Source organism: Xenopus tropicalis, chromosome 9, assembly GCF_000004195.4.
Source record: "Xenopus tropicalis strain Nigerian chromosome 9, UCB_Xtro_10.0, whole genome shotgun sequence".
Classification (NCBI taxonomy): Eukaryota; Metazoa; Chordata; class Amphibia; order Anura; family Pipidae; genus Xenopus; species Xenopus tropicalis.
In genome coordinates this window covers 6,430,395-6,502,483 of record NC_030685.2, presented here as the reverse complement: position 1 = coordinate 6,502,483, position 72,089 = coordinate 6,430,395, and the positions used below count along the sequence as shown (strand labels likewise).

The window sequence follows — 72,089 nt, the reverse complement described above, 5'->3', positions numbered from 1 at the left end:
TGCTTGCTTATATATGGGAGACCAACCCATTCTGTGAATTCACAGATGGTATCTGATCACTCAGCCAGTTAAACTTGTATTTTGGCATTCAGGTAAAAAAAAATGTGATACCTGTAATGTCTTAACTACGTAGGAATAGAGCAAAGCAAGATTTATACATACTGAGGTCCCTTCTTCAGGCTGACGGATTGCAAAATTAAGCTAAAAGAACTGGGTATAAATACATGGTGGTGGTTAAATCTAGGTGTCAAGTGTAAGGCAGCTTTATACTGTCAGAGATTCTGTTATGATATTTATGGGGCACTGTTTATTTCTAAATGACACTGTTACACAGCAAATAATTCCCTCTGCCATTTAACCTTTTATTCTTGAACCAACAAATGTATTTGTAGCTTTTATATTGGTGTGTAGGCGCCATCTCAGTGCCTTGTGCCTGAGTCTGAGCTTTCAGCCAGCGCTACACATTAGAACTGCTTTCAGCTAACCTATTGTTTCTCCTACTCCCATGTAACTGGAGGAGTCCCAAGCCAAACTTGGATTTCTTACTATTGAGTGCTATTCTTATACCTACTGGGAGCTGCTATCTTGCTCCCTTCCCATTGTTCTGCTGATCGGCTGCTGGGGGTGAGGGGGGGGATATCACTCCAACTTGCAGCGCAGCAGTAAAGTGTGCCTGAGTCTGAGCTTTCAGCCAGCGCTACACATTAGAACTGCTTTCAGCTAACCTATTGTTTCTCCTACTCCCATGTAACTGGAGGAGTCCCAAGCCGGACTTGGATTTCTTACTATCGAGTGCTATTCTGATACCTACTGGGAGCTGCTATCTTGCTTCCTTCCCATTGTTCTACTGATCGGCTGCTGGGGGTGAGGGGGGGGATATCACTCCAACTTGCAGCGCAGCAGTAAAGTGTGCCTGAGTCTGAGCTTTCAGAAGGAGCCAGCGCTACACATTAGAACTGCTTTCAGCTAACCTATTGTTTCTCCTACTCCCATGGAACTGGAGGAGTCCCAAGCCGGACTTGGATTTCTTACTATTGAGTGCTATTCTGATACCTACTGGGAGCTGCTATCTTGCTCCCTTCCCATTGTTCTGCTGATCGGCTGCTGGGGGTGAGGGGGGGGATATCACTCCAACTTGCAGCGCAGCAGTAAAGTGTGCCTGAGTCTGAGCTTTCAGAAGGAGCCAGCGCTACACATTAGAACTGCTTTCAGCTAACCTATTGTTTCTCCTACTCCCATGTAACTGGAGGAGTCCCAAGCCGGACTTGGATTTCTTACTATTGAGTGCTATTCTGATACCTACTGGGAGCTGCTATCTTGCTCCCTTCCCATTGTTCTGCTGATCGGCTGCTGGGGGTGAGGGGGGGATATCACTCCAACTTGCAGCGCAGCAGTAAAGTGTGAGTGAAGTTTATCAGAGCACAGGTCACATGGCTGTGGCACCCTGGGAAATGAAGAATATGGCTAGCCCCATGGGAAAAACAGATTACAATCCAGGATTCTGCTGGAGAAGCTCTATTAACTGATGGGTTTTGTAAGAAATTGCTCATCTTGGGTGCCATTATTTGTGTTATATACAAATGTGTTTGTGTCTTTATACATATTGATATGTTATACACACTGTATGGAGGAGTTGTACTGATTACTGTAAACCAGTTGTCCAAGTCACACCCGAAGCCAGATCTCCATATGAAAGGATTTTTTCTGTGGATGGTGGTGGGACAGTACATCTGCTACAGGAGCCATAAAAACTCATTACTGTATGCCAGAAGCCTTCTCAACAGTTACTGAACAATGGGCAAGGTGTGGTTCTGATCAACCCCATCTGATCAGTTGGTATGTGGGGCAGTGGCTGAAAAGGTGTATAAATGTGGGCTGGACAATAGTCAGAGAAGCACCTGGGAGGAGCACCAGGTGAAGCATCCATGGAGAGAGCATCATGGAACTGCATCAGAAGTGACCAGGCCAGAACAGAGGGAGCCATGATCAGCTGGCTAGAGAAAAGGAACCAGACCACCATGTTCTGTGTTTGTCGGTAGCTATAATGATCAAAAATCTTACAATCTTACAGATTTGGCGAGCCAGCCAGGAGGGGCAAGGCATGGTAGAAAGATATTTCAATAACTGTACTACTGTGCATCAAATCACATACAGGTATAGAACCCCTTATCCGGAAACCCATTATCCAGAAAGCTCCGAATTACAGAAATCCTGTCTCCCATAGACCCCATTTTAATCAAATAATTCAGAATTTTAAAACTGATTTCCTTTTTCTATGTAGAAATAAAAAAGGTACCTTGTAATTGATCCCAACTAAGATATAAATCATCCTTATTGGATGCAAAAAATTTTAATAGACTTAAAGGAGAACTAAAGTCTAAAATTGAAAATCATTAGAAATGCTGTATTTTGTATACTGAACATAAACATAAACATTATGAACTTACTGCACAAGCCCAGGGATTGAGAAACCTAATGAAAGTAACGATTTATGCTTTCAAATCTGTCCAAAGGGGGCTGCCATCTTGTTACTTTTTAGACCATCTTCTATAAGATCTGGCTCCTGCACATGCTCAGTTTGCTCTGGGCTGCTGTTGGGAGGCGGAGCTTAGGGAATGTAGTAAATCATCAAAACAGCACATCAGATAATTTCTGCCATAGAAGCTGATTAATAATAAGAATCATAATATGCAGACTGCACTGGTTCCTGTGTTGCCCTGTAATGTATAGTGGGTTTTAGAGTTTTTGCTTTGTTTAATGAAAAATTTCCCAGCTCTCCAGAGCCAGTGGCTGCATAAATATGCAAAAGAATCCTCCAATGGGAATCCCAGCTGATCTGTATAAATCTGGCTCCCTGTTCTCTGTTCCTGCAATTGGAGTTGGGAGCATTAAGCACAGTTTCCCAGCACTGAACAAGTCTGTCCCTTTATCCCCATGTCTGATTCCTGTGCCATATAATGACGGGAAAAATGAAGTAATTATCTCTATATGTAAGATATAGATGCAAGAGAATGCTAATTAGGTTCCCAGCACTATAATTTTTTTTCTAAAAATTAATCCTGAAGAGATTCCTATCAATGAAACTGGCTGAATGATCCCATTGGCACAGAGACACAGGTGCATCATGGGTACAGGTACATATAAACTAGCGCTGCCCTATTATACACATTGGGTTATAGCACATCATGTACATACTGTCCTCAGTCTAGAAAAAAAAAACTACTGTATTTTCTAAACAAAAATAGATTCTGGATCCCATCATTCTAACAACTTGAATTGCCATTTATGTTAAGCTGAGAGTTATAGCTCACCCAAAACACAAAGCAAAGGGTTGCTGAGCAGCCTGGGGGTTCCATACACAGCCTGTTTATAATAGTGAGAGCCCAAACTCTGAGCTCAGTGTCAGTCACTTTGCATCCTGGGAAGGAACATAGTGTTTGTGCAGAGGTTCCCCTGTACATATCATGTTGTTCTGCCTATACACCTACTGGCACAGTTTGGCCTCTCCCCCCGTGTGTAATGCACACAAACCCCCATGCAACTGCTTCATAAACACTTTGAGAGAGGTTATTGGTTTATATTTGTACAAGTAAAGCCAATAATGCTCTGTATATTGGACATGGGGGAGATCATAAGATACAAATCAATATATTGCTTCAGAAAAGCCTTTGCAATGGAGCAATTTATTCCCAGAGGGACTGTTTTATATTAGCAAAGTGACTGAAACTTTAGTCGCAGTTTGTGTTCTCTATATAATAACTGCTCAGTGCAGGAATCCCCATTCCTCTCCAACTCTCTTCTCTTTTGCTGCCTGCTGTATAGCAGAACGGTATAAAACTCCAGCGGTGCAAAAAGAGAATCTGAAGGAAAAGATCCTTTATTTGAATGATGTGATTGAAAATGCTACTGCTATGGCCATTAGCAACTAGCAAACAATGGCAAAAAACAAGAAAGGGAATGAGCAGCTCAAACAGAGGCTGAGGGATGCAGAGGGCACCATTAAACGTTTGGTTGCAACCTCAACCAGCAATGTAGGGGCTGATCATTCAAAATGTTTATTGGAGATTAAAGGGTTAAAAGCTCAGTTAGGAGCAAGAAGTCCTGTTTTATCAACTGTTAATGGGCAGAATAATACTAATAAAGATAGAGATCTGTCTGCTAATGGCTAATTATGTTACCTTCTGGGTAGCCGGGCAAGGTATGGGTTCCTTTAATAGCCTGGTACAAAGTAGAAATGACACACTTGCTGAATTTATGGTGGGAGTGAATGCAGACTCTCTATTTTACTAGAACAGGTAAATGAAAACCATAAGAGAACAAATAATATCAGTAAGTACAAACCAATACAGTAATACAATTTATTAACCCCTGTGGTGCCCCACATATAACTGAGAGTTCAGTGCACTTTATGTTGGTGCCATTTATCTGTAACCCAAGGTGTGACATCCATAAGATCCAGTACATTAGGTTTATAATCCGGTAATGGAAATCTATTCAGTGTTCCCAATATTTAGTCCGGGTTCTCCTCTTGGGTAGAACTGGGCCACTAACTAAGCAGGGGTGACTGGCTCTAAGGGGCACCGGAACCTGGGGCTCTAACCTACTCTGATCAGAGAAGAGACCTGACTACTGAACCTTCTGGCTCTTATAGAATAATTCCCTAAATCCCTAACTGGGCCCTAGGTCTGCACTAGTTACAGCAGGGGGCTCAAACTCAATTTACCTGGGGGCCGCAGGAGGCAAAGTCAGGATGAGGCTGGGCCGCATAAGGGATTTCACAAAAAATTGGCTTTCAAGGGATAATGCAAGGCACGGCGGGCGGGAGCTGCTGATTGCGGAAATGACGTTATGCCATCATAACAGTTATTATGGGAAGACGTTCTGTGTGCACAATTAGCTCCTTAGCAGCTAATTGTGCACACAGAACGTCTTCCCATAATAACTGTTATGATGGCATAACGTCATTTCCGCAATCAGCAGCTCCCGCCCGCCGTGCCTTGCATTATCCCTTGAATCGCAATAAAAATCGTGATCCATTCATTGCTTTTCAGAAGGTGTTGGTGCGGGCCACAAAATATTGTACCGAGGGCCGCAAATGGCCCGCGGGCCGCGAGTTTGAGACCCCTGAGTTACAGTGAGGGCCTATTGGAACTGGAACCTAATGGTCCTAAGGTGCAAGGAGAGTAAAATCCTTCCCTGACTGACACTTACTGGCACACTAAGGGGAACCTGCAGTTGGTGCAGCCTTTCCTGCACTTCTTCCAACCATGCATCCCGGGGGGGTCTCACTCTCTCCCTACTGCCAGCTCTGGGCATGCTCTCTCCTTGCCTTATTGCCTTGACTTCCTCTTTCCCATCTCTCCTTGCAAAGTCACATGGTATCAGCCTTACTGTTTCCAGATTGTCTAAGGCTGCCCCCTGCAGGCTGGAGGTGGCATTAGTCCTCATTTGCCTGCCTGTTACAGTATAAAAGAAAGCAGTAGGAGATGTGAATGTGCAAGTGAAAGTAATGTGGCTAGTTTAGAATGTACCAGTCATGCCAGGCCCTCAGAATTGATTATTAATTGTGCCGAGTACAGGGCTGATAAACTGAAACATAACAGTAGAGGAAAACAGGTTTCTAACCCCCTGCAATCTAATGGGAATAGAGGGAAACAAAAGTTTATCCAAGTTTATGTTTTACAGGATAAACAAGATTTCAAGATTACGTGAAGGAGAATTCCGTGCCTTACCCTGTCCTGCGGGAAAATGATAGAGGCCCTTACTTATATGGTTTTTTCCCCCTTTTTTACACAGAAGGAGAAGCCTCTTAATTGGTTTGGTACAGTCAGGTTAAACAAATTCAAAAACATTTTGGGTTTTTAATAGTTAGAATGAGCTGCACTGTGAGGGAGTAAAATGGCTGCTGCTTTAGTTTAATAGGCAAGTAAAAAGCACTGAGGCACAATTAGAATTTAATTTTTTATTATTTTTTTAATTTATTTTTTATTTTTTTTAGATAATTACAAGAAACATTGCAAAACAATCGAAATACCAAAAAGGATTAGTAAAGTCAGAATTTTATTTTTTATTATGTAACCCTTTCTTGGCTGTAACAAGCCAACAGCACGGCTAGATAGGCCTTGAGCATGGGGTACACGTGACTCAGTCCTTCAGGATGGGCCTTCGCTATGTGGAAGTAACCAAACGGAGCTATGGTGTAGTGCAACTACAACCCACTGTAGCTGTGTGCAGTGCAGAATAACAAATGGGCGCCAGAAGGTTCTTGTAGTTTAACAGTAGAACTGGTTTATTTTCAGCAACAAGCAACTTGCAGGGTTATGCAATATACTCACACATCAGTTAGCATAGCAGTCTCTGAGGACAGCACAGAGAGGGGGCACACCCGCTCCCCCCAACTCCCCTTGAGCCTGGGCAGGATCAGTGCCACCGGTTCAGTTGCTCACTCTGTGGAACAGGCAGCTGGATACCACTCTCCTCAGGCCCCACGGCAACTCTGGATCAGGGTTCACACACTACCTGCCTCCTAGGTCTAAACCGTGGCCCTACACTAAGGCAACAGTGCCTGTCTGGGACTCCCACAGCTACTTTCCTCTGAGCCAAACTGCTCTCTTCCCTCACTATCTCACTTTCCTATAAAGTGCTCCACAAAACCTGCTCTCTAACTGCTCCTCATTCATGGGGTCCCTGTCCCCGACTTCACCAGAGTGGCTGACACACTCTGAGGCACATGGCTTTACTGGGGCCTAGTCTTCTCCCTCCAGGCTCAGAGACTCCTTCCCTTGAGGACACAGGCAGCCAAAGAGACAGACCCACTCCCTGCTAAACACTATATCTGTATCCCAGGGGAGTGGTCTCCCTATTAACCAATAATCACACATATGAACTCAAAACTGATACAGGGGTCTTTGCCCAGTAACAGCACAAACCCAGGAAGCTGCAGGGTTTAAAGCCATAGGGACTAGTTAACCCTATGGATCCCTACAATTATTTTTTTATTTGTTTTTTATTATTTTTAGATAATTACAAGAAACATTGGAAAACAATCGAAATCCCAAAAAGGGATTTTATTTTTTGATTTTGTTTTTTTCTCTTTGGATTAGCAGCAATGCATTTATGACATTTGTACACAGACGGCACGCTGCTTGGTTCCCTCCATATATGTTATGTGTTTCTGTATCAAAGCAGGATTCAGTCTATAGTTTTTTTTTCCCCATCTGACGTTGTTTGTATCTTGAGTTTGATGTGTGTAACGTTCTCAAGGTGGGGTATTTTAAAATCACTTCACGCTACAAGTCTGAATTATAGAATTACCAGTCCGGTCTGTGTGAGGTTTGATATAATATCCTATATTCTCATATCGATATAATCAAATATTCATATATGCATGTATTTGATAACTTTGATACACTTTGATGCTTAGCATATCATACTCCATTTTAGAAATGTACCTCCATTTTGTAACAGCAAACAGCAAGGCTTGAACTTCCCATAATAGTTGTTTTAGCCAAATAGTACCCTTGCACAGCTTGCACCTTATGAAATATATGCCTTGAAAAACAACTTAATCTTATCTGACGCATCTTCCACTTCTTGTGTCCTCCTTCAAATTCCTGTCCCGCATTAGCCATCCTTGAAGGCCATCTCTGAAGCTAATGAGGTTCTACTCTATTTTTTTTATAATGATTCCTTTGTATCTGCACGTACACAAGGGGTATAACAACTATGATCACGTAATGAATAAACTGAACAAGTTTGAACTTCCATTGCAGTTGTGTCGTCCTTGTTCCCGTATATACATCTTTGTCCTGGCAGGAGGGCTCTCTCAGGTCACTACACTTACAGTCTGCGGTCAGGAACCTTAACAGTCTGTTCTATGCATTTCCAGTTACAGAAAATGTTTTACATTAACAGTACCAGACTGCTGATCAGAAGTTCTATGGTGTTGCTGAAACGTCAGTTACTGTAAATCATTTATATAACCAATCCCTTGTTTCTGTGCAGAATTAAACCCGTTACCTCCATGCAGGGAATGATTCCTCCACACAGCCTCCCTTCCTTATATTCGAGACATGTCTACATGAAATGGCTGTTTATATAACACAGGTAAGGGAAACCATTGAGCCATAAAGGCAACACAATGACCTTGCTTTCACTTTCACTGCCCTGTTACTGGAACCTGGATTTTCTATACCCTGTGTAAATAGGCGTGTGGTGCACTTAGGGAACCTGTTCTGCAACATCAGCTAACAGAAACGGCATCATTTACAGGAAAAACCATTCCTGCACTGGTACAGCTGGGGTGTTTGCTACAGAAACCCTACTATAGTTTATATAAATACCCCGCTGTGTAGCCCCGGGGGCAGCCGTTCCTGCACTGGTACAGCTGGGGTGTTTGCTACAGTAACACTACTATAGTTTATATAAATACCCCGCTGTGTAGCCCCGGGGGCAGCCATTCCTGCACTGGTACAGCTGGGGTGTTTGCTACAGAAACCCTACTATAGTTTATATAAATACCCCGCTGTGTAGCCCCGGGGGCAGCCGTTCCTGCACTGGTACAGCTGGGGTGTTTGCTACAGAAACCCTACTATAGTTTATATAAATACCCCGCTGTGTAGCCCCGGGGGCAGCCGTTCCTGCACTGGTACAGCTGGGGTGTTTGCTACAGTAACACTACTATAGTTTATATAAATACCCCGCTGTGTAGCCCCGGGGGCAGCCATTCCTGCACTGGTACAGCTGGGGTGTTTGCTACAGAAACCCTACTATAGTTTATATAAATACCCCGCTGTGTAGCCCCGGGGGCAGCCGTTCCTGCACTGGTACAGCTGGGGTGTTTGCTACAGAAACCCTACTATAGTTTATATAAATACCCCGCTGTGTAGCCCCGGGGGCAGCCATTCCTGCACTGGTACAGCTGGGGTGTTTGCTACAGAAACCCTACTATAGTTTATATAAATACCCCGCTGTGTAGCCCCGGGGGCAGCCATTCCTGCACTGGTACAGCTGGGGTGTTTGCTACAGAAACCCTACTATAGTTTATATAAATACCCCGCTGTGTAGCCCCGGGGGCAGCCGTTCCTGCACTGGTACAGCTGGGGTGTTTGTTTCAGAAACCCTACTATAGTTTATATAAATACCCCGCTGTGTAGCCCCGGGGGCAGCCATTCCTGCACCGGTACAGCTGGGGTGTTTGCTACAGAAACCCTACTATAGTTTATATAAATACCCCGCTGTGTAGCCCCGGGGGCAGCCATTCCTGCACTGGTATAGCTGGGGTGTTTGCTACAAAAACCCTACCATAGTTTATATAAATACCCTGCTGTGTAGCCCCGGGGGCAGCCGTTCCTGCACCGGTACAGCTGGGGTGTTTGCTACAGAAACCCTACTATAGTTTATATAAATACCCCGCTGTGTAGCCCCGGGTTCAGCCATTCCTGCACTGGTACAGCTGGGGTGTTTGCTACAGAAACCCTACTATAGTTTATATAAATACCCCGCTGTGTAGCCCCAGGGGCAGCCATTCCTGCACCGGTACAGCTGGGGTGTTTGCTACAGAAACCCTACTATAGTTTATATAAATACCCCGCTGTGTAGCCCCGGGGGCAGCCATTCCTGCACCGGTACAGCTGGGGTGTTTGCTACAGAAACCCTACTATAGTTTATATAAATACCCCACTGTGTAGCCCCGGGGGCAGCCATTCCTGCACTGGTACAGCTGGGGTGTTTGCTACAGAAACCCTACTATAGTTTATATAAATACCCCGCTGTGTAGCCCCGGGGGCAGCCGTTCCTGCACTGGTACAGCTGGGGTGTTTGCTACAGAGACCCTACTATAGTTTATATAAATACCCCGCTGTGTAGCCCCGGGGGCAGCCATTCCTGCACTGGTACAGCTGGGGTGTTTGCTACAGAAACCCTACTATAGTTTATATAAATACCCCGCTGTGTAGCCCCGGGGGCAGCCGTTCCTGCACTGGTACAGCTGGGGTGTTTGCTACAGAAACCCTACTATAGTTTATATAAATACCCCGCTGTGTAGCCCCGGGGGCAGCCATTCCTGCACTGGTACAGCTGGGGTGTTTGCTACAGAAACCCTACTATAGTTTATATAAATACCCTGCTGTGTAGCCCCGGGGGCAGCCATTCCTGCACTGGTACAGCTGGGGTGTTTGCTACAGAAACCCTACCATAGTTTATATAAATACCCCGCTGTGTAGCCCTGGGGGCAGCCATTCCTGCACCGGTACAGCTGGGGTGTTTGCTACAGTAACCCTACTATAGTTTATATAAATACCCCGCTGTGTAGCCCCGGGGGCAGCCATTCCTGCACTGGTACAGCTGGGGTGTTTGCTACAGTAACCCTACTATAGTTTATATAAATACCCCGCTGTGTAGCCCCGGGGGCAGCCATTCCTGCACTGGTACAGCTGGGGTGTTTGCTACAGAAACCCTACTATAGTTTATATAAATACCCTGCTGTGTAGCCCCGGGGGCAGCCGTTCCTGCACTGGTACAGCTGGGGTGTTTGCTACAGAAACCCTACTATAGTTTATATAAATACCCCGCTGTGTAGCCCCGGGGGCAGCCGTTCCTGCACTGGTACAGCTGGGGTGTTTGCTACAGAAACCCTATTATAGTTTATATAAATACCCCGCTGTGTAGCCCCGGGGGCAGCCGTTCCTGCACTGGTACAGCTGGGGTGTTTGCTACAGAAACCCTACTATAGTTTATATAAATACCCTGCTGTGTAGCCCCGGGGGCAGCCATTCCTGCACCGGTACAGCTGGGGTGTTTGCTACAGAAACCCTACTATAGTTTATATAAATACCCCGCTGTGTAGCCCCGGGGGCAGCCATTCCTGCACTGGTACAGCTGGGGTGTTTGCTACAGAAACCCTACTATAGTTTATATAAATACCCCGCTGTGTAGCCCCGGGGGCAGACCAGATAGCAATGCCCATTAAAATTTAACCCTTTTATCCATGGGTGGATAAAAGTCAGCTGCTTATTGGCCCAGGTATAGGAATTCAGATGGCCCTGCCCAACCAATACCATACCTCCCAACTGTCCCAATTTTCACGGGACAGTCTCGATTTTGACAGCTCAGCCCACAGTCCCAGATTCTTATTGAAAAGTCCCTCATTTAAACGTTCTGCACTTCCGCTTAGGCTTAGACATGGTCTACTAGAAATCCACGGGGGATTGACTGCGATCAACATATTGGCCACCCCTGACATAGGAGCATCGATGTCGTCCTGATCTTATGGCCTCTATCCCGGGCCAAAGGCCAAACAATCAGATCAATATGATTTCGCCCACCTTAAGGAAGGAATATTGGGGAAAGATCCTCTGGTTTGGAGACCTTGCCAAACAAACAGATTTGTAGGTGTAGTATGAATTGAATATGAATGCGTGCAAATGATTTTATTCATCATTCTTTTCAAATAAGACACCAAGAAAAGAATAGATATAAAAAGAAAATATAATATTTCCCAGCAGCAGTCAGTCAGCAGGTTTCCCAGAGTCACACACCCATTATAGATAAAGCCATTTACATTGCCAACCCAAGGCGACACCACTCCTGCTTTGATTAGGGACAAAAAGGTGAAACTGAAAGCGTAAATGTGAATTGTTGAGTGAGTTGGTCTCCTGGATATAACAATTAGGCAATGTAGAGCCCTTCCATCTATCTTCAGCCGGATTGCCTTTCCATTAAACAACAGCAGCCATAACTGGATCGTCCATGGAACAGGACAGGGCTGTTGGCTAATGCAGAAAACACATCTGATTGTTGGCGGCCCAGAGAGCATTAACCAGGGAGCAAATCTGTGTTGGAGTATTCATATGCTACGTAAAGGTAAATCTCTATTTTTCTCAAATTTCATGTTAATTAAACATTATAACATGTTTTAAAATAACTGATGTTTGTGCAGTTTCTTATGATTTGCATATTAATTGGCCCTGGGGGGCTGGGTCTCACACACAGGCACATAATGAGCAAACTGGGGCACTAAGTACCATTTGCATGTTAGTGACACAACATGGCCGCCCACACTGGGAGCCCCTCCTGTTGCTGGGGACATAGTGCCCGTTAGGAGCATTTTCTACACAAAATGGTATTGTTTCCCCCAACCAGAGAGTGGGCTCTATTAACCTGCACTTCCAGTGGGGTAAACAATGTTCCACTGATAGGTGAAGAGATATTGCCGAGTATCGTCCATAGTAAAAGTAAGATCCCTACACAACCCCAGGGTGAGATAACATAAGATAACTTCTCAAACAAACATATCCTACTTACATCATAATGGTTTATATTTCTTATATATTTATATCAGTGACATACATGCAAGTATCTAAGGAGGGCGGAGAAGCAAGGCCTGGGCTAAAAGAATAAGCTACACAGCACATATAATGTATGGATTTTGCACATTTACACACTAAAATGATTGCTGAAACTAAAGAGCTGTAGGACGTTGTTGCCAAAAGCAAACACTGTAACTGTTTGCCTAACACACAAAAGAAAGGACAACCTTAAAGGAACAGTAACACAAAAAAATGAAAGAGCTTTAAAGTAATAAAAAAATAATGCACTGTTGCCCTGCACTGGTAAAACTGGTGTGTTTGCTACAGTAACACTACTATAATTTATATAATAAGCTGCTGTGTAGCCACGGGGGCAGCCATTCAAGCTGGAAAAAAGGAGAAAAGGCACAGGTTACATAGCAGATAACAGATAAATTCTGTAGAATACAATAGTGTTTTATCTGTTATCTGCGATGTGCCTGTGCCTTTTCTCCTTTGAATGGCTGCCTCCATGGCTAAACAGCAGCTTATTTATATAAATTATAGTAGACTTTGTGAAGTAAACACACAACTTTTACCAGTGCAGGGCAGCAGCACATTATATTTTACTTACTTTTATACACTTTCATTTTTTGGTGTTACTGTTCCTTTAACTAGACTCCAAAGAAGTCATAGGCAACAACAGAGAATGGGTGGAGTAGTTCACAATGAATTCCAATTCCAGTTCCCAGATAATGTAACCAATATGGGGTGCAGCCCCCTCGGGTGTAGCTGGTCAAACTACAAGAACCTATGGACAAGCAAAAGAAGAGAAGGTCACACTCCCATAGAATAAAACCAGTGATATAGTTTTATTCATAAAAAGTGATGCACTTCCATTCGTTAGAAGTACATTCAGCTCATCAAATTAATAGCCCAACGTGTCTCGTTGTGCAGTCAACTTGTTTTATAACACTATTGCCTTATAGATATATATTTATTTTTTCAATTCTTTATTTAACATTTTGCACTTATAGATGGGAGGGGGGAACAGAAAAGAAAAAGGGGGAGGGGGAAGGGTAAGTTCTTTTCATATTATAACATTTATGACTGCCAAGCAAAAACTGTCAACAAGTTGTTTCTTAATAAAAACTTTTAAAACAGACAAGAATATACATAGTAGTAATTGTGCCTTGTAAATGCCCTTGAATAGCTGCCTTTTGGTAGAGGAGTTACAGGGATTTTATGAAAATTAGCCAGAGAAACCAAATTTTCCAGTAAAATGGACTTTTGTTGTAAATCATATGTGTTAGTTCCTCCATCTGCCTAATTTATTCCATAATAACAATCCATTCTATAGAAGTGGTGGCCACTATGGACTTCCATTTTCTAGGGAGTGATTTCACAGATTAAAGGAGATGGAGAGTGAGATGTGACATTTTTCTCCAAATAAATATTCAGTAAGATTGAGATCTGATCTTCTGTCCTAATATTGAATTTTGTAATTTGGTTGTGTCTATTACTGTCCAGAGCTGATGTAATGCTGGACATGTAAGCCAAATATGTGTGTGAGTCCCTTCCAAGTTGTTACATCTCCAGCATTTGTTTGAGCTATGGGGGTACATATTGTTTATCTTTACAGGTGTGTAATGCCACCTTGTGGTCAGTTTGCAGATGGCTTAATTTGTCCTAGAGGTTCTAGATGTTTTATATATAGTATTAAAAATTCTGTCCCATGCTTTATCAGATATAGTTGTGTTAGGTTATCTCTCCCATGCTGAGCAAAATGGTCTAGCTGGTAGAGGTATGGCACTTAAAGGGGAAGGAAAGGCTAAGTCACTTGGGGGTGCTAAAATGTTAAGCACCCCCAAGTGACTTGAATCGCTTACCTCGTACCCCGGGCTGGTGCCCCTGTTAGGAGAAAACAGCACCAGCCTGGGGCACCTGGGGCGAAGCGTTTCCTCCTTCCGCCTTCCTTAAGCCTTGACTCCGAGTCTGGCGCATGCGCAGTAGAGTGAAAAAGCCGACTTCTCTGTTAAAGTTCCACTATTCACTCTACTGCGCATGCGCGCGCGGCGAAGGAAGGAAGGAGGAAAAGCTACAGGTACCCCAGGCTGGTGCTGTTTTCTCCATACAGGGGCACCAGCCTGGGGTAGGAGGTAAGCGATCTAAGTCACTTGGGGGTGCCTAACATTTTGGCACCCCCTAGTGACTTAGCCTTTCCTTCTTCTTTAACAAAAGTCTAAAAGCTTAGAGAGGTTTAGCCATTTCCTGCGAATCTGTCATTATTCGTTCCCAGGAGGTTAGTGGCCAATTCCTGTACTTAGATTTATTAGTCTGAATAAAATAGTGGAGTTGGTTAGAAGTCCATATGTTTCTTGGGTGAGGTTGTTCTATTATCCTTAACAAAATTGCACATTTTGGTCTGTTTGTTCTCCCAATACTCCCATCTAGTGAAGGAGCTCTTTTCTAAACCAGGGGGAAAATTTGGATTTAGTGTAAGGGGCTGAAGTACATAGGGGGCGCTAGTAAGTTTATAAATTTCTTTGTTTTTGTGCCATACCTTTAATGTAGCATATATCAGCGGGCGTTTTTTGGCCTCTTTTAGGATATTCCCATCATTCGACCATAGTGTATTTTCTAGCGGGAACAGTATAAAGTGCTGCTCTAGTACACACCAATCCTTCCTTTCTTTTCCAGACCTAATTGAGAATACGTACCATATGTGTGGAGATGTAGTAAAGGTAAGTATCAGGTTGTCCTTGACCTCCTTTATCTTTGGGTAGCGTAAGTAACCTATATTTTAGTCTTTTTTTTAGGGCTTTTCCTCCCCAAATAAACCTTATGATCAAGGATTTAACTATGGTAAAAAGGGATTGGGGAAGGCATATCAGTAAGACCTGATAAAGGTATAGTATTCCTGGTATAAACATTATTTTAATGGCTTGTATTCTTCCAAACCATGATAGTTGTAATTTTCCCCAGTTGCCACTAGGGGGAGTTGTCCTGGTAGGCTTTTCCTAAATTTGATTGTAGTTAATGATGAGCGAATTTTTTCGCCAGGCATGGATTTGCAGCGGATTTCCGCATTTCGCCATTAGCAAATTGTTTTGCGAAACTTCAGTGAAAATTTGCCATGGAAAAAATTTGTCGTGCGGATTTTTTTTGTCGCGTGTCAAATTGGGCATGACAAATGCCTTTCGCGCAATGACGTTTTGTGAATTTTCTTGCCGTTTTACAAATTTTACAGCGAAACGGGACAGATTTGCTCATCACTAATTGTAGTATAATCCCAAGATATTTAAAGGAGAAGGAAAGGTAAAAACTCAGTAGCTTTATCAGAAAGGTCAATGTAAATACAGCCATAAGCACTCACAGAAACGCTGCACTGACTTCTCTGTCAAAAGATTTCTTGTGTCTGTAATTCATGTGCCAGAGACACCAGCTCTCTGCTCTCTCCTGCTCCCCACTCCCTCAAGAATGCTAAGAACTCACTCCCCCCCTTAGGAATGTGGATCTGAGCCAATCAGCAGGAAGCTGACTCATAGTCTAACTGAGCATGTTCACTTGGTATTGGTGTCTGTGCAGGAGCGAGGCATTATGGGAACTTTCTTTACACAGCTCTGCATTTTTTCTTCCTGTTTGGCTTCTGATCATCTGAACAGGTGAAATATGTGGAGATTTAAGGGCACTATTGAGACAACTGAAGGTATGCCTGCAGCTTGGGATTAACTCTTTATTAACCTTTCCTTCTCCTTTAATGCATGGTTCTGGGAAATTTTGTTTAACACCTATTGCAACTGCTTCTGGGATCCTGATATTTAAGATTTCGGATTTAGTGTAGTTGACCTTAAAATTAGAAGGGAGACCACATTAGGCAGAGAGATAAAAGGTTTAGTTATTAAAAGCAAAAGATCATCTGCCAAAGCTACACATTTGTATTCTCTAGATGAGGCTATAATACCGGAAATGTTTGCATTTTTCCTGATGTGGGCTAGGAGTGTTGCATTACTAAAAATAAATAAAATAGGAGAGAGGGGGCAACCCTGTCTCGTCCCATTAAAAACCTGTACCTTGGGGGATAATATACCATTAACTCTAATTCTTGCAGAGAGTCTCTCATAAAGGGCTAATACTGTATTCTTTGTCTGCTTACCTGTCCTAGGCTAGTGTCCTATCTAGAATATCCCAAGCAACACTATTGAAGGCCTTCTCGGCACCTGTGGTGAGTATTAAAGAAGGGATATGTTCCTTTTGTGCATACCTTATCAAAGACACCACTTTAGCCGTATTTTCTTTTCCCTCCCTTTTAGGTATAAAACGTATTTCTTATATTTTATTAGGTTGTCATTCCTGATGTCCTGTCAAGTAACTGCAATGCAATTTCAGTAAGAAATAGGAACCGCATCCTCCCATACTCCTGGGCTCTATACAAAACATTGAATCCAAATTTATAGGAGATACAGGATTCACAAAAATGGAAAGTAAGTACATATAATATTTATCTGTAAATATATATCTAACATTATATTTCTATGAGTGAAAATGTAAAGGGGTAAAAGACTCAAATATACAGTAATGTAAAATATCAACATCGAATATAATTGGGTGCCATTAAAAATATCACTTTTTTAAATTTGAGTTTAAAATAAACTACATTGGTTTCTAACCTGATTCAGTAGGGGTGGATGAGAATTATTATATATTTGTGAATTAATTTGTTATTTTGTATTTTCAGAAAATATGTACAGGTATAGGACCCGTTATCCAGAATGCTCGGGACCAAGGATATTCCGGATAAGGGGTCTTTCCATAATTTGGATCTTCATACCTTAAGGGGCACATTTACTAACCCACGAACGGGTCGAAATGAGTCCGATTGCGTTTTTTTCGTAATGATCGGTATTTTGCGATTTTTTCGTATTTTTTGCGATTTTTTCGGCGTCTTTACAAATTTTTCGTTACCAATACGATTTTTGCGTAAAAACGCAAGTTTTTCGTAGCCATTACGAAAGTTGCATAAAATCTGGTGATTTTTCGTAGCGTTAAAACTTGCGCAAAAAGTTGCGCTTTTTTCGTAGCGTTAAAACTTACGCGAAACTTCGCACCTTTTAAGTTTTAACGCTACGAAAAAGGCGCAACTTTTCGCGTAAGTTTTAACGCTACGGAAAAATCGGGCGATTTTACGCAACTTTCGTAATGGCTACGAAAAACTCGCGTTTTTACACAAAAATCGTTTTGGTAACGAAAAATTCGTAAAAACACCGAAAAAATCGCAAAAAATACGAAAAAGTCGCAAAATGTTCGTTTTCAAGTCGGAACTTTTCCAATTCGGGTCGCATTCGTGGGTTAGTAAATCAGCCCCTAAGTCTACTAAAAAATCAATAAAACATTAATTAAATCCAATAGGATTGTTTTGCATCCAATAAGGATTAATTATATCTTAGTTGGGATCAAGTACAGGTACTGTTTTATTATTACAGAGAAAAGGGAATCATTTAACCATTAAATAAACCCAATAGGGCTGTTCTGCCCCCAATAAGGGGTAATTATATCTTAGTTGGGATCAAGTACAGGTACTGTTTTATTATTACAGAGAAAAGGGAATCATTTAACCATTAAATAAACCCAATAGGGCTGTTCTGCCCCCAATAAGGGGTAATTATATCTTAGTTGGGATCAAGTACAGGTACTGTTTTATTATTACAGAGAAAAGGGAATCATTTAACCATTAAATAAACCCAATAGGGCTGTTCTGCCCCCAATAAGGGGTAATTATATCTTAGTTGGGATCAAGTACAGGTACTGTTTTATTATTACAGAGAAAAGGGAATCATTTAACCATGAAATAAACCCAATAGGGCTGTTCTGCCCCCAATAAGGGGTAATTATATCTTAGTTGGGATCAAGTACAGGTACTGTTTTATTATTACAGAGAAAAGGGAATCATTTAACCATTAAATAAACCCAATAGGGCTGTTCTGCCCCAATAAGGGGTAATTATATCTTAGTTGGGATCAAGTACAGGTACTGTTTTATTATTACAGAGAAAAGGGAATCATTTAACCATTAAATAAACCCAATAGGGCTGTTCTGCCCCCAATAAGGGGTAATTATATCTTAGTTGGGATCAAGTACAGGTACTGTTTTATTATTACAGAGAAAAGGGAATCATTTATACATGAAATAAACCCAATAGGGCTGTTCTGCCCCAATAAGGGGTAATTATATCTTAGTTGGGATCAAGTACAGGTACTGTTTTATTATTACAGAGAAAAGGGAATCATTTAACCATGAAATAAACCCAATAGGGCTGTTCTGCCCCAATAAGGGGTAATTATATCTTAGTTGGGATCAAGTACAGGTACTGTTTTATTATTACAGAGAAAAAGAAAATCAATTTTAAAAATCCCAATTATTTGATTATAATGGAGTCTATGGGAGACAGGCTTTCCATAATTCGGAGCTTTCTGGATAATGGGTTTCTGGATAAGGGTTCCGATACCTGTACTATTAAAAAATAGACCTACTTTGTGTCACACTTCACAAATACTTAAAGAACAGTATCAAGATTATATATTTATTCCGTATATCAAATCAAATAGAACATGTGTTGAAAAAGTATGTTTCTATTCCTTCAATTTAACAAGTCCATATTATCCTATCTTTCTCCATGATAAAGCACCAGCATATTGTTTTTTTCCCTATTACCTACCACTCATCCCTCCTCTAATCAGAAAGTTTGTTTTAAAAAAGACCATAACCCCTGTATAACAAGCCCTTACCCAAACTGTAAATGATCTGTGGAATAGTAATTTGATGAACAACCTTCTCCTCCTCCACCAATGTTGTTCTGAAGAACCAGTAAGCATGTAAAATGAAAGCATGTTCAGTCAGTTGTTCTGAAGGACCAGTAAGCATGTAAAATGAAAGCATGTTCAGTCAGTTGTTCTGAAGGACCAGTAAGCATGTAAAATGAAAGCATGTTCAGTCAGTTGTTCTGAAGGACCAGTAAGCATGTAAAATGAAAGCATTTTCAGTCAGCTGTTCTGAAGGACCAGTAAGCATGTAAAATGAAAGTATTTCAGTCAGCTGTTCTGAAGGACCAGTAAGCATGTAAAATGAAAGCATTCTCAGTCAGTTGTTCTGAAAGACCAGTAAGCATGTAAAATGAAAGCATTTTCAGTCAGCTGTTCTGAAGGACCAGTAAGCATGTAAAATGAAAGCATTCTCAGTCAGTTGTTCTGAAAGACCAGTAAGCATGTAAAATGAAAGCATTTTCAGTCAGTTGTTCTGAAGGACCAGTAAGCATGTAAAATGAAAGTATTTCAGTCAGCTGTTCTGAAGGACCAGTAAGCATGTAAAATGAAAGCATTCTCAGTCAGTTGTTCTGAAAGACCAGTAAGCATGTAAAATGAAAGCATTTTCAGTCAGCTGTTCTGAAGGACCAGTAAGCATGTAAAATGAAAGTATTTCAGTCAGCTGTTCTGAAGGACCAGTAAGCATGTAAAATGAAAGCATTTTCAGTAGTGATGAGCGAATCTGTCCCGTTTCACTTTGCCATAAAATTTGCAAAACGGCGAAAAATTAGCAAACACATTGTCGCGCAATTTTTTTGTGATACTTTACTTTATGTGATAACTTAAAGTAAAAGCTTATGTTCACTGATGCTAAATTAAATAAGGACTTTTATCGAATTTGAACCTTTAGCTTTCTTTCAAGTTAAGCAAATACTATCAGTTGTTTAAAAATCTGTCATCATTAGGACAATGGGCCGGAGAATCTATATATTAAATCATTCCCCAGATGATACATTGATGTAGGGGAAAATTTATAAAAAAAGAACTGAACTGAGGAGTGCAAAATGATGCTGATCAGGTCAATAATTTCCCTGTTAATCAAACATTTATCAAAACTGGTGGTGAAAACTTATGGAAATTAATAAATCGGCCTTTTAGCACTTCAAATTTTATATTATGATTTTTTCTTCCAGCAGGAAATAGAGATTCACTGATTGCAATAATGAAAAAAATGAAAAGTGCAAAGCTCTCCCTGAGGGACATCCTGGACATTGGGCAGGAGAATATAAATGAAGTTGCCCCCCAGACTGTACAAGACCTGCCCTGGGCTCTCCTAAGGAAACTGATGGCGCTGGACAGGACTGCAAGGAACACATGTCTTATATCACATGCTCAGAATTCTGGGGCAGATTTAGGGGCAGCTGCATATAGCTATGCACAATACTTGCAGACACATTTGAATTTTGATAACAAAGAAGATGCAGTTATTGAATTTAATCCTTTAGATCTTGTGTGTGTTCTGCTTCACTGTTCAGATCATTTTCTACAACAGAACATCTTCTCAAAAATGGTGACATGTCAGTTTGCTGTCCCACTGCTGCTCCCTGCTGGTGATGGCCCAGAATGCACCTTCATGCTATGGGCAATGAGAGATATTGTTAAAAGGTGGAGACCTCATTCATTATCAGAGAGTAAGGGGTTTAAAGAAGAAAACCTAGTTTGCATACCGCTGGCTTTCTTTTCCTTTGTAAGACTTGGTCAAATCAATTTTTCAAAATCAAAAATCCTTAATCTAGTCCTGAGCCCAGCTCAGCAGTACAATGATTTCTTTATTCATGAGAATATAGAGGGTGGAAACATTGAAAGGAAAATCTCTAATGGCTTGGTGGAAATTTCTTGGTATTTTCCTGCTGTTGGTGGAAAGAATTTTGACACTTTTGAAGAACCCATTGCAGTTGCCAATTTACGAGGAGATTTAGAAACAAATTGGACCCAATTCAGCTTCCTAACGCAGGTATCATCAGCAGTGTTTGTATTTGTGGACAGCATTAATAAGGAACAGTGCAAACTGTTATCTGGCTGTAAATCCGGAACAACCTTCTATTTTATAGTTATCCCAAGTGGCAGAAGCATCAGTAAAGAGACCGTGGAATGCTTGGAAAAAATAGTTTTAAAGTTAAACCTTAATTCTAAAAATATACTAAAGAAGGACAGAAGAGCAAATGATGCAGAACTGGTAAAGACTATACAAACTATTATGAGATATTTTATAAAAGACTCCTGTAAAAAAGTAAAGCTGGAAAACATGGCACACACAGCTACTGAACTTGGCATCAAAGTGGATGAGAACTCTGAGCAATGTCAGAAAGGCAAAGAGCATGCCAAAGAAATTACTACGCAAATAAGTAACGTGATACAATACAAAAAAGAGACGATGAAACTACAAGGTGAACTATGGAAACAAGTCACTCAAACAGAGAAAGAACTGTGTAGAATGAAGAAACAAGGGCATTTACACATAGAAAAATACAAAAATCAACTTTTAAAGCGACGTAAAGAGTTACATAGGCAGCAAAACCAACACAACCTGCCCCATGGTATGATTGCATTCATATCTGCAATTACTCAGCTGACTCAGGAAGAGAAACTTTATTTCCTGAAATGGATGAAGTTTACACTTGACTCTGTAGCTAGAAAAAATCTGTCTGAACTGCAGGTTGAATATAAAGAACAATGTACTACCTCCAGCAATAAGAATGCACTCAAGGAGTTAGACCAGCAGATATCTGATAGTTCTTTGGGAGTAGAACATTTTCTGAGGGAGATGGGGCAGTTTTATGAGGCTGAATGTTCCATGGTGAGAGATAAACTTATTAGTTTAGATAAAAGACGATTCAGTAAACTTCCAACAATAGCTTCTAATCTTCTTCTTGAAGGATTCCCTTTGGAGCTCATAGATGGAGATGCCTCCAACATCCCCCTAAGGTGGGTAACTGATCTTTTGAATAAGTTGGATAATAAAACAGGAGGGAAATGCAGAATGAGAGTAATCACAGTGCTGGGAGTGCAGAGCACAGGGAAATCCACCCTCCTGAACACCATGTTTGGGCTGCAGTTCCCTGTGGCCAGTGGGCGATGCACACGAGGAGCCTTCATGACATTAATTAAAGTGAAAGAAAATTTACAGAAGGATCTGGGCTGTGAGTTTGTTCTGGTGATTGACACAGAAGGTTTAAAAGCTTCGGAATTAGCTTCCTTGGAGGACAGCTATGAACATGACAATGAGTTGGCAACTCTAGTGGTTGGGCTCAGTGATATCACTATAATCAACATGGCCATGGAACACACAGGAGAAATGAGAGATACACTGCAGATTGTGGTTCATGCTTTTCTTAGGATGAATGAAATAGGGAAAAAACCCAACTGCCAGTTTGTGCATCAGAATGTGAGTGATGTTTCTGCTCATGATTTGAATATGAGAGATAGAAAGAATCTTCTGGAACAGTTAAATCAAATGACCAAAGTAGCAGCAAACATGGAAAAAAGGGGCAGAATCACACAATTCAGTGATATCATGGACTATAACCTTGAGAGAGACAACTGGTACATTCCTGGGCTTTGGTACGGTGTCCCACCCATGGCTTCTGTAAACCCTGGCTACAGTGAGAATGTGTATGAAGTGAAAAAATATTTGTTTGAGTTTATGGGGAAACGCAATATCCCACCAGCGCAAAATATCAATCAGTTTATTGAATGGATAAAAAGCTTGTGGAACTCAGTTAAACACGAAAACTTTATTTTCAGTTTTAGAAACAGCCTGGTAGCCGAAGCCTACAATAACTTGTCAATAAAATATTCTCAATGGGAATGGAACTTCCACAAGCAGGTTCAGATCTGGCTGATCAATACAGAAAATATTATAAAAAATCAGTCTGGAGAAACAACACAGCAAATGACATGTACAAATCTAAAATCTGACTTGGAAACTATTCTCAGCAAGGAGGAAAGTGATATGATAATGTTGCTAGAAAAGTATTTTGAAGGCACATCTGATAATGTTCACCTGATATTAAAGTTCCGGGAAGAATTCTTTACAGGCGTGAAAAGTCTCAGGAAAAAAACGGAACATTCCGTAACCGCAAAGATCGATGAGGCAATACGACTTCAGAAAGGAAAGAATTACATAAAGGGCATCCAAAGCAGCTATCAAGCAAATATTGAGGAGAAAGTTGCCAGTCTCTTGGACCAGGTCAGAAGACAGGAATGTCAGCTTGGAGATGCGGAGATTGAAATGGCATTTGAGTCAATGTGGGACAGAACATTAGGAGAGTTACCAAGCCACCAATTAGAGAGGCGTATTATACAAAGGGAAATGTTACTAGACCTTAAATGGGACATTGCCAACAAAGCAGGTTGTATAAACCAGAGATTCCTCAGTGTTATGTGTTTAAATGAGTATGGAAAAGTATTCACGATTGAAAACGAACACATCGACATTGCATGGATTTCATTACAAGGTATGAAAGAATGGTTGTTCAAAGAAAGCCGTAAAAAAATGACTGACTTTGCATCCTCTTTAACAGGTCAGTGCTCTGATTATGTAACAGAGAAGGTTAATACAGGAGGAGACTATGATGGGACTTATTGCCAAGAACTGCTCAATATGATCAATGAAAGGCTCCGGGAAAAAGATGTTAAAAACCTTCCCATTACCCATCAGTTTGAGTTGGACATAAAGCTTCATATCTTAGGAAGCGCGGCTCTGAGGTTTCAGATAATGCATGAAAGCTTTCTCCAAGAGAATGACCCTGTGCGGTCTTTGGGGAAATTAAAATCTGATTATTTGGTGACATTCAAAAATATATTTGAGGATAAGGATGAAACACACAACAGAGCCAAACAGTTCTGTGAGCTCTGCCTGAAACCAGCAATAATGAAGCACATTAACCAACAACTGGGGAAGGCTATAGTGGATGATATAGTGCACAGGGGAGATGCTAAAGAATATTGCAGCAGAACCTTCTTCCAGTTCACTGTACTAAAGAAACTGTTGGATGATAAGGAGTTTACTCAGTTTGTAGAATATATCAATAACTATGAGCAGTTTGTGAAGTCATGGATAACCCAGTACATATTAGATACTTATAATAATAATCCCAAACAGCTGCAACACTTACAAGTGAAAATTCTCTCCCAAATATGTGATGATATCAGGGAAGTCCTGACAAACTCAGATTTAATCAACAGCGTCTCTGTCTCAGAGTTTCTGGAAAGTTTCTGCAGGACGTTAGAGAGCAAATTGATCATTTCCAAGAATCAGATGAAAGTGATTATTTTTCGAAACAAATCAAATATCCAGCAGATTTCAAAGGATATCAAAGTATTTCTCACAACTATAGAACAACAAATCACATTAGAGATCCAGTTCTCCAACATAAAATCTGTGCTCTCTAACGTCACTCTGAGACCAGAGGAAGAGCTGTTTAAGAGAGTGTTTGGCTGTGGGAAGCAGTGTCCCTTCTGTGGGGCCCCCTGTGAGGCTGGAGGTACTGGCCATAAGGAGCACTTTGCCTCTGTCCATCGACCTAAAGGGTTAGAGAGTTGGAGTAATAATTATGATGGGAAACTGGAACCGGAGATATGTTCAACTGATGTAGTCTCTGACTCTACCTTTTTAAATTCAGATACAGATTGGGAACCCCACCCTTACAAAGAATACCGTACATTCTACCCAGACTGGGCCATTCAGCCCGATCCAAGTCTTACAGCCTCCGACTACTGGAAATATGTTTTCAATAGGTTCAACAAAAAATTTGCAAAAGAATATGAGGCAGAACCAGCGGATCTGCCTGGGGCATGGCTCCAGATAACAGAGGAACAGGCTCTTCAAAGCTTAATGGAAACTTTCAATATGCAATAATTTCAACAAAATATATTTAAATCTTCCTAGCATCTAATTAGGTGTTACTTAGCAACAGAACCTACCTTTCGGATGGCCCTGCAGAATTGTCTGATGATAATTTAGTATACGACAGATCTGAGGAATCAATTTAGTTAATTTCATTCAAATTTGTTCATAGAAGCCTTCCAAAAAACTACGGATACACCGAACCCACTTCTTTGAGTTCGGCCGAACCTCCAGAACCACCCGACAGATTAGGACTGGGAAGAGTTAAAAATTGCAGCGAGTAGGAGAAACAATAGGTTAGCTGAAAGCAGTTCTAATATGTTCTAATATGCATATGCTAATTAGGACTGGAAAGAATTAAAAATCCCAGCGCGCGCACGCAGCGAAATTCCCCCCCCCCGCCATTTCACCCTTCCAAATGCTAATTAGCATATGCTAATTTATGCTAAATAGGATTCGGATTTGGTTCATCCGGGACCTTCGATTCGGCCGAAACGGAATCCTTCAAAAAAAAGTCTGGATTCGGCCAAATCCTGAACCAAATCCCTACAAAAAACTATTACAGAGTCACTTATACCAACGCCGTGCAGTGCGGAATAAGCAATTTTGGAGGCAAATCATTATGACTTTTTATATCTTTTAGATTAATTAACCTGAATAATTAGAGCTAGTAATGGTGCGATGAAAAATAATCAGTTAAAAGTGAAAATGCCCAATTAAATGCTTTTATAAAGACATTAAAGGGGAAGGAAAGTCATTTTGGCATTTTAATGCCACCTAGAACACTATATTTATTCTTCAGAAAGCTTTACCATACCTGAGTAACAGCCCTAGAAGCTCCCTCTGTTTGTTTAAGTTAGCAGCTGCCATTTTAGCTTGGTCTTGGTTGCTTCCTGCTGCAGTTGGAAGCTCAGATCACACAGTCCTAAGGGGGGGTGAGTTTTATGAATTCTTATGGGAGGGGGGAGCAGGAGGGGGCAGGAATGAAGGATTTTTCTGAGAGAGGAAGTCTGATACCGAAGAACATGTTTACAAAAAAAGAGATAAGAAATCTTGTGTTTCTTTTGATAGAGGACTCAGTGGAGCATTTCTGTGAGTGCTTATGGCTGTATTTATATTTACCCTTTCTGATAAAGCTTACTTAGTCCTAATTTAATTACTTTAATTAATGAATTGGGACCAATCTAGCAGAACCCTGCGTATAACTGTATCCATTCTTTGCATATTAAATGTTATTCTAGCCCACCCTACTGATCTTTAGAGCAAAATTCAGTTGCTTTGTAACAACTCATACACTGAAATTGGTAATATTTGTATTTGAAAGTGCTAGAATTCAAAGCTATAGCTATTTTTCATGTGACTTTGGCAAATCAATTAATAAAAATGACTAATATATGATATTTGCATAAGTCCCTATGTTTTAATATTGCCTTTAAACTCTGGTTTGTGGAAAGAATACTGTTTTTTACAATAAAAAAGGCAAGTATACCAGGGTTGTGTCGCCCACTCACAAGAAAGAAAGTCCCGGTGTCGGCGGGCATAAGCTGTCAGCTGGTATTGAAATACTGTACAGAATGGCCAGCAATGGCTTTTGGAACCCGGATTTTCCCGCACCCTGATAATAAAATACACAATAAAGGCAGGAACGACACACGGCCCACTCAGGTTATATTGGTGATAAACTTGTCCTGTAGCGATGAGCAAACTTGCAATGTTTGGCTATACATAATAGTAAAGTTTGCTTAAACACACTGGGGTCAATGGAAAGGTAAAATTACATTTGCAGTTTATTTCCCTGTAGAACCAGTAAAATGAAAAACCACTTTACTGCTGCGCTGCAAGTTGGAGTGATATCCCCCCCTCACCCCCAGCAGCCGATCAGCAGAACAATGGGAAGGGAGCAAGATAGCAGCTCCCAGTAGGTATCAGAATAGCACTCAATAGTAAGAAATCCAAGTCCGGCTTGGGACTCCTCCAGTTACATGGGAGTAGGAGACACAATAGGTTAGCTGAAAGCAGTTCTAATGTGTAGCGCTGGCTGAAAGCTCAGACTCAGGCACACTTTACTGCTGCGCTGCAAGTTGGAGTGATATCCCCCCCCTCACCCCCAGCAACCGATCAGCAGAACAATGGGAAGGGAGCAAGATAGCAGCTCCCAGTAGGTATCAGAATAGCACTCAATAGTAAGAAATCCAAGTCCGGCTTGGGACTCCTCCAGTTACATGGGAGTAGGAGAAACAATAGGTTAGCTGAAAGCAGTTCTAATGTGTAGCGCTGGCTGAAAGCTCAGACTCAGTCACACTTTACTGCTGCGCTGCAAGTTGGAGTGATATCCCCCTCACCCCCAGCAGCCGATCAGCAGAACAATGGGAAGGGAGCAAGATAGCAGCTCCCAGTAGGTATCAGAATAGCACTCAATAGTAAGAAATCCAAGTCCGGCTTGGGACTCCTCCAGTTACATGGGAGTAGGAGAAACAATAGGTTAGCTGAAAGCAGTTCTAATGTGTAGCGCTGGCTGAAAGCTCAGACTCAGGCACAAGGCACTGAGATGGCGCCTACACACCAATATTACAGCTACAAATACATTTGTTGGTTCAAGAATAAAAGGTTAAATGGCAGAGGGAATTATTTGCTGTGTAACAGTGTCATTTAGAAATAAAAAGTGCCCCATAAATATCATGACGGTATCCCTTTAAGTAAATTATCCTATCCCTTTCCAGATACCCACTTGCCATACTAAGCTGGTAAAAAGAGGAGGAACCATAGGGGAGAAGCAGGACAAATATGTTTAGAAACAGGCAATCAAGATTAAAAAAGGAAGACTTTATTTATAAATTCATAGAAAATAGAAGAACAAGTTTGCATGACTGCACACAAGGTCTGGCAGTTTTCTGTTTGTGGCTCATATAAACAATATAAACCATTTCCTGGCATGGGCCTGCAGGAATCCACGTAAAAGATAGTCTCCTTAAGCTGAGGTTTAAAGGACAAGGAAAGTCTAAAAACAACATGAGCTCAATAACTTAGCCTTAACACAGTCCTTAACATATTTCCTGAACTCACCGTGCTGTTGCTTAATCTGGCTCTGACATGGAAAAGTCTTGTCAGTAAATGCAGTACCTACTCTAAGCCTGTGCAGCTTCCTGTCTCACTGACACAGATTGTCCAGGGCACAGACATGCTCAGTGCACAGCAGAGAGCTCCGTTTTTTTTTTTTCCTTTCAAGATCTGCAGTCTCTGAAGAAATGGTTGACCCCCTTAGCCCCGCCCACTTCACTCTACTGTCCAATCGGAATGCTCCTGTGTTTTTTTTTAGTCCTGCACAGTGTCTCTGGCTGCATTTGCTGTGCTGAAATTGAGTTGGATAGAGCAGAAAGCTGCTACCTGCTATCCCACAGCCCCAGTCCCTTCCCAGAGGCTATTATCCCCCCACTGCTACTATAGGCACCATCTCTCCCTACTATACCTGCTATCCCACAGCCCCAGTCCCTTCCCAGAGGCTATTATCCCCCCACTGCTACTATAGGCACGATCTCTCCCTACTATACCTGCTATCCCACAGCCCCAGTCCCTTCCCAGAGGCTATTATCCCCCCACTGCTACTATAGGCACCATCTCTCTCTACTATACCTGCTATCCCACAGCCCCAGTCCCTTCCCAGAGGCTATTATCCCCCCACTGCTACTATAGGCACCATCTCTCCCTACTATACCTGCTATCCCACAGCCCCAGTCCCTTCCCAGAGGCTATTATCCCCCCACTGCTACTATAGGCACCATCTCTCCCTACTATACCTGCTATCCCACAGCCCCAGTCCCTTCCCAGAGGCTATTATCCCCCCACTGCTACTATAGGCACCATCTCTCCCTACTATACCTGCTATCCCACAGCCCCAGTCCCTTCCCAGAGGCTATTATCCCCCCACTGCTACTATAGGCACCATCTCTCCCTACTATACCTGCGATCCCACAGCCCCAGTCCCTTCCCAGAGGCTATTATCCCCCCACTGCTACTATAGGCACCATCTCTCCCTACTATACCTGCTATCCCACAGCCCCAGTCCCTTCCCAGAGGCTATTATCCCCCCACTGCTACTATAGGCACCATCTCTTCCTACTATACCTGCTATCCCACAGCCCCAGTCCCTTCCCAGAGGCTATTATCCCCCCACTGCTACTAAAAGCACCATCTCTCCCTACTATACCTGCTATCCCACAGCCCCAGTCCCTTCCCAGAGGCTATTATCCCCCCACTGCTACTATAGGCACCATCTCTCCCTACTATACCTGCTATCCCACAGCCCCAGTCCCTTCCCAGAGGCTATTATCCCCCCACTACTACTATAGGCACCATCTCTCCCTACTATACCTGCTATCCCACAGCCCCAGTCCCTTCCCAGAGGCTATTATCCCCCCACTGCTACTATAGGCACCATCTCTCCCTACTATACCTGCTATCCCACAGCCCCAGTCCCTTCCCAGAGGCTATTATCCCCCCACTGCTACTATAGGCACCATCTCTCCCTACTATACCTACTATCCCACAGCCCCAGTCCCTTCCCAGAGGCTATTATCCCCCCACTGCTACTATAGGCACAATCTCTCCCTACTATACCTGCTATCCCACAGCCCCAGTCCCTTCCCAGAGGCTATTATCCCCCCACTGCTACTATAGGCACCATCTCTCCCTACTATACCTGCTATCCCACAGCCCCAGTCCCTTCCCAGAGGCTATTATCCCCCACTGCTACTATAGGCACCATCTCTCCCTACTATACCTGCTATCCCACAGCCCCAGTCCCTTCCCAGAGGCTATTATCCCTCCACTGCTACTATAGGCACCATCTCTCCCTACTATACCTGCTATCCCACAGCCCCAGTCCCTTCCCAGAGGCTATTATCCCTCCACTGCTACTATAGGCACCATCTCTCCCTACTATACCTGCTATCCCACAGCCCCAGTCCCTTCCCAGAGGTTATTATCCCCCCACTGCTACTATAGGCACCATCTCTTCCTACTATACCTGCTATCCCACAGCCCCAGTCCCTTCCCAGAGGCTATTATCCCCCACTGCTACTATAGGCACCATCTCTCCCTACTATACCTGCTATCCCACAGCCCCAGTCCCTTCCCAGAGGCTATTATCCCCCCACTGCTACTATAGGCACCATCTCTCCCTACTATACCTGCTATCCCACAGCCCCAGTCCCTTCCCAGAGGCTATTATCCCTCCACTGCTACTATAGGCACCATCTCTCCCTACTATACCTGCTATCCCACAGCCCCAGTCCCTTCCCAGAGGCTATTATCCCCCCCACTGTTACTATAGGCACCATCTCTCCCTACTATACCTGCTATCCCACAGCCCCAGTCCCTTCCCAGAGGCTATTATCCCACTGCTACTATAGGCACCATCTCTCCCTACTATACCTGCTATCCCACAGCCCCAGTCCCCTCCCAGAGGCTATTATCCCCCCACTGCTACTATAGGCACCATCTCTCCCTACTATACCTGCTATCCCACAGCCCCAGTCCCTTCCCAGAGGCTATTATCCCCCCACTGCTACTATAGGCACCATCTCTCCCTACTATACCTGCTATCCCACAGCCCCAGTCCCTTCCCAGAGGCTATTATCCCCCCACTGCTACTATAGGCACCATCTCTCCCTACTATACCTGCTATCCCACAGCCCCAGTCCCTTCCCAGAGACTATTATCCCCCCACTGCTACTATAGGCACCATCTCTCCCTACTATACCTGCTATCCCACAGCCCCAGTCCCTTCCCAGAGGCTATTATCCCACTGCTACTATAGGCACCATCTCTCCCTACTAAACCTGCTATCCCACAGCCCCAGTCCATTCCCAGAGGCTATTATCCCCCCACTGCTACTATAGGCACCATCTCTCCCTACTATACCTGCTATCCCACAGCCCCAGTCCCTTCCCAGAGGCTATTATCCCCCCACTGCTACTATAGGCACCATCTCTCCCTACTATACCTGCTATCCCACAGCCCCAGTCCCTTCCCAGAGGCTATTATCCCCCCACTGCTACTATAGGCACCATCTCTCCCTACTATACCTGCTATCCCACAGCCCCAGTCCCTTCCTAGAGGCTATTATCCCCCCACTGCTACTATAGGCACCATCTCTCCCTACTATACCTGCTATCCCACAGCCCCAGTCCCTTCCCAGAGGTTATTATCCCCCCACTGCTACTATAGGCACCATCTCTCCCTACTATACCTGCTATCCCACAGCCCCAGTCCCTTCCCAGAGGCTATTATCCCCCCCACTGCTACTATAGGCACCATCTCTCCCTACTATACCTGCTATCCCACAGCCCCAGTCCCTTCCCAGAGGTTATTATCCCCCCACTGCTACTATAGGCACCATCTCTCCCTACTATACCTGCTATTCCCACAGCCCCAGTCCCTTCCCAGAGGCTATTATCCCCCCACTGCTACTATAGGCACCATCTCTCCCTACTATACCTGCTATCCCACAAACACAGTCCCTTCCCAGAGGCTATTATCCCACTGCTACTATAGGCACCCAGTCCCTTCCCAGAGGCAATTATCCCCCCACTGCTACTATAGGCACCATCTTTCCCTACTATACCTGCTATCCCACAGCCACAGTCCCTTCCCAGAGGCTATTATCCCCCCACTGCTACTATAAGCACCACCTCTCCCTACTATACCTGCTATCCCACAAACACAGTCCCTTCCCAGAGGCTATTATCCCCCCACTGCTACTATAGGCACCATCTCTCCCTACTATACCTGCTATCCCACAGCCCCAGTCCCTTCCCAGAGGCTATTATCCCCCCACTGCTACTATAAGCACCACCTCTCCCTACTATACCTGCTATCCCACAAACACAGTCCCTTCCCAGAGGCTATTATCCCACTGCTACTATAGGCACCATCTCTCCCTACTATACCTGCTATCCCACTGCCCCAGTCCCTTCCCAGAGGCTATTATCCCCCCACTGCTACTATAGGCACCATCTCTCCCTACTATACCTGCTATCCCACAGCCCCAGTCCCTTCCCAGAGGCTATTATCCCCCCACTGCTACTATAGGCACCACCTCTCCCTACTATACCTGCTATCCCACTGCCCCAGTCCCTTCCCAGAGGCTATTATCCCCCCACTACTACTATAGGCACCATCTCTCCCTACTATACCTGCTATCCCACAGCCACAGTCCCTTCCCAGAGGCTATTATCCCGCCACTGCTACTATAGGCACCATCTCTCCCTACTATACCTGCTATCCCACAGCCCCAGTCCCTTCCCAGAGGCTATTATCCCCCCACTGCTACTATAGGCACCATCTCTCCCTACTATACCTGCTATCCCACAGCCCCAGTCCCTTCCCAGAGGCTATTATCCCCCCACTGCTACTATAGGCACCATCTCTCCCTACTATACCTGCTATCCCACAGCCCCAGTCCCTTCCCAGAGGCTATTATCCCCCCACTGCTACTATAGGCACCATCTCTCCCTACTATACCTGCTATCCCACAGCCCCAGTCCCTTCCCAGAGGCTATTATCCCCCCACTGCTACTATAGGCACCATCTCTCCCTACTATACCTGCTATCCCACAGCCCAGTCCCTTCCCAGAGGCTATTATCCCCCCACTGCTACTATAGGCACTGTCTCTCCCTACTATACCTGCTATCCCACAGCCCCAGTCCCTTCCCAGAGGCTATTATCCCCCCACTGCTACTATAGGCACCATCTCTCCCTACTATACCTGCTATCCCACAGCCCCAGTCCCTTCCCAGAGGTTATTATCCCCCCACTGCTACTATAGGCACCATCTCTCCCTACTATACCTGCTATCCCACAGCCCCAGTCCCTTCCCAGAGGCTATTATCCCCCCCACTGCTACTATAGGCACCATCTCTCCCTACTATACCTGCTATCCCACAGCCCCAGTCCCTTCCCAGAGGCTATTATCCCCCCACTGCTACTATAGGCACCATCTCTCCCTACTATACCTGCTATCCCACAGCCCCAGTCCCTTCCCAGAGGCTATTATCCCCCCACTGCTACTATAGGCACCATCTCTCCCTACTATACCTGCTATCCCACAGCCCCAGTCCCTTCCCAGAGGCTATTATCCCCCCACTGCTACTATAGGCACCACCTCTCCCTACTATACCTGCTATCCCACAAACACAGTCCCTTCCCAGAAGCTATTATCCCCCCACTGCTACTATAGGCACCCAGTCCCTTCCCAGAGGCAATTATCCCCCCACTGCTACTATAGGCACCATCTCTCCCTACTATACCTGCTATCCCACAGCCCCAGTCCCTTCCCAGAGGCTATTATCCCCCCACTGCTACTATAGGCACCACCTCTCCCTACTATACCTGCTATCCCACAAACACAGTCCCTTCCCAGAGGCTATTATCCCACTGCTACTATAGGCACCATCTCTCCCTAGTATACCTGCTATCCCACAAACACAGTCCCTTCCCAGAGGCTATTATCGCCCCACTGCTACTATAGGCACCATCTCTCCCTACTATACCTGCTATCCCACAGCCCCAGTCCCTTCCCAGAGGCTATTATCCCCCCACTGCTACTATAGGCACCACCTCTCCCTACTATACCTGCTATCCCACAGCCACAGTCCCTTCCCAGAGGCTATTATCCCCCCACTGCTACTATAGGCACCATCTCTCCCTACTATACCTGCTATCCCACAGTCCCAGTCCCTTCCCAGAGGCAATTATCCCCCCACTGCTACTATAGGCACCATCTCTCCCTACTATACCTGCTATCCCACAGCCCCAGTCCCTTCCCAGAGGCAATTATCCCCCCACTGCTACTATAGGCACCATCTCTCCCTACTATACCTGCTATCCCACAGCCCCAGTCCCTTCCCAGAGGCTATTATCCCCCACTGCTACTATAGGCACCATCTCTCCCTACTATACCTGCTATCCCACAGCCCCAGTCCCTTCCCAGAGGCTATTATCCCCCACTGCTACTATAGGCACCATCTCTCCCTACTATACCTGCTATCCCACAGCCCCAGTCCCTTCCCAGAGGCAATTATCCCCCCACTGCTACTATAGGCACCATCTCTCCCTACTATACCTGCTATCCCACAGCCCCAGTCCCTTCCCAGAGGCTATTATCCCCCCACTGCTACTATAGGCACCATCTCTCCCTACTATACCTGCTATCCCACAGCCCCAGTCCCTTCCCAGAGGCTATTATCCCCCCACTGCTACTATAGGCACCAACTCTCCCTACTATACCTGCTATCCCACAGCCCCAGTCCCTTCCCAGAGGCTATTATCCCCCCACTGCTACTATAGGCACCATCTCTCCCTACTATACCTGCCATCCCACAGCCCCAGTCCCTTCCCAGAGGCTATTATCCCCACTGCTACTATAGGCACCATCTCTCCCTACTATACCTGATATCCCACAGCCCCAGTCCCTTCCCAGAGGCTATTATCCCCACTGCTACTATAGGCACCATCTCTCCCTACTATACCTGCTATCCCACAGCCACAGTCCCTTCCCAGAGGCTATTATCCCCCCACTGCTACTATAGGCACCATCTCTACATACTATACCTGCTATCCCACAGCCCCAGTCCCTTCCCAGAGGCTATTATCCCCCCACTGCTACTATAGGCACCATCTCTCCCTACTATACCTGCTATCCCACAGCCCCAGTCCCTTCCCAGAGGCTATTATCCCCCCACTGCTACTATAGGCACCATCTCTCCCTACTATACCTGCTATCCCACACCCACGGTCCCACATCCCTAGCCATAGTCCCACTATCCCACATTCACCAGCCATCCCACAGCCACAGTCCCACTATCCCACATCCCCAGCCATCCCACAGTCCCACTATCCCGCAGCCACAGTCCCACATCCCCAGCCATCCCACAGTCCCACTATCCCACAGTCCCACTATTCCACAGTCCCACTATCCCACATCCCCAGCCATCCCACAGTCCCACTATCCCACAGTCCCACTATTCCACAGTCCCACTATCCCACATCCCCAGCCATCCCACAGTCCCACTATCCCGCAGCCACAGTCCCACATCCCCACCCATCCCACAGCCACAGTCCCACATCCCCAGCCATCCCACAGTCCCACTATCCCACAATTCCACATCCCCAGCCATCCCACAGTCCCACTATCCCACAGCCACAGTTCCACATCCCCAGCCATCCCACAGTCCCACTATCCCACAGCCGCAGTCCCACTATCCCACAGCCACAGTCCCACATCCCCAGCCATCCCACAGTCCCACTATCCCGCATCCCCAGCCATCCCACAGTCCCACTATCCCACAGTCCCACTATCCCACATCCCCAGCCATCCCACAGTCCCACTATCCCGCAGCCACAGTTCCACATCCCCAGCCATCCCACAGTCCCACTATCCCACAGTCCCACTATCCCACAGTCCCACTATCCCACATCCCCAGCCATCCCACAGTCCCACTATCCCACAGCCACAGTCCCACATCCCCACCCATCCCACAGCCACAGTCCCACATCCCCAGCCATCCCACAGTCCCACTATCCCACAATTCCACATCCCCAGCCATCCCACAGTCCCACTATCCCACAGCCACAGTCCCACTATCCCACAGCCACAGTCCCACATCCCCAGCCATCCCACAGTCCCACTATCCCGCATCCCCAGCCATCCCACAGTCCCACTATCCCACAGTCCCACTATCCCACATCCCCAGCCATCCCACAGTCCCACTATCCCGCAGCCACAGTTCCACATCCCCAGCCATACCACAGTCCCACTATCCCACAGTCCCACTATCCCACAGTCCCACTATCCCGCAGCCACAGTTCCACATCCCCAGCCATACCACAGTCCCACTATCCCACAGTCCCACTATCCCACAGTCCCACTATCCCGCAGCCACAGTTCCACATCCCCAGCCATACCACAGTCCCACTATCCCACAGTCCCACTATCCCACAGTCCCACTATCCCACATCCCCAGCCATCCCACAGTCCCACTATCCCACAGTCCCACTATCCCACAGTCCCACTATCCCACATCCCCAGCCATCCCACAGTCCCACTATCCCGCAGCCACAGTTCCACATCCCCAGCCATCCCACAGTCCCACTATCCCACAGTTCCACATCCCCAGCCATCCCACAGTCCCACTATCCCACAGCCACAGTCCCACATCCCCACCCATCCCACAGTCCCACTATCCCACAGTTCCACATCCCCAGCCATCCCACAGTCCCACTATCCCACAGCCACAGTCCCACATCCCCACCCATCCCACAGTCCCACTATCCCACAGTTCCACATCCCCAGCCATCCCACAGTCCCACTATCCCACAGCCACAGTCCCACATCCCCACCCATCCCACAGCCACAGTCCCACATCCAGCAGGCATCCCACAGCCACAGTCCCAGGAAGTAAAGCTCTTAAAACCTTTCTGCCCAAAAACGTCACAGGGTTCACCAAGTGGCGCATGCGCAGTAGAAGCGGCGAAGGGGGAAGTGACGTCACCGCATTTGAAAATGTCGGTGCCAAAGACAGCAGACGGCAGAATCTTCTCAGGCACAGTGCGCCGATCCAGTAGCAGAGGCTAATTTGGTAATGTAGCGATTCAAGACGGGGGCTGATGCCCTAACAAAAAATATGTATTCCGTTTTTTTGCTTTCCTTCTCCTTTAAGGTAAGAAGCTGCTTTATCGAAGACTCAAATGGAAACCATACAGTACAACTTTGCTACATTCCAGGCGTCTAAAGGAAACTTAATATTCCCATAACCCAAAGTCAAGTTAAGCATTTCCCATATTCCTCCAGGTAAGAGCAAGTTGGCTAGATGGGAACAGGCCAGCCTGCAGTTCTTGGCTTTGCCAAGAGATTATTAATTGTCCGTTTTATAGATCCACGATCTTTCTTAGTCAACTGAAATCTCTTTCTAACCCGTTTAAGGATAGCATCACGCAGGTTTTTAGGAATAGCATTTTTTCCTCCATATCCATCAAAGTTAGTGTTTAGGGTCCAGGTTAGGTATGTGCCATATGGCACAAAGTGCCGGAATAAAAGCTTGGCATAGATATGTGGTTTGCCGTTGTGGTGTTCCTCCATAATCTGAAGGTCATGTTTCTTCAGCGCCTGAAGCTTAATGTCTGGTAGTGGCCTTCCCCTCGGAGCAATATGTTTGGCATCAGGTTGGTTGGTACAGTCTGCTAACGGTCTAGCACTGATGTCTTTCCTGAGGGGCCCAGAGCTGCTTGGTGTAGGGGAAATTATGGCAAGGTTTGTTGGTGCAAAAGTGAGGCAGCTCTGAGACAATCCGGTGTTTGCTGGTTGCAGGGTTTGATGTTCTGTGGACACCAGTGACTGAGGGGTGGGATCTGCTGGATTGTCCTCTGCTGCTTCATTGGTGAAGTCTGGTGAAGGTCCAACACTGTCTATTTTTGTTTCTTTGCTTTCTGCTGTGAAAATGACATTTGTATCGCCTTCTTTCAGGCTTATATGAACCGTGGAGATCTGAGCTTGAGAGGTGCCCTCTAATGGATTCTCTTGGTCACTACCGCAACCGCTTATTCGTATTTGTGTCACTGTTTGCTCCCCAAAAGGTTTCTCATTACAGTAAAGGAACTGCAAACGAATACTTTTGGTTTGTTGTTTCTTCAGAGGAGACCCACTTTCTTCATCTTGCCTCTCTCTCTTGTGGCGCTTGTGGCTCTGAGTTATAGCCACTAAATGGGAATATTCTGTAAAATGAAGAATACATATTTAATTCAAACTCAAAAAAGAAAGCACCGAAATGTAAAAAATATAAAATTATATTCTACAGAAAAGTGTAGCATAGTATGGGTAGTACAGGTAATCCAGAATTCTTGGGACCTGGGGCTCTCTGGATATGAGGTCTTTCTTTAATTTGTATCTCCATGCTTTATGTCTACATAAATTAATTAAACCCAATAGGGCTGTTCTGCCCCCAATAAGGGGTAATTATATCTTAGTTGGGATCAAGTACAGGTACTGTTTTATTATTACAGAGAAAAGGGAATCATTTAACCATGAAATAAACCCAATAGGGCTGTTCTGCCCCCAATAAGGGGTAATTATATCTTAGTTGGGATCAAGTACAGGTACTGTTTTATTATTACAGAGAAAAGGGAATCATTTAACCATTAAATAAACCCAATAGGGCTGTTCTGCCCCAATAAGGGGTAATTATATCTTAGTTGGGATCAAGTACAGGTACTGTTTTATTATTACAGAGAAAAGGGAATCATTTAACCATGAAATAAACCCAATAGGGCTGTTCTGCCCCCAATAAGGGGTAATTATATCTTAGTTGGGATCAAGTACAGGTACTGTTTTATTATTACAGAGAAAAGGGAATCATTTAACCATGAAATAAACCCAATAGGGCTGTTCTGCCCCCAATAAGGGGTAATTATATCTTAGTTGGGATCAAATACAGGTACTGTTTTATTATTACAGAGAAAAGGGAATCATTTAACCATGAAATAAACCCAATAGGGCTGTTCTGCCCCAATAAGGGGTAATTATATCTTAGTTGGGATCAAGTACAGGTACTGTTTTATTATTACAGAGAAAAGGGAATCATTTAACCATGAAATAAACCCAATAGGACTGTTCTGCCCCAATAAGGGGTAATTATATCTTAGTTGGGATCAAGTACAGGTACTGTTTTATTATTACAGAGAAAAGGGAATCATTTAACCATGAAATAAACCCAATAGGGCTGTTCTGCCCCCAATAAGGGGTAATTATTTTTAAAAGGTAGAATTATTTGCTTATAATGGAGCCTATGGGAGATGGCCTTTTAGTAATTCAGAACATTCTGAATAATGGGTTTTTGGTTAATGTATCCCATACCCGTCCTACAAAAGGCAGCCAAAAAAGATTAAACAAAGGTATAATGTAAATGATAAGGATATTAGCAGTCACTGAGGGGTTCTGTGCCCCCCATATAAAGGCACAAGGCTGCAGGCTGAGTTATACAGGGAACTCTGAGTATCACTCATGTATTATAAGGGATAATGTACCCCCTACTGTAAATGATAAGGATATTAGCAGTCACTGAGGGGTTCTGTGCCCCCCATATAAAGGCACAAGGCTGCAGGCTGAGTTATACAGGGAACTCTGAGTATCACTCATGTATTATAAGGGATAATGTACCCCCTACTGTAAATGATAAGGATATTAGCAGTCACTGAGGGGTTCTGTGCCCATATAAAGGCACAAGGCTGCAGGCTGAGTTATACAGGGAACTCTGAGTATCACTCATGTATTATAAGGGATAATGTACCCCCTACTGTAAATGATAAGGATATTAGCAGTCACTGAGGGGTTCTGTGCCCATATAAAGGCACAAGGCTGCAGGCTGAGTTATACAGGGAACTCTGAGTATCACTCATGTATTATAAGGGATAATGTACCCCCTACTGTAAATGATAAGGATATTAGCAGTCACTGAGGGGTTCTGTGCCCATATAAAGGCACAAGGCTGCAGGCTGAGTTATACAGGGAACTCTGAGTATCACTCATGTATTATAAGGGATAATGTACCCCCTACTGTAAATGATAAGGATATTAGCAGTCACTGAGGGGTTCTGTGCCCCCCATATAAAGGCACAAGGCTGCAGGCTGAGTTATACAGGGAACTCTGAGTATCACTCATGTATTATAAGGGATAATGTACCCCCTACTGTAAATGATAAGGATATTAGCAGTCACTGAGGGGTTCTGTGCCCCCCATATAAAGGCACAAGGCTGCAGGCTGAGTTATACAGGGAACTCTGAGTATCACTCATGTATTATAAGGGATAATGTACCCCCTACTGTAAATGATAAGGATATTAGCAGTCACTGAGGGGTTCTGTGCCCATATAAAGGCACAAGGCTGCAGGCTGAGTTATACAGGGAACTCTGAGTATCACTCATGTATTATAAGGGATAATGTACCCCCTACTGTAAATGATAAGGATATTAGCAGTCACTGAGGGGATCTGTGCCCATATAAAGGCACAAGGCACACAATACCATAATTCTCTCTGCCTTATTATAAACACCCACTCAGTATCTAGCTGACATATTTCTACAAAATTAATTTCCCAACTCACTTGCATTCTGATGCCTTCCAGGCGTTTTCTCGCTCTTTTTTAAAACGACAGCTGCAAAAACACAGAATAAGAATAAATAGACACTCATCAACATACAATCAACATACAAATAACACAGAACAAAGGAACGCTGCCCCAAAGCATGTAATGACCACTTATATAACTTCTTTCTATGTACAGTTTTTTTATTCGTACCTAAGGAACGTAAAAACGTAATCTCAAAGCAATTTTAATTTCATATTTTAATAATCAGTACCTTAGGGAATATCAGCACTTTATCATAAAGCAATTTGGCAGTAATATTAGTGATGAGCGAATCTAACCGAAAGATCAGTGAAACAAGTTTGTCACGTGACCTTTTTTTAATGTGCGTTTTTTTTGCCGTGACCACACCCATGTTGACACAACCGAGTCCAATTGGACGTGACTGCAAATTTTTCCCAAAACAATTTGCCAATGGTGAAATGCGGAAATTCGCTGCGAATCCATGCCTGGCAAAATAATTTGCCCATCACTAATTAATATTCATTATTTATTTTATGTTCAGTTAATTATGTTTCGATACACTATTATAATATATAAATTCATTTTTATTTTTCATCATATCTTTATAAATTCTTTTCATCGCAATTACCTTTTATATATATATACACACATTACATTACATCAAATATATATACCATTAAAAAATATATTTTTATTTCATATTTTAATAATTAGTACCTTAACAAATACAAGCACTTTATCTTATGATATTGTAATTCATTTTTATTTTATGTTAAATTCTTTTGATATATTATTATATTTTTATAAAATCACTTTTCTGTTTCATCATGTTGTAATGAATATAAATTCATGTCATTACAATTACCTTATATATATATATAGAATATACATTAAATATATAACATGATGAGTGAATCTGTCCCGTTTAGCTCTGACGAAAAATTTGTGAAGCTTTGAAAAGATTTTCTGCCAATGTTTTGCTTCCTTCTTTATAAAATGTTACAACAATGACCTACTGATTCCAATATAATGTAAGTCTAACTCTGCTTGGGGGGCCGAAGGTGTTGGAAGGGTGCCCCGTACCTATAAGGTAGCAGGAGCCTTGATGGTGATAGGAACAGCAGGGGGAGTGGAAGGGGTTAATTAATACAGGCTAAGACTGGGGGAAGGAGGGTTTGTAAAGTAAGAGGAGGGACCAGGATAGGGAAAGTAACAGCAGAGGAAGAGGCAGTACCATTACCTTGTGGAAAGTCAAAGAGCATTGTCCCGCCTGCCCTTGAATATAAGCAAGTTGGACCGGGTTGGGGAGGGGTTTGTTTATGCTGTCACAGCTTGCGGTAGGAATGCTTGCTGGAAGGTGGGGGCTAAGCCCCAGTTTTGGCACATGGGTGTCAAAAGGTGGATGGTAACCTCCATGGACAAGGGTCCCAGGAGAGTAGTGGATTCTGGTTGCCTGCTCTCACTTGCCCATTGCAGGCAGCCGTGGTTGGGGGTTTGGAGTGGGCAAGCGTTCCAATGGGCATAACATGGATGGTTATTGTTAAACTGTTGATCATTTTATAAATTATTTTGTATTTATATATTTACATATTTTCTGTTAATAAAGCTGTGGCCTGTTATATCCCATCCTGGACGTCATTAGTGTCTCTGAGGTACTGGGGGTGGGGAAAAGGGCTACGGTAAGGGAGCCTGTGTAATTGGCGCTGCACTGTCAGGGGAATCCTGTAAGAGAAAGTGGATTAATAGAGAAAGATGAGACACAAACCTGGATCAGTAGATTCCCAGTCAGTGCGGGGATTTTCCTCTTGCTCTGTAAGAGATAACTCTGTAAGTCGTTCTAAAGAAAACTGGACTTAGGAAGAAACTGGGAGAATAAAATTCCAACCAATAAAAATAGACATTTATGATCACTACTGCGTCCATTCATTTTATTTTTCTGTTGTCTTATGATTAAATAGATACACTATAGGTAAAAAAAGGAAAGCCTATGGTTTTAATGCAGGGGGCCTAGACCAACAGATATCATGTAGTTTAAAGGAAAACTACACCCCCAAACAATGTAGGTCTCTATAAAAATTTATTGCGTAAACAGCTCATCTAAATAAACCATTTTCATATAAATATACTTTTTTAGCAGTATGTGCCATTGGGTAATCCTAAATAGGAAACTGCCATTTTATGTACTAAGGGCCGCCCCCTGGGATCATAGGATTCACAGTGCACACAAACAAGCCAAGGCACACATACATGCTAGGCCCCATCAGCCAATGAATGGGCAGAGTTCTGCCTTTTGCTCCCACACTACTTCCTGTTACAGTTAGAGCTGCATCACTTCCTGTCAGCTGATCTCTGAGGGAGCACACAGCCCATCACTAAATGGCGGCTCAAGGGAAAGGATGTAAAAGGGCAATATTTACTGATATATATATTCCAGTTTGGGGAGATTCTTTAATAGGCCACTTACCATAATATAAACTGTCTGTTGGTTACGTATTCATTCTGGGGGTGTAGTTTTCCTTTACAGTTAATCAACATGATCCCATTTTAATACAAAACAATTGTACATTAAAATGTATATTCAGTTCATACACAATCATAATGTACAATGTACAATCATAATTAAAGATAGATGGGGGGTTCTTATCCTGATTGTTTGTTCATAACACACAATCCCATGTGTAATTGGGTTTCCCATCCAGAATTCATTGGAAACCACTGCTATACGACAGCACCGCCCTTAAGTGACAAAGTAACAATCTGTCAGACAATGTCGGGCAAAAACCGACGCATAGGACACATATGTTCTACAAAACTATTACTAGGGGGCGATAGAATTTCCCTGTAAAATATCTTTATTATAATGTACCTACCTGTGCTTGGTGTGTGCAGGCGTGGGCTTGTCTGTGTGGTCTTGTCTTCTTTATCGCAGGTCAAATTCTCAACTAATGAGACACAAAAGAGAGAATTTTAATGGATAAAAACACAAGGTTAAAGGTGGACCTATTATTAGCTCCCCCATTAGGCTTGATGGAGAGACTTAATGTAGACCCAATAGAGTTTACCACGACCTGGTCCTCTGTGGACAATGCGCTACAAACTCCCTGTAGTGCCCAGATATATACAGTATAAGCCTGTTGGGCATGCACACTCTTACCCAGGGTCATTGCTAGTGAGGTTACTGTTAGACTCTTTTTTTTCCAAGATAATAAAATGTATCATTTATATAACATATACTATTATTTAATCTACAAAACAAGTGCAATGTAGAATTACAGTAAATCTCCATGTTCTTTACCCATAATGCCGTGTTTTTATCAGAATTCCAACACATTAGCAAGGGCTTGCTATACTGTGCTTCCTTAAATTGGTACATGATGCACCAATAGGGGTTTAATTGTAACTGCATACAATTAATTGCACACAAGTTCTGGCACATCATTTGGATGTATCTAAATCACAAAAGGGAGGATTTACTAAGACCCCAAATGCAAGTGCACTAAAAAATGCAAAAATAAATGTTCACCACACCGCCATATTGTTTAAGTGCCCCAGGTCCATTGAAGGCCCAGGCCTCTGTACCTATTGAACTCACTAAGGATGGTATAGGGGATGCCTGGGACACTAAAACAGCTAATGGAGTGGCGCTCAGAGGAGCAGTAGTATGGGCCACACAAGTATGAAAAAAGTTCCTGGGGGGGGTGACCAAAAAGGGCTGTAATTGATTATTCTGTAGCCCCTATTTGGATTGGCAGAATAGAGGAGGTTCTGTTTGGTAGTACCCATGGTCTTTATGCCTCCAAAACTCCAAGCTAGAAATTCAAGAATGAAGACCGGCTTTGAGGCCATTGGGAGCAATATCAAAGGGGGTAGTGAGAATGTTGCCCCCGAGCCAAGGATTGGGGATCACTGCACTAGAGAATGTTTTACAACTTGGCACCCCCCAGTGATGCTACATTTTATTCTTCTTTAAGATGGCAATACAAAGCCTGGCCTTAAAGTTTTAGGACAATCTGTTATTATACAATGGGGCCATCTATGTGACTGGCCAGCCAGTATTGAATGTTTAGGGTGGATCAATGGCCTAAACAAGTATAAGAAGTCAGAGGGAACTGATGTTTGTATTTGGTTCTATCAGCAGATACAGAAGTTACCTGTTACCTGCAACAGAATTGTTACAGGTTGGACACGATTGCCCTACAGGTCTCATATATTGCAGTTTGGACACGACTGCCCTACATGCTAGCCCACAAACACATGATTACGAAGAAAAATAATTGAGTAAAATTACAACAACAACAAAAAATAAATTACAAAAAATGACAAAAAGATTGCCAAGCTTTTTTGGGCTCAGTTGGGGTTTCCTTAAAGGTTGCTCATGCCAAAATGCAGGCACAATCTTACATAGTCCCCTTAATAATATGCTAGTAGATCTTGTTGTTGACCATACAGATCTCAGTCTTCAGGGATGAGTAGAGCAAAGACAATTCTCATAGGGTTTGTGTCTGCTCAACAGCCACCGGCATCAGTACCTTTATCTCCATCCACCTGGATAAATTGAAAATTGTTTGTTTTTAGATTTAATGTATGTCTTGAATGTTTTATAGGCTCCTAATTGTTGACTAAAATCAGATGCTAATCTAACTCTCCAATGTTGAGATAGGATATTGCCCTTCATATAAGCAAACACTCACACTCACATAGGCAGAACAACAAAGACTTACTTTCTTTAAGGTCTTCTTCAAGTTCTTTACTCAGCTGCTTCTCATTGATCTCTGCCAACAGTTCTACAGCGAACTTCCCAGCATGCTCTGTGGTGTAGTAGTTAATGAGTAGATCCGCCAACTCATGGGCCTTAATCTTCTCCAGTTTGATGCGAGTGATGCTTTCATAGTCCTTAGGTGCTGGCCAGTATAAGAGTTTGTTTCTTAAAGCATCAAAGCTCTCGCTGTTTAAGTTTTCAAACGCATTCACTAAAAGTGAGCATATTTGTCCTTTGATCTCGTTTTTTCTTTTTTTTGGGCACATCCTTTATCCTCTGTCAATTGTTTTAGATTCCTGTGTTTCCAAAACAAGAACTGGTCACAATAATCACATTTTATCTCCACACAGGAGCTGCCGGCGCTTTACTTGTCCCTACATTTCACTCTGTGGGGCTGTAATATCGACTTTGGCTAAAAACTGGAAAATTACAGACTCTGCTTCCTACAAAGAAAAGACATATAAGTAAATTATTATATTATAATACACAGGAGCCACTAATTAAGTTATCAGGGAAACATTTCTTGTTTCTTGTTCATGTTGAAAGGATAACATTTAGATAAAGATTGTGGCAAGTTCAAGCATTTACACATTATACAACATTGATAAATTATGGACAATCTTTTTAATCGGCCTCCCCTCCCCTCCCCCACCCTCCTCATAAACCCTCAGTTCAAACCCCATTATATTATATTAATTGGAGTTGGGGGCATTAAGCACAGTTTCCCAGCACTGAACAAGTCTGTCCCTTTATCCCCATGTCTGATTCCTGTGCCATATAATGACGGGAAAATGCCATCATTATCTCTATATGTAAGGTACCAGCAAGGGGCCTTACACAGTGCTGGGAATCAGCATTCTCATTGGTCACTTCTCTTGCATCTATAATGAAGTTTTGGGTCAGTAGAATTCTCATTGGTGAATTGGTTTCCATGTGTAATTTTCCATTTTTCATCAACTTCTATAGAGAACTAGGGGGGCAGTGGGACAGCTTTACAGTTGGGTTTAGTTTCCCTTTGAGATTCTCCCCTGGATATTTTTGAAAGCTGAACTTGAAGGTTATTTTGACTCAGACAGGGCCGCTCCTGCAAGGTGACAGTTAGCAGCCGGTTAGAGTCAAATTTCCATTTTATTAAACAGAAATGATCTCTTTTTACCATAGAGAGAGCATTCGCTGTCTCAGTGCTAGTGATATGCCCCCCCCCTTGATCCACTCCAAAGGTAAGTGCAGAGTAGGTCAGGCTGTAGCAGCCCCTGAGATGCCCCTGGAGTCAGATTTGGGGCAGATATTTTTGAACCACATCTGAATGGCTGTTACAGCTTTATTTTCATTTGTTGGTACTTTATTAAAGCTATAGGTGTCCCAGACTGAATGTTGGACGTCAAAGGTAGGGTCTTAAAACAATGCCCCATGGGGCAATACATGCTGTAGGTTCCCCGAGTGGGTTGCCCAGCTTGTCATTGGGGCAGCTATAGCAAAGCCCTGCAGAGAGACTTTTTTAATGTGGTTGAATTTTTATAGGTAGAACTTCAAAGCAGAAGGGACAATATGTACATAAGGTTCATGTAAAGATCTACCTATAATTTATACCTGAAAGTGCAATGTAGGCAGATAGCCTGATATATGCACCCTAAGTTCCCCATAACCAGCCTTCACACATATATGCCTTATCCCACCGTTATCCCTGCACTTATTATCCCACGGTTATAGCCCCTTCCCTGAAAAGTCCTAAATAAAGTCCTATTGTCCCACTGTATAAAACAATTGCCCACACAAGGAGTCAGAGCCCCCAATGAGACGGGTCCTACTTGCACCCCCACCAATCACAGCTGCACAGAGGCACCTCACTCACGGCATCAGGAAACACCTCCTGAAACATTTTATTTTTCTAAGTAAAAAATTATTTAATGAATTAATAATAATTTTGCAAAATTTTTTTATTTTTTTATGGGCAACAAGGAATTCTGCTCATTGCTGAAATGCAAGCCGTCCCCAGTCACTTAGCTCTGCTAATAACCCTCTCCCATACAGCCCCTCCTGACCCAGTTACCCCATGGGGCTGCCCCTGCGAGACACCAGTGTAACCCAGTGAATAAATGGGGGATAATGTACCTGCTCAGTCCTCTATATGGCACCTCTATGGGCAGCCTGTGCCTCCGTCCTCCATTGCTCTTCTTCTTTCTTGGCGCCTTTTTCTCTTCCCTCCAGCCCCTCCCCCTCCTGTTCTCATCTCCCCAGGCAGGAGGCAGGTTCTCAGTCAGTGAGAGGCAGAAAGTGAAAGTAACACGAGCTCCATTTTGTGTATATTCAGCATGAAATGTCTCCGTACAACAAACATTAAGGCTCTCGTACAGCCTGACTGCTGTCTGTGTGCAATTTGTATATTATTTACATGTAACTCTATGGAAGGAGAAATCCCTCCCTGCCTTCCCAAATAGAATGTCTGTTACATACAACTCTCTCTCTCAGCTGAGCCCTTAGAGAAACAGTGGAGTAAAGGGAGTTGAACTATAACTCTCAGCTGTAACGTCAGTATAATATTGAAATTATTTCGGCACCGCGGGGTTCTTAACCATGAACAGTAAATTTAATAAAGAACGAATATAATAACAGCAGGTTTCTTTTATATTTGCTACATTTCACCATTTTATTACAGCAGGTACAGATGCCACCTTTAAATGGGATATAAACCCTGCTGCACAGCGCGGCTCAACCAAACGTTACTCAGCTGTTGCTGGACTACAAATCCCAGAATAATGTAACATATAATGAAGGGTGAGGCATGCTGGGAGCTGTAGTCCAGCAACATCAGGGTTGTATTCTTAAAGCAATATTGCACAATAAAACTTTCCCAGCTCTCTAGGGCCCGCATTGGCAGCATTGAAATGCAAAAGAATCCTCCAATGAGAATCCCAGCTGATCTGTATAAATCTGGCTCCCTGTTCTCTGTTCCTGCAATTGGAGTTGGGAGCATTAAGCACAGTTTCCCAGCACTGAACAAGTCTGTCCCTTTATCCCCATGTCTGATTCCTGTGCCATATAATGACGGGAAAATGCCATCATTATCTCTATATGTAAGGTACCAGCAAGGGGCCTGACACAGTGCTGGGAATCAGCATTCTCATTGGTCAATTCTCTTGCATTTATAATGAAGTTTTGGGTCAGTAGAATTCTCATTGGTGAATTGGTTTCCATGTGTAACTACATTTTTAATCAACTTCTATAGAGAACTAGGGGGCGCAGTTGGGGCTAGTGTCCCTTTAAAGGAGACATATAGGATAAAGGAAAAAAACCCTAACCCTGTAGGCAATTATGAATAATATCCGGTGCTGGTTTCCCTTTGGGCTAAACATTAACCCTATCTGTAACAATGGCCCCTTTATTGGAGCTCCCTATAGATCCTCTCAGGTCCCTGTCTGGGTTTCACATGAGGGGTGGGCGTGTCCTAACGGTCCCTGACAGAAGCACAGTAGGAGGGGGAGAGCCAATCATAGCCCTGCAGTCACACAAACACAGACAGGCTTCAGTTCCCTATCAGGTCAGCCTAGCTGCTGATTGGTTCCTATCCTACAGTGCCGCCGGCAGCAGGAAGTGGAACAGATATATATATAAATTATTAACAGTTAACAGGGAGTACACCTGTAGTTGGGGTTATGGCCACAGGGTGGTGCATAGGCCCATATAAGGGAAGCAGTAGAGATGTAGCGAACCTCACAAAAAAAGTTTGCGAACTTCCGCCAAAGAGTGCGAATGTTCACGAACTTTGCGAACCCCATAGACTTCAATGGGAAGGTGAACTTTAAAACCTAGAAAAGCCATTTCCGGCCAGAAAACTGATTTTAATGTTGTTTAAAGGGTGCCACGACCTGGACAGTGGCATGCAGGAGGGGGGCCATCGTTTTGTGCTGTAAAGGGCAGAAATCACACTATATTTCTAAACTTGTGTAATAAACTGCTTTAAAACGTCCGGCGTCTACATGCCAATCAAGTCGTGTAAAGGTTACGGCCGGTTCCCACGCAAAGACAAAAAGCCGTTCTTACTGCAACGAAAAAAAACGCAAAAAGCTTTGATGATACCGTCAAGTGAGCGAATAATTGTTTTTACTAGTTGCTTGTCACCTGTCGGTGGGAATATTTCTGTAGTGGTGTGTTTAGCAGTCACCATGCTTGTGCGCACGTGCACGGTCAGGCAGAGGCAATTCAATGTACAGTGATGTGAACCAAAAAACACTGATTCTGCAGTGTGGGCCCAGTTTTGTCCTACTTTATTGATCACCTGCAGTGACCATAAAAGATACGATTTTGCCGCTGTTGCAAAACCCTGAAAAATCAGGAATGTGTACATTCCTGAAAAATTCGTTTTTTTTTTGTAGCAGCCACTGAAGCACAGAGGCCAGAAAAAATATGTTAGATAAATTTTGGAAATATTCATTTTTTTTTGTTGTCGCAGCCACTGAAGCACAGAGGACAGAAAAAATATGTTATAAATATGATATAACAACCATTTTCCCAGGCAAACCCTTTCCAAAAACTAATATAGCATACCAAGCACTGATCAACAATGTTTTAACAGCGACTTGAATTTCGATAGCTGCACATTGGAAAACTCCAACGCCAGCCTGACTGTCCCTTCTCAGCCTGTCAGTTACAGCTTCTAATGCTAACAGACATCTGCTGCACAAATATGGCTGCCCCCTCATAGAGGGACATGGGGGATCAGATAGGGAATGTAAAAGCTTGGACAAATATATGTTAGATAAATGTTGAAAATCTTTGTTTTTTTGTTGTCGCAGCCACTGAAGCACATTTTGCTAGGCAAGCCCTTTCCAAAAACTAATATAGCGTACCAAGCACTGATCAACCATGTTTTAACAGCGACTCGAATTTCGATAGCTGCACATTGGAAAACTCCAACCCTCCTTAGCTGAGGTCAAACGAAGACGAGTAGAATTTAACAAGGTTTTTGAAGCTGGCATTGCCAGACTAGCTAATAGAACCCCCCACTTTCTCAAAATGTGGACGCCCTGGGAACTGTACGCTAATGAAGGCTGAAACCCTATTGTAGCGTTGAAATATAACTACCTAATATGTGTCTTACCAACTACCTTTTTTCATCTTATCTTGAACTGAGACATCATGGAATGCACCACCGTGAAAACCTATATACACCCTTAATAACCTTACCATGCTGCACTGTTATTACATACATGTTTGCATTTATTACTGTCATTGTACAATTACCATTGTCGAAATCTAATAAAAAATATAAGTTACAAAAAAAGAAAATCTTTGTTTTTTTGTTGTCGCAGCCACTGAAGCACAGAGGCCAGAAAAACTCAGGATTTACCTGTCCAAAAAGTTTGGCTTAAAATGAAACCAGTAGGATTTGCACCCTAGTTTGTACGGTGGTGGAGGAGGACGCTAAAGGACAGCTGTGTGTGGAGTCATGCGGCGTGCAGAGAAGGACAGCTGCATGGGCAGTCAGAACAAGTCTTCCGGCGTGCAGTAACCCTCTGAGATCCATGCCTCAAACCAGTAGGATTTGCTCCCTAGTTTGTACGGTGGCAGAGGAGGATGCTAAAGCACAGCTGTGTGTGGTGTCAAGCGGCGTGCAGAGAAGGATGGGCCTGTGAGTGCAGAGATGACAGGAGTGCAGATCCGGTATGGTTTCTGCTTTCCAGGCACGTCATGCCCAAGACAGCATGACAACGGCGTACCTGGCACGTCGAATAGCCTATGGGGAGCTGTGGGTGCGCAAGGTGTGGTGGAGGACACAGCAACAGAGGAGGAAGAAGCCGAGGAAGAAGCTGAGTTAGAAGACGAGTTAGAAGATGAGTTAGAGAGCGAAGGAGGAGTAGAGGTGGTGGCAGACCCGCATGCAACCCGTGGCGGTGAGACCAACTCCACTGTTGTTGAACCACGCATTCCCTGCTTCCCAGCCATCACTAGGTTCACCCAGTGGGAAGTGTAGGTGACATACCTGCCCTGACCATGCTTGGAGGACCATGTGTCAGTAGTCATATGGACCTTTGCCCCAACACTGAATGACAGAGAACTGGTGGTCAAGGTGGAAGGCGGAGTGGAGGGTGGTTGACACGGGTCAAGGACAGCAGATTTAGAGCAGTAAGATGCTGGACAAGAAGGAGGGTGGCTTTGAGGTGTTGCTCCCATAGTGCTTTGTGTTTGGCGTTCATGTGCCTTCGCATAGCAGTTGTATCTACGTGGGTGTTGGGCTTCCCAAGACTCAGTTTCTGACTGCACTCATTGCAAATTACAGCGCTTTTGTCAGAGGCACACACATTAAAAAAATGCCACACTGCTGAGCCTTTTGATGTGGGCTTTCTAGCAGTAACAGTAGAAGCTGGTGGGTGCGTTGGCTGGCTGACCACAGGTGCCGATTCACGTTGTTGCCCTACTGTTCCCTGGGAGCTCCTCCTGCCTCTCTGACTCTCCGTCTCTCCATCTGAACTATCCTCCTCTTGCTCTCTTCTTCTGGGCACCCACAAAACATCAATCTCCTCATCATCATTCTCCTCAGATGCATCAATTTCTTCTGACAGCTCACAGAAGACAGCAGCAGCGGGGACCTCATCACACCTTATGTCCATCTCTGTTGTGTTGCCTGCCTGAGTTATGATATCTGGTGTAACGTCCTCATCTCTTTCTGGCAATAATGGTTGCGCATCACTCAGTTCAACAAACTCATGTGAAAACAACTCCTCTGACTCATCCAGTGAAGAAGGGGTGGCGGTGGTGGAGGAAGTGGTACGTGGTACATTTTTAGATTTCAGGGTAAGTGCCTTCGGAACACTGGTCGATTCACAGGATATCATAGGAACACGGCCCCTAGTGCCTCTGCGTGGTGGCCTAGCTTTTTTTCCCCCTAGCTGGGGCTTGCTTTTTTTCTCTTTTATATACAACCACACAACAGACCAATAACTTCTCTCAAAGTGTTTATGAAGCAGTTGCATGGGGGTTTGTGTGCATTACACACGGGGAGAGGCCAAACTGTGCCAGTAGGTGTATAGGCAGAACAACATGATATGTACAGGGGAACCTCTGCACAAACACTATGTTCCTTCCCAGGATGCAAAGTGACTGACACTGAGCTCAGAGTTTGGGCTCTCACTATTATAAACAGGCTGTGTATGGAACCCCCAGGCTGCTCAGCAACCCTTTGCTTTGGTCAGTGTAATGCAAGTGTTAGAGAGAGTCATTTGTAGAAGGATAGAATTCAGAATGTGTTTTGCTTAGAAAAAGCCCCAATTATCTTCTGAGCTGATATTTTGGGGGATGGGGATATGGGAATATTTGGGAGTCTGTTGTAAACAAGTTATGTCTTGTCTTAATACTGAGCTAAAGCTTGTTTTTATTGATATCCTGTAATAAAATGTGTATAATAGGGCAGCGCTAGTTTATATGTACCTGTACCCATGATGCACCTGTGTCTCTGTGCCAATGGGATCATTTTTAGGTTCCACCTAGTTCTCTATGGAGGTTGAAGGAAAAAAATATATACACAAGAGCATTGACCAATGAGAATGCTGATTAGGTTCCCAGCACAATATCAGCCATTTTGATATTATCTTACATATAGAGATAATGATGTAATTTTCCCGTCATTATATGGCACAGGAATCAGACATGGGGATAAAGGGACAGACTTGTTCAGTGCTGGGAAACTGTGCTTAATGCTCCCAACTCCAATTGCAGGAACAGAGAACAGGGAGCCAGATTTATACAGATCAGCTGGGATTCTCATTGGAGGATTATTTTGCATATTTATGCAGCCACTGGCTTTGTGCTGTTGTTTTGATAATTTACTACGTTCCCTAAGCTCCGCCTCCCAACAGCAGCCCAGAGCAAACTGAGCATGTGCAGGAGCCAGATCTTATAGAAGATGGTATAAAAAAGTAACAAGATGGCAGCCCCCTGTGGACAACTTTGAAAGCATAAATCATTATTTTAATTAGGCTTCTCAACCTCTGGGCTTGTGCAGTAAGTTCAGAATGTTATTATTTATGTTCAGTATACAAAATACAGCATTTCTAATGATTTTCAATTTTAGACTTTAGTTCTCCTTTAAGGAGACCTTCTGCTATGTTGCTTCCTGCAGGCGCATGCCAGGAAATTGTTTATATTGTTTATATGAGCCACAAACAGAAAACTGCCAAACCTTCTGTCGTGCAAACATTTTTTTCTATTTTCTATGAATTTATAAATAAAGTCTTCCTTTTTTAATCTTGATTGCCTGTTTCTAAACATATTTGTCCTGCTTCTCCCCTATGGTTCCTCCCCTTTCACCAGCTTAGTATGGCAAGTGGGTGTCTGGAAAGGGATAGGATAATTTATTAAAGGGATACCGTCAGGATATTTATGGGGCACTTTTTATTTCTAAATGACACTGTTTATATAGCAAATAATTCCCTCTGCCATTTAACCTTTTATTCTTGAACCAACAAATGTATTTGTAGCTGTAATATTGGTGTGTAAATTACAGCGCAGCAGTAAAGTGTGTCTGAGTCTGAGCTTTCAGAAGGAGCCAGCGCTACACATTAGAACTGCTTTCAGCTAACCTATTGTTTCTCCTACTCCCATGTAACTGGAGGAGTCCCAAGCCGGACTTGGATTTCTTACTATTGAGTGCTATTCTGATACCTACTGGGAGCTGCTATCTTGCTCCCTTCCCATTGTTCTGCTGATCGGCTGCTGGGGGTGAGGGGGGGGGGATATCACTCCAACTTGCAGCGCAGCAGTAAAGTGGTTTTTCATTTTACTGGTTCTACAGGGAAATAAACTGCAAAAGTAATTTTACCTTTCCATTGACCCCAATGTGTTTAAGCAAACCTTACTATTATGTATAGCCAAACATTGCAAGTTTGCTCATCGCTACAGGACAAGTTTATCACCTGAGTGGGCCGTGTATAGTTCCTGCCTTTATTGTGTATTTTATTATCAGGGTGCGGGAAAATCCGGGTTCCAAAAGCCGTTGCTGGGCATTGTGTACAGTAATTCAATACCAGCTGACAGCTTATGGCCGTCGACACTGGGACTTGTGAGTTGGCGGCACAACCCTGGTAGACTTTCCTTTTTTATTGTAAAAAACAGTATTTTTTTTCCCCAAACCAGAGTTTAAATGTAAGAGACTAAGTACTTATGCAAATATCAGATATAAGTCATTTTTATTAATTGATTTGCCAAAGTCACATGAAAAATAGCTACAGTTTTGAACTCCAGCATTTTTAAATGAAAATATTACATATTTAACAACATTTCGGTGTATGAGTTGTTACAGAGCAACTGAAATTTGCTTTAAAAATAAGTAGGGTGGGCTATAATACCATTTAGTATGCAAAGCATGGATACAGTTATATCTGCTAGATAGGTCCCAATACATTTATTAAAGTAATTAAATTAGGACTAAGTAAGCTTTATCAGAAAGGTCAATGTAAATACAGCCATAAGCACTCACAGAAACACTGCACTGAGTCCTCTATCAAAAGAAACACAGGATTTCTTGTCTCTTTTTTTGTAACCATGTTCGTCGATATCAGACTTCCTCTGTCAGAAAAATCCTTCATTCCTGCCCCCTCCTGCTCCCCCTCCCATAAGAATTCATAAAACTCCCCCCCCCCTTAGGAATGTGTGATCTGAGCTTCCAACTGCAGCAGGAAGCAACCAAGACCAAGCTAAAATGGAGGCTGTATCTTAAACAAACAGAGGGAGCTTCTAGGGCTGTTTACTCAGGTATGGTAAAGCTTTCTGCTGAATAAATATAGCGTTCTAGGTGTCATTAAAATTACAAAATGACTTTCCTTCACCTTTAATGTCTTTATAAAAGCATTTAATTGAGCATTATCACTTTTAACTGATTATTTTTCTTTGCACCATTGATAGCTGTATTTATTCATGTTTACTTAATCCAAAAGATATTAAAATTGATAGTGATTTGCCTCCAAAATTGCTTATTCCACACCGCACGGCATTGGTATAAGTGACTGTATAAGTATACTGTATAAGTCTGTATAAGTCTGTAATAGTTTTATGTTGGGATGCACCGAAACTCGGATTTGGTTCAGGATTTGGCCGAATCCAGACTTTTTTTGAAGGATTTGGTTTCGCCTGAATCCACGGTCCTGACGAACGGAATCTGAATCCTATTTAGAATAAATTAGCATATGCTAATTAGCATTTGGAAGTGTTAAATGGTAGGGGGGAAATTTCGCTGTGTGCGGGCAGCAATTTCTAACTCTACCCAGATTTGGATTTGGTTCGGGATTCGGCAGAATCCGTCGGGTGGTTTCGGGGGTTCGGCCGAACCCAAAGAAGTGGGTTCGGTATATCCTTAGTTTTATTGAAGGCTTCTATGAACAAATTTGAATGAAAATGAACTAAATTGATTCCTCAGATCTGTCTTATACTAAATTATCGTTCTGTTCTGTTATTAGTTTCTGTTTCTAAGTAACACCTAATTAGATGCTAGGAAGATTTAAGTATATTTTGTTGAAATTATTGCATATAGAAAGTTTCCATTAAGCTTTGAAGAGCCTGTTCCTTTGTTATCTGGAGCCATGCCCCAGGCAGATCAGCCGGTTCTGCCTCATATTCTTCTGCAAATTCTTTATTGAACTTTACAAAAAAATATTTCCAGTAGTTGGAGGCTGTGATGCTGGAGTCAGGCTGAATGGCCCAGTCTGGGTAGATTGTGCGGTAATCTTTGTAAGGGTGCCATTTCCACTCTGTATTTGAAGTTTTAAACGTACAATCAGAGACTACATCAGTTGAACATATTTCTGTTACCAGCTTCCCATCATAATTATAACTCCAATTCCTTAACCCTTTAGGCCGATGGACAGAGGCAAAGTGCTCCTTATGGTCAGTACCTCCAGCCTCACAGGGGACCTTGCAGAAGGGACACTGCTCCCCACAGCCAAACACCTTCTTGAACAATTCATCCTCGGGTTTCAGAGTGACTTTACGAAGCACAGATTTTATGTTGGAGAACTGAATTCCTGATGTGATTTGTTGTTCTATAGTTGTGAGAAATAACTTAATGTCATTTGCAAATTCCTGGATATTTGATTTGTTTTGAAACATGATCACTTTCATCTGATTCTGGCAAATGAATAATTTGCTCTCTAACATCCTGCAAAACTTTTCCAGAAACTCTGAGACAGAGGCGCTGTTGATTAAATCTGAGTTTGTCAGGACTTCCCTGATATCATCACATATTTGGGAGAGAATTGTAACTTGTAAGTGTTGTACCTTTTTGGAATTATTGTATTTGTTCAAAATGTTCTGTGTTATCCATGTCTTAATGAAAAACTCATAGTAATTAATATAATTTACAAACGGAATAAATTCCTTGTGATCCAAAAGCTTCTTTAGTACAGTGAACTGGAAGAAGGTTCTGCTGCAATATTCTTTAGTATCTCCCCTGTGCACTATATCATCCACTATATCCTTCCCCAGATGTTGGTTAATGTGGTCGGTTATTGCTGGTTTCAGGCAGAGCTCACAGAACTGTTTGGCTCTGTTTTGTGTTTCATCCTTTTCCTCAAATATATTTTTGAATGTCGCCAAATAATCGGATTTTAATTTTTGCAAACACAGCATAGGATTGTTCTCTTGGAGAAATCTTTCATGCATCTTCTGAAACCTCTGAGCCGCGCAGCCAAAGATATGCAGCTTTAGGTCCAACTCAAACTGATGGGTAATGTGAAGGTTTTTAACTTCTTTCTTCCTCAGCCTTTCATTGATCATATTGAGCAGTTCTTGGCAATAAGTCCCATCATAGTCTCCTCCTGTATTAACCTTCTCTGTTACATAAACAGAGCACTGACCAGTTATGGAGGACACAAGCTCACTCATTTTCTTATGTCTTTCCTCAGAAAACTGTTCTTTTACCCCTTTTATTAGAAACCATTGCACGTCAATATGGTTGTCTTTAGTTGTGAATTTATCTCCATACTCATCTAAACACTTTATACTGAGGAATTTCTCATTTATAGAACTTCCTTTGTTGGCAATGTCCTGTTTAAGTTCCTGCAACATTTCCCTTTCTATAATGCGCTTCTCTAACTGATGCTTTGGTAACTCTGCTAAAGTTCTCTCCCACATAGAGTCAAATGGCTTTTTGACTTCTTCTGCTCCGAGCTGACGTTCCTGTCTTGTCACCTGATCTAGCAGACTCGCAACTTTTTTTTCAATTTCTTTTTGATAATTGCTTTGGATAGTCTTAATGAAATGTTTCCCTTTTTGAATTTGTATTGCCTCATCAATCTTTGCGGTTACAGAATGTTCCATTTTTTTCCTGAGACTTTTCACGCCTGTAAAGAATTCTTCCCTGAACTTTAATATCAGGTGAACATTATCAGATTTGCCTTCAAAATATTTTTCTAACAACATTATCATATCACTTTCCTCCTTGTTGAGAATGGTAAGCAGATCATCTTTAAGATTTGTACTTGTTATTTCCAGTATTTTTTCTCCAGATTGATTCTTGATCACGTTTTCTGCATTGTTCAGCCAGGTGTGAACCTGCTTGTGGAAGTTCCATTCCCACTGAGAATATTTTATTGTCAAGTTATTATAGGCTTCAGCTACCAGGCTGTTTTTGAAACTGAAGATAAAATTTTCATGTTTTACTGAGTTCCACAAGCTTTTTATCCACACAATAAATTGAGGAATATTTTGCGCTGGTGGGATATTGTGTGTCCCCATAAACTCAAACAAATATTTTTTTACTTTAGAAACATTCTCACTGTAGCCAGAGTTTACAGAAGCCATGGGTGGGACACCGTACCAAAGCCCAGGAAAGTACCAGTTGTCTCTGTCAAGGTTATAGTCCATGATATCACTGAATTGTGTAATTTTGCTTCTTTTTTCCATGTTTGCTGCCACTTTAGTCATTTCATTCAGCTGCTCCAGGAGTTTTTTTCTGTCTCTCATGTTCAAATCATAAGCAGAAACATCATTTACATTCTGATGCACAAACTGGCAGTTGGGTCTCTTCCCTATTTCATTCATCCTAAGAAAAGCATGAACCACAATCTGCAGTGTGTCTCTCATTTCTCCTGTGTGTTCCATGGCAGTGTTAACTATGGTGATATCACTGAGCCCAACCACTAGAGTTGCCAACTCATTGTCATGTTCATAGCTGTTCTCCAGAGAAGCCAGTTCTGGAGCCTTTAGACCTTCAGTGTCAATTACTAGAATAAACTCACAACACAAGCTTTTTTGGAGGTTTTCTTTCACTTGAATTAATGTCATGAAGGCTCCCCGAGTGCACCGTCCATTGGCCACCGGGAACTGCAACCCAAACATGGTGTTCAGGAGGGTGGATTTCCCTGTGCTCTGCACTCCCAGCACTGTGATTACTCTCATTCTGCATTTCCCTCCTGTCTTGCTATCTAACATACTCAGAACATCAGTTACCCACTGCAGTGGGATGTTGGAGGCATCTCCATCTACAAGTTCCAGTGGAAATCCATCTAGAAGCAGATTGGCAGCTATTGTTGGGAGTTCACTGAATCTTCTTCTGTCCATTTGGATTTGTTTTTCTTTCACCATGGAACATTCTGCCTCATAAAACTGCCCCATCTCCCTCAGAAAATGTTCTACTCCCAAAGAACTGTCAGATATCTGCTGGTCTAACTCCTTGAGTGCATTCTTATTGCTGGAGGTAGTACATTGTTCTTTATATTCAACCTGCAGTTCAGACAGATTTTTTCTAGCTACAGAGTCAAGTGTAAACTTCATCCATTTCAGGAAATAAAGTTTCTCTTCTTGAGTCAGCTGAGTAATTGCAGATATGAATGCAATCATACCATCGGGCAGGTTGTGTTGGTTTTACTGCCTATGTAACTCTTTACATTGCTTTAAAAGTTGATTTTTGTATTCTTCTATGTGTAAATGCCCTTGTTTTTTCATTCTACACAGTTCTTTCTCTGTTTGAGCCAGTTGCTTCCATAGTTCACCTTGTAGTTTCATTGTCTCTTTTTTGTATTGTATCACGTTACTTATTTGCGTAGTAATTTTTTTGGCATAGTCTTTACCTTTCTGACATTGCTCAGAGTTCTCATCCACTTTGATGCCAAGTTCAGTAGCTGTGTGCGCCATGTTTTCCAGCTTTACTTTTTTACAGGAGTCTTTTATAAAATATTTCATAATATTTTGTATAGTCTTTACCAGTTCTGCATCATTTGCTCTTCTGTCCTTCTTTAGTATATTTTTAGAATTAAGGTTTAACATTAAAACTATTTTTTCCAAGCATTCCACAGTCTCTTTACTGATGCTTCTGCCACTTGGGATAACTATAAAATAGAAGGTTGTTCCGGATTTACAGCCAGATAACAGTTTGCACTGTTCCTCATTAATGCTGTCCACAAATACAAACACTGCTGAGGATACTTGTGTTAGGAAGCTGAATTGGGTCCAATTTGTTTCTAAATCTCCTCGTAAATTGGCAACTGCAATGGGTTCTTCAAAAGTGTCAAAATTCTTTCCACCAACAGCAGGAAAATACCAAGAAATTTCCACCAAGCCATTAGAGATTTTCCTTTCAATGTTTCCACCCTCTATATTCTCATGAATAAAGAAATCATTGTACTGCTGAGCTGGGCTCAGGACTAGATTAAGGATTTTTGATTTTGACAAATTGATTTGACCAAGTCTCACAAAGGAAAAGAAAGCCAACGGTATGCAAACTAGGTTTTCTTCTTTAAACCCCTTACTCTCTGATAATGATTGAGGTCTCCACCTTTTAACAATATCTCTCATTGCCCATAGCATGAAGGTGCATTCTGGGCCATCACCAGCAGGGAGCAGCAGTGGGACAGCAAACTGACATGTCACCATTTTTGAGAAAATGTTCTGTTGTAGAAAATTATCTGAACAGTGAAGCAGAACACACACAAGATCTAAAGGATTAAATTCAATAACTGCATCTTCTTTGTTATCAAAATTCAAATGTGTCTGCAAGTATTGTGCATAACTATATGCAGCTGCCCCTAAATCTGCCCCAGAATTCTGAGCATGTGATATAAGACATGTGTTCCTTGCAGTCCTGTCCAGAGCCATCAGTTTCCTTAGGAGAGCCCAGGGCAGGTCTTGTACAGTCTGGGGGGCAACTTCATTTATATTCTCCTGCCCAATGTCCAGGATGTCCCTCAGGGAGAGCTTTGCACTTTTCATTTTTTTCATTATTGCAATCAGTGTATCCCTATTTCCTGCTGGAAGAAAAAATCAAAATGTGAAATTCGAAGTGCTTAAAGACTTATTTATTAATTTCCATAATTGATAAATGTTTGATTAACGGGGAAATTATTGACCTGATCAGCATCATTTTGCACTCCTCAGTTCAGTCTTTCATTTTCCCCTACATCTATGTATAGTCTGGGGAATGATTTAATATATAGATTCTCCTGCCCATTGTTCTAATGATGACAGATTTTTAAACAACTGATAGTATTTGCTTAATTTGAAAGACAGCTAAAGATTCAAATTTAATAAAGGTCCATATTTAATTTAGCATCAGTGAACATAAGCATTTACTTTAAGTTATCACTCATATTTAGGAATTTTCTTAATGTTCTAGTTCCCATACCAAAAAACATAAACATATCTTTAATATAAATCAAGTTACTAGGGTTTGTTTTTTTAAAAAAACTTTATACCTAGTAGGGGTTTATATAAACAGGGTGAAAAGTGAAACTGAAAATGCTTTCATTTTACATGCTTACTGGTCCTTCAGAACAACTAACTGAAACTGGTTTCATTTTACATGCTTACTGGTCCTTCAGAACAACTGACTGAAAATGCTTTCATTTTACATGCTTACTGGTCCTTCAGAACAACTGACTGAAACTGCTTTCATTTTACATGCTTACTGGTTCTTCAGAACAACTGACTGAAAATGCTTTCATTTTACATGCTTACTGGTCCTTCAGAACAACTGACTGAAAATGCTTTCATTTTACATGCTTACTGGTCCTTCAGAACAACTGACTGAAAATGCTTTCATTTTACATGCTTACTGGTCCTTCAGAACAACTGACTGAAAATGCTTTCATTTTACATGCTTACTGGTCCTTCAGAACAACTGACTGAAAATGCTTTCATTTTACATGCTTACTGGTCCTTCAGAACAACTGACTGAATATGCTTTCATTTTACATGCTTACTGGTCCTTCAGAACAACTGACTGAAAATGCTTTCATTTTACATGCTTACTGGTCCTTCAGAACAACTGACTGAACATGCTTTCATTTTACATGCTTACTGGTCCTCCAGAACAACTGACTGAAACTGCTTTCATTTTACATGCTTACTGGTCCTCCAGAACAACTGACTGAAACTGCTTTCATTTTACATGCTTACTGGTACTTCAGAACAACATTGGTGGAGGAGGAGAAGGTTGTTCATCAAATTACTATTCCCCAGATCATTTACAATTTGGGTAGGGGCTTGTTATACAGGGGTTATCATCTTTTTTTAAATTCTATTTGATGTTGATATTATACATTGCTGTATATTTGAGTCTTTTACCCCTTTACATTTTCACTCATAGAAATATAATGTTAGATATATATTTACAGATAAATATTATATGTACTTACTTTCCATTTTGGGGAATCCTGTATCTCCTATAAATTTGGATTCAATGTTTTGTATAGAGCCCAGGAGTATGGGAGGATGCGGTTCCTATTTCTTACTGAAATTGCATTGTAGTTACTTGACAGGACATCAGGAATAACAACCTAATAAAATATAAGAAATACGTTTTATACCTAAAAGGGAGGGAAAAGAAAATACGGCTAAAGTGGTGTCTTTGATAAGGTATGCACAAAACAAACATATCCCTTCTTTAATACTAACCACAGATGCCTAGAAGGCCTTCAATAGTGTTGCTTGGGATATTCTAGATAGGACACTAGCCTAGGACAGGTAAGCAGACAAAGAATACAGTATTAGCCCTTTATGAGAGACCCTCTGCAAGAATTAGAGTTAATGGTATATTATCCCCCAAGGTACAAATGTTTAATGGGACGAGACAGGGTTGCCCCCTCTCTCCTACTTTATGTATTTTAGTAATGCAACACTCCTAGCCCACATTAGGGAAAATGCAAACATTTCCGGTATTATAGCCTATAGTGTTTATTAAGAAACAATACTATGTTATAATATGAAAAGAACTTACCCTTTCCCCTCCCCTTTTTCTTCTCTGTTCCCCCCTCCCATCTATAAGTGCAAAATGTTAAATAAAGAATTGAAAAAATAAATATATATCTATAAGACAATAGTGTTATAAAACAAGTTGACTGCACAACGAGACACGTTGGGCTATTAATTTGATGAGCTGAATGTACTTCTAAAGAATGGAAGTGCATCACTTTTTATGAATAAAACTATATCACTGGTTTTATTCTATGGGAGTGTGACCTTCTCTTCTTTTGCTAGTCCATAGGTTCTTGTAGTCTGACCTGCTACACCCGAGGGGGCTGCACCCCATATTGGTTACACTATCTGGGAACTGGAATTGGAATTCATTGTGAACTACTCCACCCATTCTCTGTTGTTGTCTATGTCTTCTTTGGAGTCTAGTTAAGGTTGTCCTTTCTTTTGTGTGTTAGGCAAACAGTTACAGTGTTTGCTTTTGGCAACAACGTCCTACAGCTCTTTAGTTTCAGCAACCATTTTAGTGTGTAAATGTGCAAAATCCATATGTTATATGTGTTATATGTAGCTTATTCTTTTAGCCCAGGCCTTGCTTCTTCACCCACCTTAGATACTTGCGTGTTCGTCACTGATATAAATATATAAGAAATATAAACCATTATGATGTAAGTAGGATATGTTTGTTTGAGAAGTTCCTATCTCATGTTATCTCACCCTGGGGTTGTGTAGGGATCTTACTTTTACTATGAACGATACATGGCCCTGGTAATATCTCTTCAGACTTCTCTTACAGGGCACCTATCAGTGGAACATTGTTTACCCCAGTGGAAGTGCAGGTTGATAGAGCCCACACTCTGGTTGGGGGAAACAATACCATTTTGTGCAAAAAATGCCCCTACCGGGCACTATGCCCCCAGCACAGGAGGGGCTCCCAGTGTGGGCGGCCATGTTGTGTCACTAACATGCAAATGGCACTTAGTGCCCCAGTTTGCTCATTATGTGCCTGTGTGTGAGACCCAGCCCTCCAGGGCCAATTAATATGCAAATCATAAGAAACGGCACTTACATCAGTTATTTTAACACATGTTATAATGTTTAATTAACACGAAATTTGTGAAAAATAGAGATTTACCTTTACGTACCATATGAATACTCCAACACAGATTTGCTCCCTGGTTAATGCTCTCTGGGCCGCCAACAATCAGATGTGTTTTCTGCATTAGCCAACAGCCCTGTCCTGTTCCATGGACCATCCAGTTATGGCTGCTGTTGTTTAATGGAAAGGCAATCTGGCTGAAGAAATATAAAAGGGCTCTACATTGCCCAATCTTTATATCTAGGAGACCAACCCAAAACATTCACCTTTACGCTTTCAGTTTCACCTTTGTAACATAGTAACATAGTAAGTTATTTTTTATATACAACCACACAACAGACCAATAACTTCTCTCAAAGTGTTTATGAAGCAGTTGCATGGGGGTTTGTGTGCATTACACACGGGGAGAGGCCAAACTGTGCCAGTAGGTGTATAGGCAGAACAACATGATATGTACAGGGGAACCTCTGCACAAACACTATGTTCCTTCCCAGGATGCAAAGTGACTGACACTGAGCTCAGAGTTTGGGCTCTCACTATTATAAACAGGCTGTGTATGGAACCCCCAGGCTGCTCAGCAACCCTTTGCTTTGGTCAGTGTAATGCAAGTGTTAGAGAGAGTCATTTGTAGAAGGATAGAATTCAGAATGTGTTTTGGTTAGAAAAAGCCACAATTATCTTCTGAGCTGATATTTTGGGGGATGGGGATATGGGAATATTTGGGAGTCTGTTGTAAACAAGTTATGTCTAAATACTGAGCTAAAGCTTGTTTTTATTGATATCCTGTAATAAAATGTGTATAATAGGGCAGCGCTAGTTTATATGTACCTGTACCCATGATGCACCTGTGTCTCTGTGCCAATGGGATCATTTGTAGGTTCCACCTAGTTCTCTATGGAGGTTGAAGGAAAAATATATACACAAGAGCATTGACCAATGAGAATGCTGATTAGATTCCCAGCACTATATCAGCCATTTTGATATTATCTTACATATAGAGATAATGATGTCATTTTCCCGTCATTATATGGCACAGGAATCAGACATGGGGATAAAGGGACAGACTTGTTCAGTGCTGGGAAACTGTGCTTAATGCTCCCAACTCCAATTGCAGGAACAGAGAACAGGGAGCCGGATTTATACAGATCAGCTGGGATTCTCATTGGAGGATTCTTTTGCATATTTATGCAGTCACTGTCTTTGTGCTGTTGTTTTGATAATTGACTACGTTCCCTAAGCTCCGCCTCCCAACAGCAGCCCAGAGCAAACTGAGCATGTGCAGGAGCCAGATCTTATAGAAGATGGTATAACAAAGTAACAAGATGGCAGCCCCCTGTGGACAACTTTGAAAGCATAAATCATTACTTTAATTAGGCTTCTCAACCTCTGGGCTTGTGCAGTAAGTTCAGAATGTTTATGTTTATGTTTATGTATATAAAATACAGCATTTCTAATGATTTTCTATTTTAGACTTTAGTTCTCCTTTAAGGTGGGCGATATCAGATTGATCTGATTGTTTGGCCATTGGGCTGGGATAGAGGCTGCCCCCGGGGCTACACAGCAGGGTATTTATATAAACTATAGTAGGGTTTCTGTAGCAAACACCCCAGCTGTACCAGTGCAGGAATGGCTGCCCCCGGGCTACACAGCGGGGTATTTATATAAACTATAGTAGGGTTTCTGTAGCAAACACCCCAGCTGTACCAGTGCAGGAACGGCTGCCCCCGGGCTACACAGCGGGGTATTTATATAAACTATAGTAGGGTTTCTGTAGCAAACACACCAGCTGTACCGGTGCAGGAACGGCTGCCCCCGGGGCTACACAGCGGGGTATTTATATAAACTATAGTAGGGTTTCTGTAGCAAACACCCCAGCTGTACCGGTGCAGGAACGGCTGCCCCCGGGGCTACACAGCGGGGTATTTATATAAACTATAGTAGGGTTTCTGTAGCAAACACCCCAGCTGTACCAGTGCAGGAATGGCTGCCCCCGGGGCTACACAGCGGGGTATTTATATAAACTATAGTAGGGTTTCTGTAGCAAACACCCCAGCTGTACCAGTGCAGGAATGGCTGCCCCCGGGGCTACACAGCGGGGTATTTATATAAACTATAGTAGGGTTTCTGTAGCAAACACCCCAGCTGTACCAGTGCAGGAATGGCTGCCCCCGGGGCTACACAGCGGGGTATTTATATAAACTATAGTAGGGTTTCTGTAGCAAACACCCCAGCTGTACCGGTGCAGGAATGGCTGCCCCCGGGGCTACACAGCGGGGTATTTATATAAACTATAGTAGGGTTTCTGTAGCAAACACCCCAGCTGTACCGGTGCAGGAACAGCTGCCCCGGGGCTACACAGCGGGGTATTTATATAAACTATAGTAGGGTTTCTGTAGCAAACACCCCAGCTGTACCGGTGCAGGAACGGCTGCCCCCGGGGCTACACAGCGGGGTATTTATATAAACTATAGTAGGGTTTCTGTAGCAAACACCCCAGCTGTACCGGTGCAGGAATGGCTGCCCCCGGGGCTACACAGCGGGGTATTTATATAAACTATAGTAGGGTTTCTGTAGCAAACACCCCAGTTGTACCAGTGCAGGAATGGCTGCCCCCGGGGCTACACAGCGGGGTATTTATATAAACTATAGTAGGGTTTCTGTAGCAAACACCCCAGTTGTACCAGTGCAGGAATGGCTGCCCCCGGGGCTACACAGCGGGGTATTTATATAAACTATAGTAGGGTTTCTGTAGCAAACACCCCAGCTGTACCAGTGCAGGAATGGCTGCCCCCGTGGGCACTTGGTGTTGACGTTTGCCTATCACTTCTACAAACCCAACTGAAAAGTCATTACAGAATAAAACCATATGCAAAGTACTGTATCATTTCATTTTATTCAAATTTTCTAATCGAAAGTGCTTTGAATTTGTATGATAATTGCTTTAACAAGATCTTTAATTAGAAACATAATTTCATACAAACCTACAGCCTATACTGGAATGGCAGTATTTCCTTTGGGATCCTAAATATTTAGTAAAATTATTATCAAAAATTCTATATTAATAAAATTATTGTATATGGGATAAATCTAGAATCCAGAACATGTGGAATCTTTAAAAAAAAATGATTTTAGTATCATAGATTTATACAGTAAATGGGGCTAAATTAAGACTGTCTGGCTTTCATAGTATTCCCAATAACAGGTTTCTCTTCCCATAATTGTATGAAGCTGACGTAGTTTACTTTATATTGAATGACTCCTTTAGGCTTTGAAATGCCATTTCCTCTGTTATGCGACACCATAAGTCAGGCAGATCTGCTGGGTTCGCTTCATATATAGATGCAAATTCTTTATTAAACTGAACAAAGATATATTTCCAGTAGTCGGAGGCTGTGATGCTGGCGTCAGGCTGAATGGCCCAGTCTGGGTAAACGGAACGATATTCTTTGTAAGGGTGCAATGTACAGTTTGTGGCAACATTTACAAATTTTTTATCAGCGATAACAGCAGAGGAACATATTTCTGTGTTTAGTTTTATCCCGGCTATGTGAATGCCTCCTATTAATCCTTGAGGCCGATGGACAGAGGCAAAGTGCTCCTTATGGTCAGTACCTCCTGCCTCACAGGGGACCTTGCAGAAGGGACATTGCTTCCCACAGCCAAACACTCTCTTAAATAACTCATCTTCAGGTTTTACTGTGACTTTGCCGAGTATGGACTCTATAGAGGAAAAGTCTGCTATGATGTGATTTTCAATGTCTTGGAGAAAGAATTCAATGTCTTTTGCAAACTGCTCGATATTAGCTTTGTTTTCAAAAATGATCAAATTCATCTCATGCTGGGGAATAACTAGTTTATTGTTCAACCTGCCACAAAAGCATTCCAAAAAATCGGAGACGGTCGAGAACTTCAGTATGTCTTTGTCTCTAAGAACTGTGAGTATCTCCTTATGGATGTTGGTAAGAATATTTGCTTTCATGTCTCGTAAGGGTTTTGGATCCTTATAGGTATCTAAAATATATTTTTGTATCCATTTCTTGACAAAAATCTCATATTCATTTATATATTGTACAAATGACATAACTTCTTTATCCTTTAGAAGTTTCTCAAGCACGGTAAACTGGAAAAATGTCCGGCTACTAAATTCTTTGGTGGCTCCGCTGTATATAATAGCCTCAACGATGTCCAATCCCAGTCGCTGGTTAACATAGTTTGTTATTGCAGGCTTCAGGCAGAGCTCATAGAACTGTCTTGCTCTGCTCTGAGATTCATCCTTCTCTTGATAAATGCTTTCAAATGTTGCCAAATATCCAAGTTTTAACTTTCCCATACATAACACAGGGTCATTCTTTTGGATGAAGTCATTATGGAGCTTCTGAAACCTCGGGGCTGCTTGCCCCAAGATATGGAGTTTCAGATCCAACGCAAACTCATGGGTAATATGATTGCTTTTAACTTCTTCTTCCCTGAGCCCGTCACTGATGATATTGAGTAATTCCAGGCAATACGTCCCATGATAGTCGTCTCTTGTACCTATTTTTTCTGTTACATAATCAGAGCACATTCTGATTATAAAGGAAGCAAAGTCTTTTATTTTGATAATATTTTGTTCCTTGTCTTTTTCTGAATCCTGTTTTAGGTCTACATGCTTCTCTTTGACCTCAAATTCACATTCACCAAAGTCACCTAAACTTGTTACACTGAGAACCCTCTTAGTGATAAAACTCCCTCTTTTGTTCATGTCCCGGTAAAGTTCCAGGAACATTTCCTGACTGATATTTCGTTTATCTAAACCGATTCTTTGTAAGTCGGATAATGTATTTTCCCACATATCTTCAAAAACTTGTCTTACTTTTGCATTGCTGAATTGATGTTCATTTTGTCTCACTTCTTCCAGGAGGCAAGTGACTTTCTCTTCTATTGTTTTTTGATAAGTGTTTTTAATGCCCTCCAACTTATATTTCCCTTTCTGGATTTGAATCACCTCGTCAATCTTTGTTGTTACGGAATTTTCCAACTCATTCCTGAGACACAGCACACATTTGGAAAATTCTTCTCTGTACCTCTCAATTAGATGAGCATTCTCCGATCTGCTATCAAAATAGGTATCTAACAAATTCCTTACACGCTTTTCTTCTTCTCCAAGAACAGAATGCAGATCATGGAGATAATTTGCCTGCAATCTGTCTGTTGGATGATTCTTGATTATTGTCTCTGTCTTGAGTAGCCAAGTGTGAACCTTTTTACGGAAGTCCCATTCCCATTCAGAGTATTTAACTGAGAGCTGTTCGTATGCTTCAGCCACCAGGGTGTTCCTAAAGTTGAAAATGAAATTCTCATATTTCACAGATTTCCACAGGCTTTTTATCCATTCAATAAATTCACCAATATTCTGTGGGTGATTAATACTTTTGTTTTGTGCCATCAATTCAAACAAGTATTTTTTTAGTTCATGAATATGGTCACTGTAGCCAGCATCTACAGAAGCCATGGGTGGGGCACCATTCCAAAGGCCAGGAATGTACCAGTTGTCTTTTTCAAGGTCATATACCATGATATCACTAAAATGTGTGATTCCACTCTTTTTTTCCATGGTTGCTGCTACTTTTGTCATTTTATCAAGCTGTGTCAAGAGTTTACTTTTGTCTCTCATGTTATTATCATTAGCAGAAACATCACTCACATTCTGATGCACAAATTGACACTTGGGTTTCTTTTCTATTTTGTTCATCCTAAGGAAAGCGTGGATTGAAATTTGTAAAATGTCTGTCATTTCTGCTGTATTTTCCATAGCCATATTGATTATAGTGATATCACTGAGCCCAACCACTAGAGTTGCCAACTCATTGTCATGTTCATTGCTGTCCTCCAGAGAATATAGGTGCTGAGCCTTTAGACCTTCAGTGTCTATTACCACAATAAGCTCACAACCAAGGTGTTCCTGGAAGTCTTCTTTTACTTTTATCAGTGTCATGAAGGCTCCCCGTGTGCATCGACCACTGGACACAGGGAACTGCAGCCCAAACATGGTGTTCAGGAGGGTGGATTTCCCTGTGCTCTGCACTCCCAGCACTGTGATTACTCTCATTCTACATTTCCCTCCTGTTTTGTTGTTTAAGTCAGCCAGAACATCAGTAATCCATTGTAGAGGGATGTTGGAGGCATCTCCATCTATCAGCTCCAATGGGAACCCATCCAGCAGCAGATCAGCAGCAATTCCTGGGAGTTTACTGAATTGTCTTTCATCTGGTTTGATTTTTCCTTGCTTCACTATGGAACATTCTGCCTCATAAAACTGCCCCATCACACGGAGAAAATGTTCTACTCCCAAAGAACTGTCAGATATCTGTTGGTCAATTAGCTTTAGTTCATTCCCATTATCCTGGATATTTTCAGCTTTAGGTGTACATTTTAGCCTGTATTCAGCTTTCAATTTAGATAGAGTGTTTCTAGAAAGTGAATCGAGTGCAAATTTCATCCATTTCAGGAAATAATGTCTCTCTTCTTGGGACAAATGTGCAATTGCATTTATAAATTTCAACACCCCCCCAGGTAAATCATGTTTGTTCTGTTTCCTATGCAACTCGAAGCACTGATCTATCAGCTGAGATCGGTATTCTTCTGTATTTTTGCCTCCTAGTTTTCTCATTCTGCACAATTCCTTCTCTATCTGGGCCACTTGCTTCCACAGATCCCCTTGTAGTTGAATTGTTTCTTTCTTATATTGTACCACATCTTTTATCTCTTCAGTTATTTCTGTTGCATACATTTTTGCTTTTTGGCATTCCCTAAAGTTCTCATCCACATTAATTTTTAGTTTGGAGGCTGTGTGTGAAGCTTCTTCCAGCTTTATTTTCCGACAAGTGTTCAATAAACGTTTAATAATCTTTTGAATGCTCTGCACCAGGTTTGTATCATTATCATTTCTGCCCTTAATCAGTACGTTCCCTTTATCAATGTTTAGCTCAGAGAGCAACTTTTTTAAGTATTCCACTGTCTCTTTACAAAGAGTTTTGTTACTTTGTGTAATGATGAAATAGACAATAGTGTTAGATTTACCATATTGGGTCAACAACCTAAACTCTCTCTCATTAATTTCCTCAGCAAATACAAACACTGCTGCCGAGACCTGGGTTAGGAAGCTGAACTGGGTCTCGTTGCCTTCAATGTCTCCACGCAAGTTAGTAAGTGCAATGGGTTCTTCAAAAATATCTAAATTTTTTCTTCCAGTTGGAAAATACCAGGCTATTTCCACTAACCCATTAGAAATGTATCTCATATGGTTCCCACCCTCCATATTTCCATGAATAAAGAAGTCCTGGTACTGCTGCCTAGGACTGAGCACTTGATTCAGAATTTTAGATTTTGATATCTTGCTTTTTTCCAGTCTTACAAAAGAAAACAGGGGCAATTCTATATGAACCAGACTTTCTTCTTTGAATCCTTTCTTCTCTGCCAAAGTGTGAGGTGTCCAGCATTTCACAATGTCTCTCATTGCCCACAGCTTGAAGGTGCAGTTTGGTACATCCCCAGCAGGGAGCAGCAGTGGGAGAGCAAACTGGCACAGGGACATTTTTGACAAAATATTTTGTTGTAAAATATTATCTGAACAGTTTAGTAGAACACATAGAATATCAAAAGGATTGAACAAATCAGAATTCTCATCTTGAGCATTACAAGTGAGAAGATCAAACAGATCCATCATAGGATTCTCTGCATCTGCCCGTGGAGTTTGTGTGATCGATACATTTCGTGCACTTCTGTTCAACGCTGCCAGTTTCCTTAAGAGAATCCAGGGCAGGTCTTGAACAGTCAGAGGGTCACATTCATTCAGGTTCTCCCGGCCAATGTTCTGGATGTCTCTCAGAGTGAGCTTTGAGGTTTTGTGTTGTTTTATCATCTCAGTTAGAATATTTCTTTTTTCTGTGAGAAGAAAGCAAAGTTATTTGGAAAGAACATTGTTATTTCAATCATTTTGTGAAATAATCTGGCAAAGGAAATTGTATTAAAACCATTGGTCTACACATAGTAATTCTATTTTACCATAAATAGATATCATTTTTATAAGAAGCTGACTTTATAGCATACAAAGAGAACTCCTAAGGTGGTCATTCACAGGAAGATGTGTCTATGTATAGGGCCAATTGACAGCCTGTGTGATTGATATCTTGCCAATAAAATTATCCAGATATTAATCAGGAAGGTTTGAAAACCCCATTGGACAAGGACCCCATTGGCACAGTGATATGGTCCTTGTTTGGAGGTTCTCTGTAGGCCTTACTTTATGATCCGAGGGATAATGACTAGATCAGCCTGATTTGGCACAACATGTATGTGGGCAAATCAGGTCCAAGGGGTGTGTTTACTAAGAATGGAGATAAATATCAACGGTGATGTTGCCTGTAGCAACCAATTAGGTCTTTGCTTTGATTTCTAACTTGTAGGTGACTGTTCAAACCTTATTGCTTATTGGTTGCTATGGGCAACATCACAGGAGATTTTTATCTCCAACCTTAGTAAACATGCCCCTGTATCCGCTCATTTGGTGACTTGATGCCAAATGAGCATATCTGACTGTGTGTGGTCACCTTTACTGTTGCACCTAATGAAGTATTTACACTCAATCCAGGATTAGGGTAAGGATTCAGCTGAATTCCAACACTATCTGCAGGATTCGAATGAGGCCAGTTGCTTAGCGCTTACTGTATATACTCGAGTATAAGCCTAGTTTTTCAGCACCCAAAATGTGCTGAAAAAGTCACCCTCGGCTTATACTCGAGTCGGGTGCCATGTGTCCCTCCAGACTAGCACCCTCTGTCCTTTGTGTGCAAATTAGGCCACCCGCAACCAGACCCTCCAGTGCCCTGGCCTAGGCTCCCACTAGCAATATTTATTCCCCCT

At 42.5% G+C, this 72,089-nt stretch overlaps 3 protein-coding genes and 1 pseudogene across 3 annotated transcripts in view; 1 reads left to right on the top strand and 3 right to left on the bottom strand.

Moving 5' to 3' along the window:
• Nucleotides 1–16,764: 16,764 nt before the first annotated feature.
• LOC100492462 (up-regulator of cell proliferation-like) lies at nt 16,765–25,007 on the top strand. The gene is made up of 2 exons (XM_031893356.1): nt 16,765–16,771; nt 20,284–25,007. Exons 1-2 carry the CDS (start codon nt 16,765–16,767, stop codon nt 25,005–25,007), a joined length of 4,731 nt encoding a protein of 1,576 aa, XP_031749216.1.
• Nucleotides 25,008–36,417: 11,410 nt separating this feature from the next.
• Nucleotides 36,418–45,348, bottom strand: LOC101733001. The gene is made up of 5 exons (XM_031893275.1): nt 44,877–45,348; nt 43,026–43,097; nt 41,921–41,965; nt 40,150–40,200; nt 36,418–37,764 (listed from the first exon to the last, which is right to left on the bottom strand). Exons 1-5 carry the CDS (start codon nt 45,178–45,180, stop codon nt 36,860–36,862), a joined length of 1,377 nt encoding a protein of 458 aa, XP_031749135.1. The 5' UTR covers nt 45,181–45,348; the 3' UTR covers nt 36,418–36,859.
• A 10,075-nt stretch (nt 45,349–55,423) lies between these two features.
• On the bottom strand, nt 55,424–61,540 carry LOC100492301 (annotated as a pseudogene).
• A 4,522-nt stretch (nt 61,541–66,062) lies between these two features.
• Nucleotides 66,063–72,089, bottom strand: part of LOC100492139 (up-regulator of cell proliferation) — an 8,920-nt gene continuing 2,893 nt past the window's right edge. Inside the window, exon 3 of the mRNA XM_002941477.5 lies at nt 66,063–71,111. Coding sequence (XP_002941523.3) covers nt 66,427–71,111 — 4,685 coding nt within the window. The 3' untranslated portion in view covers nt 66,063–66,426. The remainder of the gene's footprint in view (nt 71,112–72,089) is intronic.

Bases quoted from the DNA above. Each gene is read 5' to 3' on its own strand.
- LOC101733001 (XM_031893275.1), bottom strand. From the start codon at position 45,180: ATGTGCCCAAAAAAAAGAAAAAACGAGATCAAAGGACAAATATGCTCA. The intron at 43,098-44,876 runs GTAAGTCTTTGT...GTGTCTCATTAG, and splicing joins TGAAGAAGACCTTAAAGAAA to TTGAGAATTTGACCTGCGAT. The intron at 40,201-41,920 runs GTTTGTGTCTCA...GTGTTTTTGCAG, and splicing joins CTGGGAATCTACTGATCCAG to CTGTCGTTTTAAAAAAGAGC.